The sequence below is a fragment of the Aquarana catesbeiana genome, linkage group LG04, assembly GCF_042186555.1.
Source record: "Aquarana catesbeiana isolate 2022-GZ linkage group LG04, ASM4218655v1, whole genome shotgun sequence".
In the NCBI taxonomy this organism is placed as follows: domain Eukaryota; kingdom Metazoa; phylum Chordata; class Amphibia; order Anura; family Ranidae; genus Aquarana; species Aquarana catesbeiana.
This window is the reverse complement of record NC_133327.1, coordinates 3,717,710-3,778,456: the sequence shown is the minus strand read 5'-3', so window position 1 is coordinate 3,778,456 and position 60,747 is coordinate 3,717,710. Positions and strand designations below refer to the sequence as shown.

Genomic DNA, 60,747 nt, shown 5'->3' with positions numbered 1-60,747 from the left:
ACTACTGGACTGATTACAGGCACTCATACCTCACCATGCTCTTGTGGTTGCTGTTTCACTACCAGTGATCCTCGAGCCGGAGCTGTACGAGAGGCCTTTCTCTACATTTCAGGCTCACTGACCAGGTACGTGACACATTGACCTAATATGGCTACATGGCCATGGTGGGCCAATGACATTGACCTACTATGGCTACATGGTCATATTAAGTCAATGACATTGACCCATTATTGCCATGTGCCCATCTTATTTTAGGGTATCTCTGCCCCTTTGTGTATGTAAACAATACGTGGCCATCTTAGGTGAATGACATTGGTCTGATATAGCCACATGTCCATAGTAGGTCAATGACATTGACCTAATATGGCTACATGACCATGGTAGGTCATTTACATCAACCTATTATGGCCACGTGCCCATTTTAAGTCTATGGTGTCATGAGTATCTCCACCCCTTTGAGTCAGCTGCAGGAGGGAAGATCTCCAGCTCACAGCTCATTGGTCCTGCCATGACAACTAACTTCAGGCCAAACTCAAGCCCAAATCCAAGCTCATCCCTAGGGTGTGAGAGGAAGCAGATGACCATTGTAATAAGACAAAGGTGAGGATAGTCTTGTAGCAGCAGTTTTTGGTTTCAGTGGTACTATGGGTTTTTTTTCTAAAGAGAGAGTACAGAAGTAATTATCTCCTTTCATACACAATGTCTCTCATGGAAACCTTGGAACCACTGCTCTGACCTTTCCACATGTGTGTATGTAAATCCTGCTTGAGGTATTTAGCTCTGCAAACAACTGTCTGTAAAGAGGAATGTAAAATATGTGAAAAGTAGCTAAAGATCCTAAAGATTCATACTTCAAAGGAATATACAAAATATTGATGTACAATATTTCTCTATGAAAAAGAGGAAAACTACATTTTAAAAATAAAAAAAGAATAACAATTTGAATCCAAAATTAGGGACAAGGCTGACAATTTGTAGATTCCTCTGAAATGCTTACATTTACAGTAAGTACAATGTAAGTGATGGTAGTATAATATGATTTTGTTAGTGAACAACATCAGTAGCTGACACTCCTGTGACTGCACTAGGGAGATCTGTTCAAGGTAAAGGTCTATCATTAACATCCCTCAAGGATCTGCTCCTCACCACCACGTATAATTACTGGAAAACAAAACTGGGACATTTAGCCAGCAATTTTCTAAATCTTGAACCCTTCAGATTCTGTCGCAATTCCCAGAGCCTGTAATCATTGTCCACAATTCCTGTAATCATCAATATTTCTTACTGCATAACAAACATTTCATTTGGCTGATGGTGCCGCAACCCCTGGAGGATCTTCGGAGAGGAAACTGAACCAGTAATTATGTCAGTTTGGTGTCAGCAGAGTGCCAACTTCTCACCTGCTCCCCACTGCTCACGTAACTATCTGTACACTTTTTCTATTTATAGGAGGGAGCATTGACTACGAGGGAACTCACCGTACAGATTGAGTAACTTTATATGTATATATACAACTTAAATATCTTTATTTGTACATTTGAATGGAATAGATTGGCTTGAATAGAACTTTAGGATACGAATGATACAAATGATTAATAATCCGTAATCGTAACACAACGGATTGAGGGTCAGGCTATGAGCACATAATATAACATTTTCTTTATCAAAATGTTATTTAAAAGAATAAAATTTGAAATTGGTAATCCATAGACCTATACTTCTGATGACGTAATTCCTCTGTCTATTACTTATCTGTCACAAAATCATCTATTATTGGTAAGTGCACCAAAATGTACTGCAAGAAATTAAGTTGTAGCTCCAGGCTAAATGATTTTGTGAGCTTTTAAAAAAAATGTTTACATTTTTTTTTTTTTTACAATAATTTAATTCACTCCATATATATTATTCTTAAAGGAACACAACTAAAGAAGAAGATTGACACAAGATGACTTCATTTAAATAAAATAAAAATTCCCAATTTACTTTTTTACCCCTTTTTTGCAACTTTAAGTTACAAAGTGTATTTAAGCAAAAAGAAATTATGTTTTCCAAATTTTTAACCTTTTTTTTGGTGTTGGATTTTTAACAACTGAAAATAAAGGACAAAGCAAGGCAAAGTGTATTGAAGCAAAATTCCATTATTTGTTTGAAACTTTTAATAAATAGATTCCCTACTGTCTGGGTCACTATATAACCCCAGTGGCAGAATGACTGAAATTTGTCAAAAAGCCTCAAAGATGTTTCATATTTTTTTTTTCAAACAATTTTATTTACCGTATTTATCGGCGTATAACACGCATTTTTTTCCCCTGAAAACAGAGGGTAAACAGTGCCTGCGTGTTATACGCCGATACTATGTTTTACCAACAGGGGGTGGGATCGGGCGGTCTTCCTCGGGAGCCACTCTTTGGGGGGTGTCAGGCCGGCCTCCCCACCTCTCCTGGCCCTGGGACAGCACTGCTTGCATAGTCTAAAGTTGATAAAAAAAAATCGCTTGCCAGCCCCTTCTCCTACACCGTTCCTCCTGTGTCAGTGTCATTATAAAACGAAGCTTGTAAATATCTCAATAGCTCCGTTTTTTCTGGCTGCTCTCCTCCTTCTGCTCCTCCTCCTAGCTTTAGCTTTAGATTGATGGAGGAGAGCGGTCACGTGACCATCTATGTAACGTCAAAGAGAGCAGTCATGTGACCAGGTCAGTGGAAAAAACTGAGCTATTGAGGTGTATGGAAGCTTCATTTTACAATATGAGTGACACGGGAGGAGCAGTGTAGAAGGGGCTGGCAGTGATTTTTTTCTTAACAGTAGAGAATGCTGGAAGTGCTGTCCCAGGAGACCCCAGTGTAGGGGGAGGGGGCTGTATAATGGATGGGGGGGCTGTATACTGGATGGGGGGGTTGTTTACTGGATGGAGGGCTGTGTACCGGATGGATGGGCTGTGTACCGGATGGGGGGCTCTATACTTGATGGGGGGCTGTGTACTGGGGAGGGGGCTGTGTACTGGATGGGGGGCTGTGTACTGTGCAGAGGGAGGGTGACTTTGTACTGTAAAGGGAGCTGTGAAAACATTTTTTCCTTAAACTTCCCTTTTAAAATTGGGGTGCGTGTTATACGCCTGTGCGTGTTATACGCCGATAAATATGGTACTTATATCCATTATTCTCAGAGAAGAAAACCCAAAAAGGTTAAATGACACAAGATTACTTTATTAAAATAAATATACAGTATCTCACAAAAGTGAGTACATCCCTCACATTTTTGTAAATATTTTATTATATCTTTTCATGTGACAACACTGAAGAAATGACACTCTGCTACAATGTAAAGTAGTGAGTGTACAGCTTGTATAACAGTGTAAATTTGCTGTCCCCTCAAAATAACTCAACACACAGCCATTAATTTCTAAACCGCTGGCAACAAAAGTGAGTACACCCCTAAGTGAAAATGTCCAAATTGGGCCCAAAGTGTTAATACTTTGTGTGGCCACCATTATTTTCCAGCACTGCCTTAACCCTCTTGGGCATGAAGTTCACCAGAGCTTCAAAGGTTGCCACTGGAGTCGTCTGCCACTCCTTCATGATGACATCACGGAGCTGGTGGATGTTAGAGACCTTGCACTCCTCCACCTTCTATTTGAGGATGCCCCACAGATGCTCAATAGGGTTTAGGTCTGGAGACATGCTCGTTGAGTCCATCACCTGTACCCTCAGCTTCTTTAGCAAGGCAGTGGTCATCTTGGAGGTGTTTTTGGGGTCATTATCATGTTGGAATACTGCCCTGCGGCCCAGTCTCCAAAGGGAGAGGATCATGCTCTGCTTCAAATGTCACAGTACATGGTTCCCTCGCACTCATGCAGCCCCAGACCATGACATTCCCACCACCATGCTTGACTGTAGACAAGACACACTTATCTTTGTACTCCTCACCTGGTTACCACCACATGCGCTTGACACCATCTGAACCAAATGAGTTTATCTTGGTCTCATCAGACCACAGGACATGGTTCCAGTAATCCATGTCCTTAGTCTGCTTGTCTTCAGCAAACTGTTTGCGGGCTTTATGTGCATCATCTTTAGAAGAGGCTTCTGCCTGGAATGACAGCCATGCAGACCAATTTGATGCAGTGTGCGGCGTAAGGTCTGAGCGCACTGACAGGCTGACCCCCACCCCTTCAACCTCTGCAGTAATGCTGGCAGCACTCATATGTCTATTTCCCAAAGACAACCTCTGGATATGACGCTAAGCACAAACACTCAATTTCTTTGTTCCACCATAGTGAGTAGGGATGAGCCGAACACCCCCCGGTTCGGTTTGCACCAGAACCTGCGAACGGACCGAAAATTTGCACGAATGTTAGAACCCCATTGACTTCTATGGGACTCGAGCATTCAAAGTCAAAAGTGCTCATTTTAAAGGCTAATTTTCATGGTATTGTCCTAAAAAGGGTTTGGGGACATGTATCAATGCAAAAAAAACTTTTAAAAACGGCCGTTTTTTCGGGAGCAGTGATATTAATGATGCTTAAAGTAAAAAAATAAAGTGAAATATTCCTTTAAATATCGTACCTGGGGGGTGTCTACAGTGTGCCTGTAAAGTGGCGCGTGTTTCCCGTGCTTAGAACAGTCCCTGCACAAAATTACATTTTTAAAGGAAAAAAGTAATTTAAAACTGCTTGCGGCTTTAATGTAATGTCGGGTCCTGGCAATATGGATGAAAATCAGTGAGACAAACGGCATGGGTACCCCCCAGTCTATTACCAGGCCCTTTGGGTCCTGTATGGATATTAAGGGGAACCCCGCACCCAAATTAAAAAAAGAAAAGGCGTGGGGCCCCCAGGCCCTATATACTCTGAACAGCAGTATACAGGCGGTGCAAACAAGACAGGGACTGTAGGTATGTTGTTAAGTAGAATCTGTTTGTAATTTTGAACTGGTACATTTTTAAAGTGTAGCTCCAGCCAAAAAATCTGTTTTTAAGCTTTTTGGAAAACATAGGGAAGGGTTATCACCCCTGTAACATTTGTTTTGCTGTCTGTGCTCCTCTTCAGAAGATTTCACCTCACTTTTTGTCCCAATGACAAATGTTTTTTGAAAACTTGGGGTTTTTAGTGAAACAAGGATTAGTGATAAAGCATCAGTGGAAAGAAGAAAAGTTTTCACATATTAACTCTTACAGGAGAGAATTTCCCTTCCTATGGGGTAGATTTCATCTCACTTCCTGTTGTCTCCTTCCGTTTGCAAGTAGGAGTCGTTTGTAAGTTGGATGTTTGAAAGTAGGGGCCTGCCCTATATACTCAGCAGAAAATTGGGCCTTAGGTGTTGTTGTGGCCTCAACACTGTAATCCCTCACATGGCCCTGCTGTGAAATATTAGATCAAGAATTGTAATTACATGCCCCTGTTGAACAGGACCAGAAAAATTGGACCTTTGGTGGTGGTGCTGGTGGCACAACACTGTAAGTCCTCACAGTTACTCTTGGTGGGCAATGGAACGGGCCCTGCTGTGAAATATTATATCAAGAATTGTAATTACATGCCCCTGTCAAACAGGGGCTGAAAAATTGGGCCTTTGGTGGTGGTGGTGGTGCTGGTGCCACAACACTGTAAGTCCTCACAGTTAATCTTGGTGGGCGCAGAAACGGGCCCTGCTGTGAAATATTTGATCAAGAATTGTAATTACATGCCCCTGTTGAACAGGGCCAGAAAAATTGGGCCTTTGGTGGTGGTGGTGCTGGTGGCACAACACTGTAAGTCCTCACAGTTACTCTTGGTGGGCGCTGGAACGGGCCCTGCTGTGAAATATTATATTAAGAGTTGTAATTACATGCCCCTGTTGAACAGGGGCTGAAAAATTGGGCCTTTGGTGGTGGTGCTGGTGGCACAACACTGCAACTCCTCACAGATACTCTAGTTGGAACGCAGGAACGAGCCCTGCTGCAAAGTATTGCATCAACAATTGTAATTACACGCCCCTGTTAAACAGGGGCTGAAAAATTGGGCCTTTGGCACTGGTGCTGGTGCCACAACACTGCAACCCCTCACAGATACTCTAGTTGGAGCGCAGGAACAAGCCCTGCTGCAAAGAATTGCATTAAAAATTGTAATTACAATTACAGGGGCTTAAAAGTTGGGCATCAGGTGCTTGGTAGCTGGTGGTGATCCAAGACTGATTCATTTTCATGAAGGTCAGTCGATCGACCGAGTCGGTGGACAGACGCACCCTGTGATCGGTTACAAAGCCTCCAGCAGCACTGAATGTGCGTTCCGAAAGAACGCTGGATGCAGGACAGGCCAGTAGCTCAATTGCATACTGTGCAAGCTCTGGCCAGTGATCCATCCCCAAGACCCAGTAACCCAGAGGATTTTCGGTGGGAAAGGTGTCCAAGTCAGATCTTGCCCCTAGGTATTCCTGCACCATGTAAAACAGACGCTGGCGATGGCTGCTGGAACCGATCATATCTTGGGGCTGCGGACTAAAAAATTGTCTGAACGCATTGGTCAGACAGCCACCTTCTCCACCGCTCCTTCTTTGACTGACCGAAGCCTCAGCAACACGTTGTCCAGAAACAGGAGTTTGTAACCTCCCAGTCTCTGGGAACGCGTTGCACAGACCTTTCTGCAAGGCCTCCCGAAGATGTTTCATCCTCTGCTCCCTCTGCGACGGCAAGATAAGGTCCGCAACCTTACCCTTGTAACGTGGATCAAGGAGGGTTGCCAGCCAGTTTTGGTCCTTCTCCTTGATACCACGAATACGAGGATACTTCCGCAGGCTTTGCAGGATCAGGGAGGCCATGCAGCGTAGATTTGCTGAGGCATTCGGTCCGGAGTCCTCTGGGTCACTAAGGATGACATGGTCTGTAGCCACCTCCTCCCAGCTATGTACAAGTCCATGTGTTTCTTGGGACTGATCCCTTAAAGACTGCTGCTGATGCTGAGTGCCAGGCTCCACCTCCATACTGACACAATCCTCCTCCTCCTCCTCGTCCTCTTCCTGTGTGCTCGGTGGGCACGCAGGAACACTGTCTGGATAAAGGGGGCTTTGAGAGCTAAGGAAGTCCTCCTCTTCCTGCCTCTGTTCTGCCTCAAGTGCCCTGTCCATTATTCCACGCAGCGTGTGCTCCAACAGGTGGACAAGGGGGACAGTGTCACTGATGCATGCACTGTCACTGCTCACCATCCTCGTGGCCTCCTCAAATGGTGACAGGACAGTGCATGCATCCCTGATCATGGCCCACTGGCGTGGGGAAAAAAAAAAAGCTCCCCTGACCCTGTCCTGGTGCCATAGTCGCACAGGTACTCATTGATGGCCCTCTGCTGCGTGTGCAGCTGCTGCAGCATGGCCAACGTTGAGTTCCACCTGGTGGGCATGTCACAGAATAGGCGGTTCTTGGGCAGGCTAAATTCCTTTTGGAGGTCTGCCAGCCGAGCACTGGCATTATATGATTGGCGGAAATGCACACAGACTTTCCTGGCCTGCCTCAGGTCATCCTGTAAGCCTGGGTACCTGCCCAAGAACTGCTGCACCACCAAGTTAAGGACATGAGCCAAACAGGGCACATGGGTCAGTTGTCCCTGTCGGAGGGCGGAGAGGAGGTTGGTGCCATTGTCGCAAACCACCATTCCTGCCTTAAGTTGGCATGGCGTCAACCGCCTCTGAACCTGCCCCTGCAGAGCTGACAGAACCTCTGTCCCAGTGTGGCTCCTGTCCCCCAAGCACACCAGCTCAAGCACCGCATGGCATCTTTTGGCCTGCGTACTTGCGTAGCCCCTTGAACGACTACAGAGCACTGCTGGTTCCGAGGACAAAGCACAGGAAGAGGCCATGGAGGAAGAAGAAGAGGAGGGGGTGGAGGAGAGAGGTGTGTCACAATCATTAGTAGTGGCATTTTGGAGGCGTGGTGACGGAACAACCTCCAACACTACTGCACCTTGTCCTGCATCCTTCCCAGCTGCCAGCAGAGTCACCTAATGCGCCGTGAAACTTAGGTAATGTCCCTGTCCATACCTGCTGGACCATGAGTCAGCGGTAATATGCACCTTACTGCTGACCGCCCTGTCCAGCGAGGCCAAGACATTGCCTTCCACATGCCGGTAGAGAGCCGGAAACGCCTTCCGTGAGAAAAAGTGGCATTTGGGTACCTGCCACTGAGGAATCGCACATTCCACAAACTCACGGAAGGGGGCAGAGTCTACCAACTGAAAAGGTAGCAGTTGAAGTGCTAGCAATTTTGCCAAGCTAGCATTCAACCGCTGGGCATGTGGATGGCTGGGAGCAAACTTCTTCCGGCGGTGCAGCAGCTGGGGCAGGGAAATTTGCCTGGTACAATATGACGTCAGTGTACTGAAAGCAGATTGCCCACAAGTACTTGGCTGTGACTAGGGATGAGCCGAACACCCCCCTGTTCAGTTCGCACCAGAACATGCGAACAGGAAAAAAGTTCGTTCAAACACGTGAACACCGTTAAAGTCTATGGGACACGAACATGAATAATCAAAAGTGCTAATTTTAAAGGCTTATATGCAAGTTATTGTCATAAAAAGTGTTTGGGGACCTGGGTCCTGCCCCAGGGGACATGGATCAATGCAAAAAAAGTTTTAAAAACGGCCGTTTTTTCAGGAGCAGTGATTTTAATAATGCTTAAAGTCAAACAATAAAAGTGTAATATCCCTTTAAATTTCGTAGCTGGGGGGTGTCTATAGTATGCCTGTAAAGGGGCGCATGTTTCCCGTGTTTAGAAAAGTCTGACAGCAAAATGACATTTCGAAGGAAAAAACCCATTTAAAACTACTCGCGGCTATTGCATTGCCGACAATACACATAGAAGTTCATTGATAAAAACGGCATGGGAATTCCCCACAGGGGAACCCCGAACCCAGATTTTAAAAAAAAATGACGTGGGGTTCCCCCTAAATTCCATACCAGGCCCTTCAGGTCTCTTATGAATTTTAAGGGGAACCCCGCGCCAAAAAAAAAAAAAACGGCGTGGGGTCCCCCAAAAGATCCATACCAGACCCTTATCCGAGCACGCAACCTGGCAGGCCGCAGGAAAAGAGGGGGGGACGAGAGTGTGCGCCCCCCCCTCCTGAACCATACCAGGCCACATGCCCTCAACATTGGGAGGGTGCTTTGGGGTAGCCCCCCAAAACACCTTGTCCCCATGTTGATGAGGACAAGGGCCTCATCCCCACAACGCTGGCCGGTGGTTTTGGGGGTCTGCAGGCGAGGGGCTTATCGGAATCTGGAAGCCCCCTTTAACAGGGGGACCCCCAGATCCCGCCCCCCCCGTGTGAAATGGTAAGGGGGTAATTACCCCTACTATTTCACTAAAAAACTGTCAAAAATGTTAAAAATGACAAGAGACCGTTTTTGACAATTCCTTTATTTAAATGCTTCTTCTTTCTTCTATCTTCCTTCATCTTCTGGTTCTTCTGGTTCTTCCTCCGGCGTTCTCGTCCAGCATCTCCTCCGTGGCATCTTCTATCTTCTTCTCCTCGGACCGCTCCACACCCATGGCATCAGGGGAGGCTTCCTTCTTCTCTTTTTCTTTTCTTCTCTTCTTCTCTTGTTCATTTTCTTCTCCGGGCCGCTCCACATCCATGCTGGCATGGAGGGAGGCTCCCGCTGTGTGACGGCGTCTCCTCGTCTGATGGTTCTTAAATGACGCATGATGACTTGACGGGACTTCCCTGTGACATCACGGGGAATGCAACAGGGAAGTCCAGTCATGTCCCGTGCGTCAGAGGGGGGCGGGGTCACCGGGTGGCCCCGCCCCCCATTATTTAAGAACTGTCAGACGAGGAGACGCCATCACACAGTGGGAGCCTCCCTCCATGCCAGCATGGATGCGGAGCAGCCCGGAGAAGAAAATGAAGAAGAGAAGAAGAGAAAAAGAGAAGGAAGAAGATGAAGAGAAGAGCGGGAGCCTCCCCCCATGCCATGGGTGCGGAGCAGCCCGAGGAGAAGAAGATAGAAGACGCCGTGGAGGAGATGCTGGATGAGAACGCCGGAGGAAGAACCAGAAGAAGATGAAGGAAGATAGAAGAAAGAAGAAGCATTTAAATAAAGGAATTGTCAAAAACTGTCTCTTGTCATTTTTAATGTTTTTGACAGTTTTTTAGTGAAATGGTAGGGCTAAGTACCCCCTTACCATTTCACACAGGGGGGGGCCGGGATCTGGGGGTCCCCTTGTTAAAGGGGGTTTCCAGATTCCGATAAGCCCCCCGCCCGCAGACCTCCACAACCACCGGCCAGGGTTGTGGGGATGAGGCCCTTGTCCTCATCAACATAGGGACAAGGTGTTTTGGGGGGCTACCCCAAAGCACCCTCCCAATGTTGAGGGCATGTGGCTTGGTATGGTTCAGGAGGGGGGGGCGCACTCTCGTCCCCCCTCTTTTCCTGCAGCCTGCCAGGTTGCGTGCTCGGATAAGGGTCTGGTATGGATTCTTGGGGGGACCCCACGACGTTTTTTTTTTTTTTTTTTTGGCGCGGGGTTCCCCTTAAAATCCATACCAGACTTGAAGGGTCTGGTATGGAATTTAGGGGGAACTCCACGTCATTTTTAAAAAAAATTTTGGCCGGGGTTCCCCTTAATATCCATACCAGACCTGAAGGGCCTGGTATGGAATTTAGGGGGACTCCCACGTCATTTTTTTTTTTTTTATTTTGATTCGGGGTTCCCCTGTGGGGAATTCCCATGCCGTTTTTATCAATGAACTTCTATGTGTATTGTCGGCAATGTAATAGCCGCCAGTAGTTTTAAATGGGTTTTTTCCTTCGAAATGTCATTTTGCTGTAAGACTGTTCTAAACACGGGAAACATGCGCCCCTTTACAGGCATACTATAGACACCCCCCAGCTACGAAATTTAAAGGGATATTACACTTTTATTGTTTGACTTTAAGCGTTATTAAAATCACTGCTCCTGAAAAAACGGCCTTTTTTAAAACTTTTTTTTGCATTGATCCATGTCCCCTGGGGCAGGACCCAGGTCCCCAAACACTTTTTATGGCAATAACTTGCATATAAGCCTTTAAAATTAGCACTTTTGATTTCTCCCATAGACTTTTAAAGGGTGTTCCGCGGCATTCAAATTTGCCGCAAACACCCCAAATTGTTCGCTGTTCGGCGAACTTGCGAACAGCCAGTGTTCTCGAAGCTCATCCCTAGCTGTGACACACCTAATTCTACTTCTTCATTCCTCTCCGTGCAGGTCTCAGAGAGGACTGAAGGTATAGTAGGGTTGGAGATCTCAGCTGATGAGGAGCAAGGAGAGGTCCTCTTTGTTCTTTGGTGTGGGCCTTTTAGATACGCTTGTCAACAAACTGCATGGCAGGTCAACATATGTCTGGTCAAGCATGTGGTGCCCAAGCAGGAGATGTTTTGGCCACGCGAGATACGCTTGAGACATATGTTTCAAATAGCAGCAGTGCGATCTGATGCACTCGTCTCAAAAAAGGCCCACACCAAAGAACTTTTAGAATAACGCGCAGAGACAGCAGCGCCCTGCACATGCGGAGCTTTGCGGTGTGATGCAGTCAGTGTGCTGCCCTTAGGCTGGCCCCTGGAGGGCATCCTGCCTCGTTGGTGATGTGCCTCCTCCTCCTCCTCTTCTCTCCTATCAGGCACCCACGTCGAGTCAGTGACCTCATCATCCCCTCCCTCCTTATCACATGGGTTCGACTCGAACACGAAGCTCATCCCTAATAGTGAGGCCTGTTCTGAGTGGAACCTATCCTGTTAAACTGCTGTATGGTCTTGGCCACCGTGCTGCAGCTCAGTTTCAGGGTCTTGGCAATCTTCTTATAGCCTAGGCCATCTTTATGTAGAGTAACAATTCTTTTTTTCAAATCCTCAGAGAGTTCTTTGCCATGAGGTGCCATGTTGAACTTCCAGTGACCAGTATGAGAGTGTGAGAGCGATAACACCAAATTTAACACACCTACTCCCCATTCACACCTGAGATCTTGTGACACTAATGAGTCACATGACACCGGGCAGGGAAAATGGCTAATTGGGCCCAATTTGGACATTTTCACTTAGGGGTGTACTCACTTTTGTTGACAGCAGTTTAGACATTAATGGCTGTGTGTTGAGTTATTTTGAGGGGACAGTAAATTTACACTGTTATACAAGCTGTACACTCACTACTTTACATTGTAGCAAAGTGTCATTTCTTCTGTGTTGTCACATAAAAAGACATATCAAAATATTTACAAATATGTGGGGGGTTTACTCACTTTTGTGAGATACTGTAATTCAATTAAAATTAAAAATAATCCCCAATTTAACTTTTTAACTGCCTTTTTGCTTTTGCATTTTTAACAGCTGAAAAAATGGACAAAGCAGGGCAAAGTGTATTTAAACAAAGTTTCATTACTTCTTATAATTTTTACTAAATAGATTCCCTATTGGCTGTGTCACTATGTCATCCCTGTGCCAAGACGACTGACAGCATCTCAACAATCAGAGCAGGGAATTCTGAGACTTGGCTGCAATATTTTTTTTTTTAAACTTTAAAGATTTTTCAGAATTTTTTTTTAACAATAATTTAATTTACTTCATATCCATTATTTACAGAGCAGAAACATTGGAGAGGAAGATTGACACAAGATGACTTCATTAAAAAAAAAAAAAAAATCCCCAATTTACCTTTTTAATGTTTTGCAAGTTTTTGTTTTTGAATTTTCATAAACTGAGGAAAACAGACAAGACATATCAAAAGTTGCAATTCATCATAGGAACGTTGTCTAGGGCATTCCTATTGGACGAAACACCGTGTAGGGTGGAGCTCTGATGTCACAACACTGTAACGTGTGGCCATCTTTGTGGTTGCAAACATCTGCTATCCATGACGATTCGCAACTTTTGATATGCCTGTTTTTATTTCTCAAAATGTGAGTACCCTGGCTTTTTATATGAAATAAATTTACCTTGGTTTTAAATACTACACCATGAGGAGTTGCTTTCTTGTATCCTATGCATGTACCTATGTATTACCATTGAGTGGGACTACAAGATCCTGTCTTCTATGATCCAATTGAAGTGGTTCCGTGGCGCTGTGGATATATCATGCTTGTTTGACCACTTGTAATTCAGTGGTCTGTTTTCTTCGGTAAGAGGCCCGGTGTGTTGATGTTCGGTGGAGGATAATCTCATGTTCACCTTATTGTATCTCTGTCTGCACCGTGGGTGGTTCCAGTATTTCCCCTGAACAAAGACTCTATTTTAACACTATGGACTCTTATTTTATAATTTGATGCTTCTAGCGCTGCATATATTTAACCTTTATGCTTTTTATTCTCACCATACAATTTATGTTAGCTGCTTTATTATTGTTAGCGCAGTGATTCATTTTGAATTAATAATCGAATGTTGTTATATCATCCCTGTGCCAAGATAACCAACGGCACCTGGCACAGGGCCAGTGATTCTGCTAAGTTGGCTGAAAAAAAAGCCCAAAGGTTTTGATATTTTTTTAATAATAATTTAATTCAGAGAAAAACAAAAAAATCCCCGTGCTATTATATAAAAAACCCCCAAGGAAGTAGCAGTTCAACTGTGAAATATTCACAACCAACAAGAAAAACAAAGAAACAACTGCGCTATACATTGAATAAAAAGTGCAAAAAAATCAATATATGCAGTACCCAGGTTGAAACAACAATAGGTAAAATGTCTAAAATTAAAAAACTTATGCCATTGAACCCTAAACTGTTGAATAGATAAAATAAACCACACGGATGTTCAATAAGTAAGTAAAAACACACAATGATATGAGCTCATGTCAACCTGATTGCACTGAAAAACGGCTTCACTCAATCTTATGGGAAAGGTACCTATAAAATGTATTACATTACGGCATAGTGCCATCTTGTGGAGGGAAAGGAAATACCACCCAAAAGGGATATCATTCAAAAATTGTGAGATGAAAAGATATAAAAATATACTAGTAAAAATAATAAAAAATATATATAGTAGTATGGAAATGAATGGACCTAAAAAATGGCCATATCTACATTCATTATATGGACAAAAACTTCCAATTACATACTCCTAGGTGTAAAGCATATGGAAGACAACCCCACGCCACTATCTAAGTCCATAAGGGGCTACCACCCAACAGCAGTGAAGCAATGATATTATTTAAATAAATAGGTACATAGTATATAAAATTACAGTAAATACTAACAAAAAAGTGTATACTTCCCACAAAATTTGAGGATGATGTATATACATACTGTCATAAACCCAAAAAAAAGGGGGATACATAAACTAAGAAGGATGCGTGTATAGAAGATTGCTATATATAAACACATGCACACACCCAAGCCGAATATGTCTCTGAGATGTCACAACAAGTTCACAAAGGCATACAGGGTAGTATCAACATATAAATTCAAATAATGCCTATAATATGAAAAACAGCATCATTAAGCATTAACTCTGAGATGTTAAACCAAGTTCACGAAGGCATACAGGGTAGCTGTCAGAGAGCTCCCTTGGGCAGACGCGCTGTTGGTGGGCATCGCGGTGCGTTGGCGCGCGTCGGCGTGCACGTGTGTCCGGTGTTTGGCGCCAACCTGCCTATTTAGGCCGTCTGCACAGGGGGCTCGGTGCTGTCCGATCTTCAGCTCCCTGTATCCCTGCACCTGCTTCCTGTTTCCTGTTTCCTGTTGAACCTGATCTCCTGACCACCGGCCTGTCTTTGATTCCTCCTTGCTTGCTGCCTGCCACTGATCCCGGACTGTCCTGACTACGAATCTGCCTGCTCCTTTGTACTACGCTGCCTGCCTGTTGCCAACCTCTGCCTGTGACCCGACCTGCCTGCTCCACTCCTGCTCTGCATCTGCTGCCTGTGCTTCAGTTACTGGAGATCTCCATAACCACCTTTACCGGGATCCTTCTGCAGCTAACCGCCAGGCTCTCATACCATTCTGTGCTCCCGTGCCTCCTGTCCATACTACCAGGGGCCGGGAACCAGATACGTAAGGGAGGCCTTCCCCTGCTACATCGGGCTTGCCTGTCTGCTACGTGGAAGTCTGACAGTATCGGACAGCCATGTCCGAGCCCGAGCAGGGGACCTCCCCCATGGAGGAACTGTGTAGACACCTGGCGGGTCTTACACAAGCCGTGAAGAGCCTCCAGGAAGGCTACACAAGGTTGGAAGAACAAGTCCAAGTCCTGTCGGCTCCAACCCATCCGCAAGCCTCCTCATCGGCCTGAGCAACATCCGCACCCTCAGTAGTTATGCTACCCCCGGAGCCTAGGGTACCCATACCCGAGAGGTTTACCGGTGACCGAAGTAAATTCCGGGCCTTTCGCAATGCCTGCGAACTATACTTTGCCCTGCAACCCCGCACCTTCTCCCTGGAGGCAACCAAGGTGGGCTTCATAATCTCCCTCTTATCAGGTGAACCACAGACCTGGGCTCATCGCCTCCTGGAGCAGAAATCTGGAGCTCTGGACAACCTTGATGCTTTCTTTACCATCATGTCCCAGTTGTATGAGGATCCCCAGGTGACAGCGACTGCTGAAGCCGCCTTGCACGCCCTTCAACAAGGGCGTAGAGCCGCAGAGGACTATGTGGTGGAATTTAGGCGGTGGAGCTCCGACACAGGTTGGAATGATGCGGCCTTACGTTACCAATTCCGCATGGGATTGTCTGATCCTCTGAAGGATGAGTTAGCACGGGTCGGTGTACCCCAAACCCTGGATGAACTCATCAACCTGTCTATCCAGATCGACCGACGCCTCAGAGAGCGTCGCTCCGAGAGGTCTTCCAGCCAACTCAGCCCTACCTGGATGTTACCCAATTCCAAGCTCTCCCAGCCAGTCCTTCCCGGCACTGGCCGCACCGGTTCTTGATACCTCTGAGCCAATGCAACTCGGTCTGTTCCGTTCCTCTCTCAATCCAGAAGAACGCCAACGCCGAAGAGTTGACAACCTCTGCATGTACTGCGGGGAGCCTGGACACTATGTGAGGTCTTGTCCAAACAAGACACGTAAGTCACCTAAGTCGCTGCCAATATCTTCAATTTGTGCTTCTGCTCTCTCTAAACCTGCTAATCATCTTGCTCTCTCTATCACCCTACAGCTCCCAGGAAAGACTATGCCAGCTACAGTCATAATTGATTCAGGAGCCTGCAGCTGTTTCATTGACCTAACCTTCGCTGCCAACCATCAAATCCCTCTCCAGTCTAAAGTTCGGGGACTTTCTGTACACCTCACTGATGGCTCCTCTCTTCGTTCCGGTCCCGTCACGCAGGAAACATCCCTTTGTTAGCCATCATGGGCTCTAACCATCAAGAACTCCTGCGCTTGGATGCCATCTCCTCTCCTCTTTTCCCCATCATACTTGGGATGCCATGGTTACAGGCCCATAACCCCAGCATTGACTGGTCTAGTGGAGAAGTCAAGTTCCTTTCTGACTACTGCCGGCAACACTGTCTTCATACCAGTCCTGCTGAGACTACCCGACTACTCTGTTTAGACGCTGAGTCCGAGTTACAACAGTTGGTCCCTGCACCCTACTGGGACTTTCTGGACGTTTTCAGTAAGAAAGGAGCAGAGACTCTACCTCCCCACAGGCCTTACGATTGCCCAATCGAGCTATTACCTGGAGCAGAAGTTCCCTTTGGGAGGATTTTCCCACTAACAGAGCAGGAGTTGGACACCTTAAAAATATATATCGATGAGAACCTGAAGAAGGGATTTATCCGTCCATCTACCTCTCCGGCCGGGGCTGGTATATTCTTCGTGGAGAAAAAGGACCATTCCTTACATCCTTGTATTGATTATCGGGAGCTGAACAAAGTAACAATCAAGAATCGTTACCCTTTGCCTTTAGTGCCTGAACTTTTCCAGAGATTGGGATCCGCAGTGATCTTTTCCAAGCTAGATCTCCGTGGTGCCTACAACTTGATCCGTATTCGTGAAGGAGATGAGTGGAAGACAGCTTTTCGCACCAGATTTGGGCATTACGAATACCTTGTTATGCCCTTCGGCCTGTGCAACGCACCTGCTACGTTCCAACACTTTGTTAATGACATTTTTCGTGACTTCTTGGATCTATATGTTATTGTCTACTTAGACGATATTTTGATCTTCTCCTCCTTAGTCTCAGATCATCGCAGGCACGTCAGAAATGTGTTGGCTCGTCTCAGGCAGCATGGACTTTACGCTAAACCAGAAAAATGCCAGTTTGAACTTCAAAGCATCCAGTTTTTAGGCCTAATCATTTCCGTTGAAGGTATAAAAATGGATCCGCAGAAGGTATCAGCCATTCTGGAGTGGCCCGCTCCCTCCGATAAGAAAGGGGTTCAAAGGTTCATTGGCTTCTCGAACTTTTACAGGAAGTTCATTAGGGGCTTTTCTGCAATAATTGCCCCCATCACTGAAATAACCAAACAAGGGAACCGATTCCAGTGGTCCCCCAAGGCACAATCCGCCTTTGAAAAACTCAAGGAGCTGTTCACTTCTGCTTCAATCTTGAAACACCCAGATCCTGCCCTACCATTGGTCCTGGAAGTGGACGCTTCAGAGGTTGCAGTCGGAGCTGTTCTGTCCCAACGGCAAGGTCCAAAGACCCTTCTCTACCCAGTGGCCTTTTTCTCCCGCAAGCTCTCTTCTGCGGAGAGAAATTACGATGTGGGTGATCGGGAGCTTCTGGCCATCAAATCCGCCTTGGAGGAGTGGCGTTATTTACTGGAGGGTGCAGCATATCCTATCCTGGTCTATACAGACCATAAAAATCTGGAGTATCTCTGAACAGCCAAGAGACTGAAACCTCGGCAAGCGAGGTGGGCCCTATTTTTCTCCAGATTTCAGTTCCATATAACATACAGACCTGGTTCCAAAAACACCAAGCCGGATGCTCTGTCCCGTATGTTCCCTGATTCCGGCAGACCTGTGCATCCGGACACCATTCTTCCATCCGGAAATTTTCTGTTACTCCAAGAAGATCTACTATCCCGCATAAAACAAGCCTCTGCAAATTGGACCCCAAGTTCCGGAGAGGAAGTGAGGACCCAGGATGGTCTTTTTTGGCACAAGGGTAAAATCGTGGTCCCTGAAGATTTGAGGGTGGCAGTGCTAGAGCTCTGCCATGATCACAAGATGGCTGGACATTTCGGTGTGCTAAAGACAACCGAATTAGTGCAGCGCACTTTTTGGTGGCCTCTGTTGGCAAACGATTGCAAGAACTATGTCGAATCTTGTACTACCTGTGCTCGAAGCAAAAATAGCCGAACTAGAGCCTGGGGTCTGCTAAAACCGCTACCCGTCCCGGAAAGACCGTGGAAGATGATATCAATGGATTTTATTGTAGAGCTTCCTCAGGCAGAAGGCTTCTCTACCATTTTTGTCGTTGTAGACAGGTTAACCAAGATGGCTCACTTTCTGCCTATGAAGGGCACGCCTTCGGCCATGGAGACAGCAAGGGTCTTCATTAAAGAAATCGTCAAGTTACACGGAGTCCCAGCAAATATTATATCGGATCGTGGTGTTCAGTTCACCTCTCGGTTCTGGAAGGCTCTCTGTGATTCCCTGGAAATCGAGCTGGCACTCTCCTCTGCTTACCATCCCCAGATTAATGGGCAGACGGAGAGGACTAATCAAACTCTGGAGCAATACCTCCGCTGTTTTTCATCTTTCTCACAGGACGACTGGGTCTCTCTTCTGCCAATTGCGGAGTTCTCTTATAACAACTCTCTACATTCGGCCATTAAGCAAACACCCTTTTTTGCCAACTACGGCTTCCACCCGTCCTTCCTGCCCAGGTCTTTACCCGAATGTACGATCCCTGCAGTTTCTGACACTATGGACTTTTTTCTTTCTAACAACAAACTCTTGCAGGAAACCATGGCCAAGACCCAAGAGTATAATAAGAAGATGTTTGACAGGAAGAGGCGGGGAGAGCTCATCCTGGAACCTGGCAACCAGGTTTGGTTGTCCACGACCAATGTAAGAATGGCCTGTCCTTCAAGGAAATTGGGTCCCAAATTCATGGGCCCGTTCTCAGTCAAGAAGAGAATTAACAATGTGGCCTATGAACTCAACTTACCCAGTACTCTGAAGATTCATCCGGTCTTTCACATCTCATTGTTGAAGCCTGTTATACCCAACACCTTTGCTGGCCGAAGGACTGACCCACCGGAGCCCATAATTGTTGATAACAGAGAAGAATTTGAAGTGGAGGCTATATTGGATTGTAGGAGGAGATCAACCAGTTGCAGTATCTGATCAAATGGAGGGGGTACGGACCGGAGGATAACTCCTGGGAGCCAGAGGGCAACTTACATGCCGAAGAGCTTCTGAGGACTTTCAGGAGTACTCATGCCGCCAGATTGGCACAGTTGGACATCTGGAGGCTGCCCTTGAGGGGGGGGGCACTGTCAGAGAGCTCCCTTGGGCAGACGCGCTGTTGGTGGGCATCGCGGTGCGTTGGCGCGCGTCGGCGTGCACGCCCGTCCGGTGTTTGGCGCCAAGCTGCCTATTTAGGCCGTCTGCACAGGGGGCTCAGTGCTGTCCGATCTTCAGCTCCCTGTATCCCTGCACCTGCTTCCTGTTTCCTGTTTCCTGTTGAACCTGATCTCCTGACCACAGGCCTGTCTTTGATTCCTCCTTGCTTGCTGCCTGCCACTGATCCCAGACTGTCCTGACTACGAATCTGCCTGCTCCTTTGTACTACGCTGCCTGCCTGTTGCCGACCTCTGCCTGTGACCCGACCTGCCTGCTCCACTCCTGCTCTGCATCTGCTGCCTGTGCTTCAGTTACTGGAGATCTCCATAACCACCTTTACCGGGATCCTTCTGCAGCTAACCGCCAGGCTCTCATACCATTCTGTGCTCCCGTGCCTCCTGTCCATACTACCAGGGGCCGGGAACCAGATACGTAAGGGAGGCCTTCCCCTGCTACATCGGGCTCGCCTGTCTGCTACGTGGAAGTCTGACAGTAGCATCGACATAGAAGCTCGAAAAATGCATGTAGTACGGAAAACTACATTACTAAGCATTATCAATAAACGCATTTAAGTCTACCTCTACGTTCAACCCGAATGGTGTGTAGCTCTTAATTCTATACATCCAAGCCATTTCGAGGCACAAAATACCTCGAACCAAGGAACCACCCCTCCAAGGACAAGTAAATTTGTCTATCCCCAAAAATATAGTTTTATCTGGATTTTTATTATGAACTTCCAGATAATGCCTAGACACAGGATGCTTAGGAAAGCCATTAATGATGTTTGTCACATGCTCATTAAGCCTAACCATAAGGGGCCGTTTAGTCCTGCCCACATACTGTAGCCCGCATGGGCATTGGAGCAGGTATACAACCCCCTTAGTGGAGCATGTGATAAAGGGCTTGATCTCGAACTCGACCTGAGTGCTATTAGATCTAAAAGAATGAATTCTCCTATGAGTGCAACCATTCAGTCAGCAAATTTTGCATCTTCTACATTGATAAAATCCCGTAAGGCTATCGAAAAAACCCCTCTTAAAGATGGGGGGATCGATGATATTGTTGGCAATAGTGTTCCTGAGGGAAGGTGCCCCCCTGTAAACCACCTGGGGTTTAACCGGGAGGATAGTGTTAAGAGTAGCGTCACTTGTAAGAATGTGCCAGTGTTTTTTAATCAATTGGCTAACCGTCCTATGCTGGATGGAATATGTTGTAATGAAAGGAGTGGAAGGTGCCCTGTTGGTATTGGGTGTCTTCTCTTTGAGCAATTCGCTCCTATCAATGCATGATATCTCTTCAAGGGTGTTTCTTAGGAGGGTGTCCGGATAGCCCTTCTCTAGAAAACGTTTAGTCAGGACATCCACCTGCAGAAGAAACTCACCTCTATCTGAACAGTTACGACTCAAGCGGATGTACTGACTTTTTGGCACCGACCTAATCCAGGCCTCATGATGGCAGCTGTTAGTGGGGATATATGAATTACGGTCGGTGTCTTTAAAGTAAGTAGCAGTGGAAAATTGACCCTCTTTGATCCAAATGGTGAGGTCTAAGAAATGAATCTCATGTTGGCTGGCTTCGTAATTAAGAAAAATGCCCCTATTATTCACATTGAGTCCTCCAAGAAAGGAATCAAGGTCAGACTTATCTCCATCCCATAGGAGGAGGATGTCGTCTATATACCTGGCCCACAGAACCACCTGGGGTATCTGTTAAGCATAGACGACATCCTCCTCCCACAGGGACATAAAGAGGTTCGCCAAGCTGGGGGCATATTTGGCCCCCATGGAGACTCCTCTGTCTTGCTTATAGAATTGGCCTCCGAACCAAAAATAATTTTGAGATGCAGCAAATTGGAGCAATTCCATTATAAAGGATATTTTCTCATTGAATAGACCAGAGTCACGCCTAAGGAAAGACTCGACCGCAAAGAGACCCAGGCTATGTGTTATGACAGTGTAGAGGGATGTGACATCAGCTGTCACCATCCACAAACCTGGTCTAGGGGTCTGAGCTGCTAATATGTTAATCACATGACATGAGTCTTTTATGTAGGAGGGCATCCTATTGGCTATTGGCTGGAGAAAAAAATCTAAATACTTGCCCACCCGGGACGTAACAGAATCAATGCCACTAACAATGGGACGACCCGGGGGGCAAGTGGGATGTTTATGGACCTTGGGCAAATAATAAATCACCGGTGTCCGCGGTGCAAACCAGTCCTCAAGGAGGACGTCCCCAAGAGGGCACAGTCAGAACTATCCCCCCCTTATACAGTCCAAGAACGCCAAGGTTACCACTACAACAATGGTGGTACTGGATATGGGGATAATTCTCACTATGTATATGATATGCAATACGAATCCAGGTCTGATTATCAAAAAATATATGGAACTCAATTTCAACATTTTGATTCCAACAAGCTCTACGAGAAGCGAGATGAAGTTGACTATAATATAAGTACATCTAATATCTTCTACCCATTACGGGATTTAGAAGGTCCCTATGAGAATCCCGTTAGCAAAACTGGTCCGGCCAATCCATCCCAGTATTCCAAACCTGGTACCAGTGACAATTTTTCTAGCCCTGGTCCCTCTGGCCAAACCTAGCATTGGGGTTTTCAGAGACCTACTCAGGGCACAAAAAGGCCAATAGACCCAAAAGAGGGCGCCGGGGAGGGAGAAAGTTACGAACAAAAAAGGAAAAAATCATAACGGACATGGAATATTTAATTTGAGCACTGTCACTTTAACGGATACTGAAAAACTTGTGGTGAGTAAAGGTTTAAAATTTGCCCCTCCACGTAGGCTGAATTAATTTCAGACCTACATTGATATACATAAATTTATTAGAAAACTGAGTATTAAGCGCTATATGATCTCCAATTCCATTCTGGGTAGTCAGACCTTATCCAACAGTTTCAGGCATTCAGGGCTCACTAATGCTTCCCTTTTTAACCCCCCCCCCAGGGCTTTGGCTCCTTCCCTGAAGGTTTTCAGTGATGTGGTTCTCAGAGACTTGGACCAAGTGCCGGTTAATAAGATGAGAATTGACAGGGAGTTTGTTGCTGGTCTCGATTCCCTGTATGAGAAGAAGTGTTTGGTGATTAGACCGGCCGACAAGGGGGGGTGGGATTATTATTCTCAATAAAAACGACTATCTCACTGAAATGCATAGAATATTGGCGGATAGGAACACCTACAACCCCCTTGGTTTTGATCCAAAAATTAGATACAAAAAGGAATTGGAAGTCCTTATTCAAAAGGGCTTTGAATTGGGTATTCTTAACAAAAAGGAAAGGTCACACCTGATACCCCGGGTCGTCCCATTGTTAGCGGCATTGATTCTGTTACGTCCCGGGTGGGCAAGTATATTGATTTTTTTCTCCAGCCAATAGTCAATAGGATGCCCTCCTACATAAAAGACTCACGTCATGTGATTAACATATTGGCGGCTCAGACCCCTAGACCAGGTTTGTGGATGGTGACAGCTGATGTCACATTCCTCTACACTGTCATAACACAGCCTGGGTCTCTTTGCGGTTGAGTCTTTCCTTAGGCGTGACTCTGGTCTATTCCATGAGCAAATATCCTATATAATGGAATTGCTCCAATTTGCTGCATCTCAAAATTATTTTTGGTTCGGAGGCCAATTCTATAAGCAAGACAGAGCAGTCGCCATGGGGGCCAAATATGCCCCCAGCTTGGTGAACCTCTTTATGGCCCTGTGGGAGAAGGATGTTGTCTATGCTCAACAGAAACCCCAGGTGGTTCTGTGGGCCAGGTATATAGACGACATCCTCCTCCTATGGGATGGAGATAAGTCTGACCTTGATTCCTTTCTTGGAGGACTCAATATGAATAATAGGGGCATTTTCTTAATTATGAAGCCAGCCAACATGAGATTCATTTCTTAGACCTCACCATTCGGATCAAAGAGGGTCAATTTTCCACTGCTACTTACTTTAAAGACACCGACCGTAATTCATATATCCCCACTAACAGCTGCCATCATGAGGCCTGGATTAGGTCGGTGCCAAAAAGTCAGTACATCCGCTTGAGACGTAACTGTTCAGATAGAGGTGGTTAAGAGGGGGTTTTTTCGATAGCCTTACGGGATTTTATTGATGTAGAAGATGCAGAATTTGCTCACTGAATGGTTGCACTCATAGGAGAATTCATTCTTTTAGATATAATAGCACTCAGGTCGAGTTCGAGATCAAGCCCTTTATCACATGCTCCACTAAGGGGGTCGTATACCTGCTCCAATGCCCATGCGGGCTACAGTATGTGGGCAGGACTAAACGACCCCTTATGGTTAGGCTTAATGAGCATGTGACAAACATCATTAATGGCTTTCCTAAGCATCCTGTGTCTAGGCATTATCTGGAAGTTCATAATAAAAATCCAGATAAAACTATATTTTTGGGGATAGACAAATTTACTTGTCCTTGGAGGGGTGGTTCCTTGGTTCGAGGTATTTTGTGCCTCGAAATGGCTTGGATGCATAGAATTAAGAGCTACACACCATTCGGGTTGAACGTAGAGGTAGACTTAAATGCGTTTATTGATAATGCTTAGTAATGTAGTTTTCCGTATTACATGCATTTTTCGAGCTTCTATGTCGATGCTACCCTGTATGCCTTCGTGAACTTGGTTTAACATCTCAGAGTTAATGCTTAATGATGCTGTTTTTCATATTATAGGCATTATTTGAATTTATATGTTGATACTACCCTGTATGCCTTTGTGAACTTGTTGTGACATCTCAGAGACATATTCGGCTTGGGTGTGTGCATGTGTTTATGTATAGCAATCTTCTATACACGCATCCTTCTTAGTTTATGTATCCCCCTTTTTTTGGGTTTATGACAGTATGTATGTACATCATCCTCAAATTTTGTGGGAAGTATACACTTTTTTGTTAGTATTTACTGCCATTTTCTATACTATGTACCTATTTATTTAATTAATATCATTACATCACTGCTGTTGGGTGGTAGCCCCTTATGGACTTAGATAGTGGTGTGGGGTTGTCTTCCATATGCTTTACACCTAGGAGTATGTCATTGGAAGTTTTTGTCCATATAATGAATGTAGATATGGCCATTTTTTAGGTCCATTCATTTCCATACTACTATATATATTTTTTATTATTTTTACTAGTATAATTTTATATCTTTTCATCTCACAATTTTTGAATGATATCCCTTTTGGGTGGTATTTCCTTTCCCTCCACAAAATGGCGCTATGCCATAATTTAATACATTTTATAGGTACCTTTCCCATAAGATTGAGTGAAGCCGTTTTTCAGTGCAATCAGGTTGACATGAGCTCATACCATTGTGTGTTTTTACTTACTTATTGAACATCCGTGTGGCTTATTTTATCTATTCAACACTTTAGGGTTCAATGGCATAAGTTTTTTTCATTTTAATCATTTTCCTATTGTTGTTTCAACCTGGGTACTGAGTAATTGGCCTTAGTGAAACTTCCTTTTGGTTGCTTCCAGGTTCTATCCTTGCAGCTGAGTGGCTGTTTACGCTTGACGCCTGCGAGATGTCACAATGGGGTGTGGTTTCTTTTGTTTTTTAATGCGATGAGTCAGAGCGTCGCCCGTTCCCCAGACAATGTCAGTGATAGACGAAACGTACGTCGGGAGGTTGACACTCTGACGTCATCGCACCTAGCCACGAACAGGCGCTCGCTTGCCGGCCTGCGATTGCTCTTTTTATACTACTATTTTGTAAGTGTTCTACTTTATTTTAAATAAATTGTCCTATCAGATTCACGCTATGGCTGCCTTTCTTCTACCCTTATGTTCTTAATTCGGGTTGTTGTGTGGTTGGAGTCACGCTGTACGGAGGGATATCGTTGGTAGGACACCGGGACCCAGTCTATATGCGCTTGAGATGCTTATCATCCATTGTAGTATCTGGAGGAGTGTTTCATTGCTAAGCTGCTTAACCTGGATGTAGTCCTGAGACGTGCCTGTTGTGCTTTCCATCTGGTAAGCGCATATGTTTGGTGGCGGAGGATCACTGTGTAGGGTGTGTTTGCTTTCCACTTTCTCACTTGATTTTCACAGAGAACTGTCAGGGGACTCCTCCTACCTCCTCACCAGACTCTCGATTTCTTCAACATCTATGGACTTTGCTACCATTTGTGCACTAATGATCTGATGTCATTGGATGTATATTTTTGTGTTTACTGCATATATTGATTTTTTTGCACTTTTTATTCACTGTATAGAATAATTTAATTCACTCCATTATTTCTAGGGGAGCGAAACCGAGGAGGGAGAATGACACAAGCTGACTTCAGTTAAATAAAAAAAAAAACAATTTGAATCTCAAATTAATTTTTAATCGCATTTTTTACAACTTTAGGGTGCCTGTGTGACTTTGTAATCCTTGTGCCAAGATGACTGATAGCACCAAAGCAATGTACAGAGCTGAAAATTCTGCTGAGTTGGCTGAAATTTGTCAAAAATGTTCCCTTGCCATTTGGCATCATTGGCCATTGGGCTTCCATCATCCCACCTGCTATGGGGACATTCCTGCCTGTGGGGGTTGGGGGTGATGTGCTGCATCTGCTGGATGCATGTTGGGCATCATCTGGGATCCAATAGGAGGTTCAGACATCATGGAGCTTGGCCCAAAGCATTTGAACACTCCCCTGCCAGTGACCAGAATACATGCCTAGTTGTGGCAGATGGGCAGGTGGCATCTGGTGGTGAGAAGCTGCTGTTTCTGTGGATTACCCATGATTCCCCTGAGTGGGGAAGAACTGGGATGTTGCCCTTACCAGGGGCTTCAGGACCTGGCACTTGCATAGTGTATACTAAAAGCTATATAACCACCTTGCCTTAATTGAGGTATATGTTATGTGAAGATCAATCAAAGTTTTGGCACAGTTGACACTGCCAACTGCTATAGAGAGAGCTAGCTGGAGGGGCTCTTTACAATTTTGCTATGGGCCCCTTATGATTCTTAGTTATGTTTTGTATGACAAAAGCAACCAAATGTTCTGATCTAGCATCAATAGATCCCATCAGACAGATGGACTGGTGGATATCTGATTGCTCTCTGTTTGAAGATAGGCTCCCTTTACAATGAAAAATTGGAAAAGTTCCTGTTCTTTGAAACATGCAGTAGTGGTGCACAACATGCTACCAACAAATAAAGTAATAAAGAGTGGCATATTGTATCACACCATAATATAGTAACCAATTAAAAGACTTGAGCCAGTAGACTTTCCAAGAACCATCAGAGACTGGATAATGTCAGCAATGGTGGACACCTCTGAATACGTTCATCCGTGACTAAAAATTGCTTGCCATTTTATTATATGTTGTTTCTGCATTGTTGGTTAAACAAAAAAAAATTTTGTTGTTTGTACATCTCAACATCTCAAGCTCAAATTGCACACACAGAGGAAGCTCTGCTCCATATAGTTCAGGAAAGACTTTCAGTTAGAGAAGGTCAGTCTAGACGCAAATAGCTATTGCTGTGCACCCTCTACAGAACACTCATGTGACAGACCTAGCCGGGACAGAGGATTTTGGAGGGGACTGAAAACCAGCCTCTTGCCTACCGATTATGGGCCCCGGCATTTGGGGGAATGCTGCCCGTTGTGAGCTGTATGCCTGGGGACCCTGGAGGTGGTGTTACTTTAGATTCAGGTCCATGTCCCCCAAGGCACACAGACTCTGGAGACCCTGGATATGCCATTGTGACGGGAGTCACTAATAGGGGCACAAGGTGAATGAGAACCCCACTATGATCTGTGCTAGTCAGACTCAATGCTGTATATATGTATATATAATGTGTGCTGTCTCATTATGTTGTGTACTATTTGCTGTGATGGTTGGGGTGTGACTGTATTCTATTGTCTATTGTGGCTGTCTGCCTCAACTATTATGGGATGTCTAAGTGTCTTGCTGTGAGGAAAGAGGGAGGGGGGATTCCTCCAGCAGCCCCCCCTGTTAAGACTGTTTACTGATGATAAGTTAAACACACCTGACCTGTGTGTCCATTGTCATAGGACAGTTTAACCCGCCCTGTATAACATGTGTTTGAATAAAGATTAATTCCTGCTTGAACCTCAAGACAGAGCTTTGTCTCGTACTTAGGGGAAAATTATTTGTATGGGTTACTTGTTCGGCTGATAGAAGGGTTCAGTAGCTGCCTTTGTGTTTGGGTATGGAATGTCCTAAACAAGTTTAACTTCTTTCATATTCGGGGTGTCGTTACAACTCATATGGGGAAATTTACTTTGTCTGGGGACACTCTGGTGCTCTCAATGTTTACATGTATATTTTTGACACATTGTGCTTAATTTTCCCTTGTCACCCCCGCTCTTGTTTTGAGCCAACATAACTATATCTTCCTATGTCATTCCATTTTGGCCTTTTGTATTCCCTGTGACCTGTACTTTTAGTGAAATAATAAAAACATTGAACAAGAAAAAAGAGCTGCAGATCAGGGCAGTTGTAATTACAAAGCTCTAAAAGTAGTAGGAAGACTCTGTCACTCCTTAGTTTACTGTGAAAGCTCTGCAGATGATGGTGAATAAAATTAAAACTTAATCAGCCATGGCCAGATTTTCACACTATATACTCTATACTGATAGATTGCTAATCTTCTTCTAAAATCAATGTGACAAAAGTCAACTCAGACCATATAATATCCTAACCTCTAAACTAACCTCTAATCTGTTGTGTAATACTCTAAATTCTGAGTCTGTTCTATAATAGACTAACCCCCAAATCTGTTATCTTCCAATAGGACTTCATCTGGAAGGGTCCATCTCCAGATCGCTAAGATCACCTGAGTGGCCATCATGAGTAGACTCCTGCAGGTCCTCCTCCTCCTCTCGTGGTTGGGTGATGGTCAGTCTAGCCCTGGCTGCAGTCTCCAGGGTTGGCCAATGGATACAGTCTCACAATCTGGTGACATTCTGCTTGGTGGAGTTTTTGTGGTCCATTCTGGAATTGTTTTCCAAGAACCAACCTTCCAGGAGAGGCCAAAGCCGGTTTCTTGCACTGGGTAAGTTCTGGAGACATACGAATGAACCCAGTGAGACTTCTGGAGACAGCCACAGTGATGTTCATAAGGTTGTTTTCTGATTGTGGTCATCTTCTGATGTGTACAATCTTGGACGCGTTGCCACATGCTCTGCATACTGGGCAGGACACTACAATACAATCTAAGTACCTTACTCCAAGATGGCTAAAATGCCATAAGTGAACATTTTGACAGCTCACTACAGTGCCTTGAAAAAGTATTCATACCCCTTGAAATTGTCCACATTTTGTCATGTTACAACCAAAACTGTAAATTTATTTTATTGGGATTTTATGTGATAGACCAACACAAAGTGGCACATAATTGTGAAGTGGAAGGAAAATGATAAATGGTTTTCAATTTTTTGTTTACAAATAAATATCTGAAAGTGTGGAATGCAGTTGTATTCAGCCCTCTTTACTCTGATACCCCTAACTAAAATCTAGTGGAACCAATTGCCTTCAGAAGTCACCTAATTAGTAAATATAAGCCACCTGTGTGTAATTTAATCTCAGTATAAGTTGTGGAGAAGTTTAAAGCAGGGTTAGGTTACAAAAAAATATCCCAACCTTTGAACATCTCATGGAATACTGTTCAATTCATCATCCAAAAATGGAAAGAGCATGGCATAACCCCAAACCTAGATAAACAAAATGAATCAGCGCAAAATGGTATAGACTAGAACAGCAGCTGAACACTAGGGCCAATAATCAAATCCCTCAATAAACATCAACAAACAGACAGTGCAGCGCTAAATAAATGGAGAAAATAGAATAAAATTGAGATAAAACACAATACAATCCACCACGGTGTAAAGATAAAAAAAGTCCATATAATCAGGTCCAAACAGATCTTCAAGGTAGAAAGGACTGTGTGTTTGCAAATGGTGTTTCCAGGAGCCCACCACCACAGAAACAAATGGCCTCTCACCTGGTGTTGTGGACCCTTTAATTATAAAGGGTCATAAGCGCTCTTGGCATATAATATGCAAATATTATGCGGCTACACAAATCTTCATCAATGACCATCAAGGACCCAATATAGGGCACTCCAATAAGGACATGTAGGAAATAAAAGTGGCAAAAATAGTGCTCTCCGTATAAAATGATCTTTATTACTATATAAGAAATGGTAAAACACTCACAAGTGAAGTACTTGGTAATAGCAGACAAGCAGTAGTGGCGATCTCCTGTTCCTCCGAACAGCAGAGCAGATGCGCAGTGGCCGCGGGTGACGTCACGACGCTACCTCGTTCTGGACGCGTTGCGTCCCAGTGGGCGGGGACTTCATCAGCAGATGAGGAACGTCGTGGGCACCCGCGCTAAATACCAGGTAAGTAACCATGGCTACAGTACACCAAACGGAATTGACCTACGGATCACCCGGAACTAAATCCGGACGTAACCCCTTATACAGAAATACAAAACAAACGGAAATGGCTCTCCCAAAATCAATAGGAAAAGACATAGCTGTCCTACCTACCAAGACATACCATACCTACCAAGACATGGCTATCCACCTAAACTGACAGGCCGGACAAGGAGAGCATTAATCAGAGAAGCAGCCAAGGGGCCCTTGGTAACTCTGGAAAAGCTGCAGAGATCCACAGCTCAGGTGAGAGAATCTGTCCACAGGGCAACTATTAGTCGTGCACTTCACAAGTCTGGCCTTTATGGAAGAGTGGCAAGAAGAAAGCCATTGTTGAAAGAAAGCCATAAGAAGTCCCATATTCAGTTTGCGAGAAGCCATGTAAGGGAACACAGCAAACATGTGGAAGAAGGTGCTCTGGTCAGATGAGACCAAGATTTAACTTTTTGACCTAAAAGCAAAACGCTATGTGAGGCGCAAAACGAACACTGCACATAACCCTGAACACACCATCCCACCGTGAAACATGGTGGTGGCAGCATGATGTTGTGGGGATGCTTTTCTTTAGCAGGGACAGGGAAGCTGGTCAGAGTTGATAGGGAGATAGATGAAGTTAAATACAGGGCAATATTCGAAAAAAACTGTTATGCCCCGTACACACGGTCGGATTTTCCGATGGAAATACAACGCACTCTCTTCTTCTTTATAATGTGAGAAGAATTAAGTAGTTTTGCTGCTCATATTCACACAGACTTCTCACAAACTTCTTTCTTTATTATTTATCGGGATTCCCTTAATATATTTTGATTTGTCACATCTGACAAAAATATTTTTTTGTTTTCTTTAGCAGGGACAGGGAAGCTGGTCAGGGTTGATAGGGAGATGGATAAAGTTAAATACAGGGCAATATTCGAAAAAAACTGTTATGCCCCGCACACACGGTCGGATTTTCCGATGGAAAATGTCCGATCGGAGCGTGTTGTCGGAAATTCCGACCGTGTGTGGGCTCCATCAGACATTTTCCATCGGATTTTCCGACACACAAAGTTTGAGAGCAGGCTATAAAATTTTCCGACAACAAAATCCGATCGCGTCAATTCCGACCGTGTGTGGCCTGTTCCGACGCACAAAGTGCCACGCATGCTCAGAAGAAATTCCGAGACGGAACAGCTCGGTCTGGTAAACTTAGCGTTTGCAATGGATACAACACTTTTGTCACGGTGCAATGTTAAAAATGGTTTAATACAGCGCACTCTCTTCTTCTTTATAATGTGAGAAGAATGAAGTAGTTTTGCTGCTCATATTCACACAGACTTCTCACAAACTTCTTTCTTTATTATTTATCGGGATTCCCTTAATATATTTTGATTTGTCACATCTGACAAAAATATTTTTGTGTTGTGTTTTTTTTTTCTTTTTTTTTAAAGGCAGAATTTTTTATTTTTTTTTTAGGTTTGTATTTTTTCCAAGGCTGATCTTTGTTTTATTTTATTTTTAGTTTTACTCCATAATATTTTTGTGTGTGTTTTGTGTGTCAAGTTACCACAACACCATTGATATCTTATATTATTTAATCTCAAGGAGCTTGTTTGGTGTTGGTGTCCCTTGTTAATTTCACATTGTACTTTACAAATGTACCTTAATCCTCACAAACAAACTGTCCTTTTTGAAGGAAAACACACATAGGAGAGTATAATTGAAATCAAAAATCCTTTATTAAGGGCTCAGAACCAAACAAAGAGGGAGGCAATGCTGGAGAAACAGCAGAAATTAGCGAAGCCTTGGACCCCCAGGGCAGACATCAATTATTTAACATCAAAATTGGTGGCCTGAGGAGTCCATATGTAAGGGAGTGCACTGCAGTCTGGTCCAGAAGTCCCAGAGATCCGGAAAGCAGCAGATGACATCTGTGTCCCCAGGCTGTGGTACCACAAGAGGCTGCATCTTTTGCCAGACTAGACTGGATCCAGGGTCATCACTTTCTGGTCTTCTTTTCACGCTTCCTTCCTGGCTGTGGCTCAGGTGTTGGAAATGTGGCAGGAGGAGGAGTAGGACCTGGAGGAGGAGGAGGACTAGTAGGACCTGGAGGAGGAGGAGGAGGAGGAGAAGTAGAAGGACCTGGAGGAGGAGGAGGACCATGTGTGAGGTCACATATGTGGGTAGCAGATGTTATTTGGCCCCTCAACCCCTTATTGAGAGCTTCCAAAATTAATGACTCACACATGAGTTGTTGGCCCTCCTCCATCCGCTGCATTTTGCAGGCAATTATGCCAGCAAAGTCCTCCTCCACAGTGTGGGGGGCTGTCAGGGCCTCTGTAGCCTTCCAAAAGAGGCCTATGGCAGCCTCCTCCAAGGTACTCCTCTTCCTGCCACTTTCTCTTTGCGGGTGTAGGGGAGGGACCTGGATATCAGGCAGCCTACTCGGCCCTGCCACCTCCTGGCTGAGACTTCCCTGTGTATGAAAAAATGACATGGTTTTAGTTTCTGCATCATCAATCCCAATCATAAATTAGTACTCCAAACTAACATCTAGTTAACATCATTGATTGGACAACCTGAAATATTTAGAGGAATGCTATACCTGGCTGAAGCTGGGCTCCTCCACATGTTGTTGGCTGGAAGTCCCAGGTTGGGCGTCAGAAGCCTCAGCTGGGGGGGAAGGAAGCATGGAAGGAAGACTGGAGAGTGCTGGCCTGGGTTCAGTCTGACCTGCCAGAAAATTCAGCCTGTCATAGTACCACATCCTGGGGACATAGATGTCATCTGCTGCTCCGGATCTCTGGGAATCCTGGAACTTCTTGTGCTCCCTTAGATAAGTGCTCCTCAGGCCACCAATTAGGATCTTCAAATAGGTCATGTCTGCCGTGGGGATCACCTACTTCACAATTTCCAGCAATTGATCCAGGGCTGCCTTCCTCTTTGTTTGATTCTTATAATGTGGGTGGTTTATCTCCCACAGACAAGGCAGCTCCCTGAACATGTCAATGAAGATTGCCATAAAGTCGGTATCTTTCAAGATATCCATTTTCACTGCAAGATACAACACAAGACAAACCCTAATGTCAGCCAAAACTCTCCTAATCTAGTTACAATATAGGCCACAATCTAGAAGCAGTATAGGCCCAAGTTTGGCTCTTACCTTCATTATCAGGATCAGCGCCTCCGATACTCCTTCCTCCGCTCACAGATCGTACGTACTACGCACGCGTGTTACGCTTTATACACACTGCGCATGCGTGTAACTCCGCCCGCCCCTGACGTTCTTTCTAGTCTATTCCCCGCCCCTTTTCGTTCGGCGCAGTGGGTGAAGAGCACATGGCGGAGTCAGAGCAGGTGTGTGCTAATTGAAGCAACGAGGAGGAGGAAAGCCCGGATCTGGAAACGTCCCGATCCAGAAGGGGACGATTTAAGGCCTCAAATATGTCCTTTGGTGAGAAGTTGGAGATGGTCGACATCCTGAAGAAGGCCGAATATGATGGAAAGTATGGACCTTACCTCAACCCCAATATCAGAAAGGCCAAGATCATGGCGAAAGTGGTCAAAAGTCTGCACCGGAATTTAGGGGTACGTTGATCGAAAGATCAGCTCAGGAAGCGGTGGTCGGACCTGAAATTAAGAGAGCCCAAGCAGTACCGAAAGATCCGGAGAGTGCTGCAAAAAAGTAAGTAGTTGTGCTGTGTTCCTATTCTTTTTGTCTGTATTACGTTCGTGCTGCTCCATGTGCTTTTCTTAAGTGTTGTACAGTTTATAGAATGGCAACTTTCATGTTCATGGGCACATTATTCGTTTGTATGAAACATTTTTCTTTCGGCCTATAAAACACCATTGTTTAGGCCATATGCATTTGCCCACATTTTTTAGGGCCTACTTGTATGAAAAATATTTGGTTGTGTAGATGGGTTTGTTACTAGAATGAAATGCACACTAGATTCTGTGTAAGGAGAGGACACTCAGCAGCTGTTTTCACATCTGGACGCTGGAGCACTAGTGTGGGACCCCAGAACACCCTTTTTATTAGGGGCCCCCACACAGGTGCTCCAGTGTATACTATAGGGGGGTCTCCATCTGTGAAGCTTGTACAAAACAGGTAAAGTCTTGAAGCTTGACAATGGACAATAAAAATTCTACATCTTGGAACTCTGCAAAAATAGACAATTGTACACCACTTCCAAGCAATGTTTCATATTTATAGTTCTGCCATAAAATATCTGTGTGCTAAGTATACCATTTTTGTTTTACATAGGGGAGAAAAGACTCGAAGGACACCACTCATCCGAGGAGACAACAGACCCCCCACCTCGGGAAGAAGGGGAAATACCCCCAACCCAAGAAGACCAGGAGGAAGACGTGGTGGAAATTGGCACCGCAACAGGTGAGTGTCTGCGACCACAGACTCAGGTAAGAGATGGATGCCGGCATATTTATAATACCTGTTTTTTTTTGTGTTTCTATCTTTTTAGGTGATCGTGATGTTGTGGATCCTGATCCTTTCACCTCGGAAAGTGCCCAGATCCTGATTAGGGAGATCATGGGGTGTAATTTAGCTTTGGAAAACATCAAGAAAAACATCAATGATGTTATTCAAAAAAATAATAACATCATTGATGTTTTGGGGAGAGTTTAAAACCCCTCCAAATCCCTTTGTTTTTTGTGTGCTACAATGTTAAAAATATTTAAGCGATTTTTAGAAAAGCCAAATTTTGAGGATGCACACAGTGTGTCAACATGTGCTATCTGCATCACGGGAGATCAATGGATGCGTTTTGGGGGTGCAACCCCTTCCTCAATAATAAAGTAGCTGAGAGGAAGGGGTTGCTCCCCCAAAACATGTCCCTTGATCCCCGAGATGGCAGCTAGCACATGTTGACATTCGTAAATTGGTGTGCATCTTCAAAATTTGCTTTTCCTGGGGTGACTTCATCCCATCTGAACGCAATATCAAACACAGTTCCTAAATATTCATGTCTGATAGTGGGTGTAGGGAAAAATACTGCGCCAACGAAAGAATCGGGAGCAGCCAACATAACAATCAGACCAATTGTGAATCAAAATAAAATACCAAAAATGTGGCGCTAGAAAGTAATGTCCATTATTAAGCTGGACAAACCAGAATATTCATCTGGGTGTCATATGTGCGTAATAAAGATTTAATGAGGGGGGCGTGGCTTGGCGCGCAATGAAGATGGCAGCACAGTGAAGGAGCTCTGCAGCACACGCGGCCGTTCACAGCCATCCACCCGACCCACAGCGCTCAGATGCCGAGCAGGAAGCTTCACCCGACTCCGCAATCTCGCACACGCCGCTACTCGGTGTCCTCAGCGACACAGAACATTGCGGAGATCTTTAAAAACCAGCCGGCGGCCCGTAACAGCGGGACCAGATCTAAAATGGCGCCGACTTACCAGGAGGATGATGGCAGCGAGGACTCTCAGTCAGCCCCAGAAAGCTCGGCCAGGGGTAAGCACAAAAAAGATCACCCTCTAACATTCTCCGATATGTCAGTGTTTGCAGCTGACATCAAAGCTACATTTTCGGCTGCTATAACAGACCTAAAAACAAGCATGCTTGTCCTCAATGAAAAAATGGCGGTGACAGAGGCAGAGGGAATACGCAGAGACCGGGCCATCCACAATCTTGAGAGAACCACAGCCACACAGTCACAGCACTTCATAGAGATGAGCAGACACATCGAGGACCTCGATAACAGGGGCAGGAGGTGCAACATAAGAGTCAGGGGAATCCCTGAATCAGTTGAGGCCGACCAGATTATACCAGCATTAAAAAGAGTGTTTAACAGCCTACTTGAAAGGCAGGAGGACATTGAAATTGAATTTGTAAGGGCACACAGAGCGCTCCGGCCTAAAGGTCTCGACACAGCGCCACCTAGAGATGTGATCTGTTGTTTACAAAATTTTGGGCTGAAAGAAGAAATAATGCGCAAAGCAAGGAGAAATGACCAAATCATTTTTAATGGAGAGACAATAATGCTTTTCCAGGATCTCTCTCAGATCACGTTACGTAACAGACGTGCATTACGCCCACTGCTGGAGAAACTGAGGGAGAAAGAACTGAGATACTCCTGGCGTTTCCCATTCGCTCTTACGGTCACGTACAACGGTCGCCAATGCACTTTACGTACACCAGCGGACCTCTCAGATTTTTGCGCAGCATTGGATCTGGACCCGATCAACCTTCCGGAATGGTATGCCGACTACCTGCAGCCTCCACTGGAAAGAACCCCACCGTCCTCGCCTTCCACCACACCAGACAAGAGGCTGTCTAAAAAATACAAACATAGCCGCGGAAGCAGCTCCAAGTTGGGAACCCCGCAGAGATTGATTGAGGTCCACAGGGATCAAGAAGACGAATGACCAAGCTGCCCTCAAACTTTCCTGCCTGCACAATACCAAACTTTTGGTTTGTTTGGTCACTATTCCCTATTCTGCAAAATTACGTTTTTTTTTTTTGTTTTTTCTTGTACCGTTGACTGATGGATTTCCTTTCTGCCTGCTTTCACCACACAGCATCTCTACAGGGACTCATGCCATGGTTGGGTAAAGTAGAATCTAAGACATGCTTAGAGATTATACACATGTTGGCGCAGGGTCACTACAGGCTGATGCGGCTCCTTTTGATATTGACTCAAATACACTCATCCAACGTAGGCAATTGTGATTTTTTTTCTTTCTCTTTTTTGTTTCTGTCTTTGTTACCCGTGGCCTCAGCCATGCCCGTTGAACATCGCCACGGAAGATAGGCCACTCTCAACGAATAGAGCTGAATCATAAACTCTTATTACAGCAAGAGGAGCTGCTATCTACTGGCCTGTTTGGCTCCCAATTATAACCCAAAATTGATCTTTTTGCGGCCGAGGCAATACCCGTAATTTAAATCTTCTGAAGCTTGATCGGCTGGATGTATGGACATATTTCAAGACCATATTTCAAAACTGGGCAGTTTGGCTACCAAGCTAAGCATAGAAACACCTCATGCCCCGAAATCTATACCTTGGCCATATGTTATATTGTTTGGGTATGGGTGACGCTTAGTATTGTGAGAACAAGTTAAATGTTATATACTTCTATTTACTCACATTAGAGACAATAGATAAACACGTAGGTTGATATCTTCGGCCCATATAAAACACATGCGGGACGGGTTTAGTGACCAACAAACTTAACAAACTAATGTAAATTTAAGATACACACCAGGGTCGGGTGTGATTCTCCTTTAAGCACTGTTATACGTTATTAATACAGTTCGGCTGCGTGTGCAGCACTTAGGATAAAGTTTTCCTTTTTTTTTTATCTTTCTTATTTTTATTTAGGTGTGCTGACACTTGGTTGTTTGCGCCTCCCTCGAACCCCACAGTGTGCCTTGCGGTCTTGAAAAAAGGACGCGGGTTACAACATATAGATTTGGTGGGCTTCGTCCGCGGACGGGGTGGTCAGCTCCCTCGCGAGACGGCCTACCAATACTTAGCTGAAACTTAATATTTCTCTTACTATCCTCTTTTCTTATCTCTTTCTACTTAACTTTTTAACTTTTACTATAAATATTTTTTCCAGGCATATAGTAGTGCTATTGCAGATTTGTTGTCTCAGGTGAACGATTAAATACTGACTTTTTGTACTAAAGTTGTGTTATCTCTGCAGACCGGTGGACCGAGCACCTCCTCCTAATCTCCAGCCATGGCCTATTCCTCCCTGGGGCAATGCCCGTTGATAATTTCGCACAATATAAGGGGGCTCAACATCCCAGAAAGACGCTCCACAACACTAAGAGAGCTTAAAAAAGGTAAGCCACACTTTGTTTATCTCCAAGAAACTCACTTCAGAACACACCAGACTCCAAAACTCACAGACTCATACTTTACGAGGGCATTCCATTCTACTAACACCGAGTCAAAATCAAAGGGGGTCTCTATTTTGGTTAGTAGGGAAGCCCCCTTTGAACTAACAGAACAATTGTGCGACTCGGAAGGCAGATTTGTCTTCTTGAAAGGAACCTATGGAGGCACTCCAATAACACTAGCCAATGTCTATTTCCCTAACAGACGACATGTACCTTTCTGCGAAACCATTGTCAGGAAACTTGCGGGGTTTGCATCGGGATGTTTGATTTTAGGAGGAGATTTTAACATACCGTTGAATCCTCTAACGGATACGTCAAATGGAAAAACATGTATTTCATACAAAATCCTTAAAAGGATCAAATCCCTCTTGCAATCTCTGCAGTTGATAGACACTTGGCGTTTTACAAACCCAGACGGAAGAGATTATACTCACTTCTCTATACCACACTCAAGGTATGCCCGTCTGGACTACCTTTTTGTGTCACAAAGAGACATCACTCAAGTGACGGGGACCAACATAGGCGTACAAACGATATCAGACCATTCACCCATATCCCTCACCATGAATTTACTGAGTCACACAAAAAGACAACCGACATGGAGGCTGAACGCGTCAATCCTAACCGACCCGCTCTTAACCAAAGAATTGACCACCAATCTGACACAATTTTTTGTAGAAAATACCACCCCAGATATAGATCCTCTAGTAGTATGGGAAGCCCACAAATGTACCATAAGAGGTATACTGATTAAGATGGGCTCCAAACGCAAGAGAGAGAGGGAAATACAAATAAAAACACTGATAACACAGATCAACACACTGGAAAGGCTACATAAACAGTCCCTTTCCACTGATTCAGCCACGAAACTTCTAGACTGTAGGAAAGAACTGCAACAGATACTGAACACAAAAGCTAAACGAATGCTGTTTTTCAAACGTAAAATCTACTATGAATTGGGAAATAAGACCGGCAAATACCTAGCGAGAGCGATACGGGACCACACACGGAACAATCACATAACGGGTATTAAAAACAAAAATGGAACACTTGACGTAACGCCGGAAGCAATAGCAGATCACTTCCATGCCTTTTATACCAAACTATACAATCTACCGAATCAACACAAACAACCTCACATGACAGGGGACAGGGCACACATCATCCAAGAATACCTTACACACAGTGGCCTGCCAACCTTGGACACCTCTGATTCTAGTTTACTGGAAGAACCCATTACATCACTGGAACTGAAACTAGCTATAGCTCAACTCAAGTCGGGTAAAAGCCCAGGGCCGGACGGCTTCTCTGCAATATACTACAAAACCTTTACCGACATCTTAACAGACCCCCTTAGAAACGCTTTGAACTCCATGTCATCACCAAGGGGACTAACCCCCGACTTCCTCTCAGCACACATTGCGATCCTGCCAAAGGAAGGTAAGGACCCTGGGGAATGTGCTAGCTACAGACCCATATCCCTACTAAACCTTGACGTTAAATTATTCGCAAAAATTCTAGCACGAAGGTTGGGTCCCCTTCTCCCGGGGCTGATAGGATTAGAACAAGTGGGCTTTGTCCCGGGCAGGGAGGCCAAAGATAATATCATCAAGGCCTTGCTTTTGATCCACACAGCAAAAACGCGAAATATCGAGGGCCTTCTCCTCTCCACGGATGCGGAGAAGGCCTTCGATAGAGTAGCTTGGGATTACATGTTAGCGGTGTGTAGATACGTGGGATTGGGACCACACATGATGTCATGGATCTCAACGCTATACTACAACCCTTCAGCAAACTTGAAAATTAATGGAACACTGTCAAGAAAGGTACACATTTCAAATGGGACCAGACAGGGATGCCCATTATCACCTTTATTGTTCATCCTTGCATTAGAACCCTTTATCAGAAAAGTTAAAGCTAATGGGGCGATCCATGGTTTTAGGGTAAAGGACAGAGAGTTCAAGGTGGCAGCCTACGCTGACGACCTTCTATTTTTCCTGACAGACCCATTGATATCCCTCCCTAACCTACTATCGGAATTCTCACACTACGGATACCTATCGAACCTAAAAATTAACTACACTAAATCGGAGGCCCTAAACATATCACTGCCAGACAAGACCCTTAAACAGACTTCAATAAACTCAACGTTTCGATGGGAATCTTCAGCACTGAAGTACCTAGGAACCTGGTTGACCCCTCAGTTGCAGTCCATATTTGAGAGAAACTACATCCCACTTCTTAAAAGTTGCGAGAGGGATCTCGGAAAATGGAGTTCAGGCTACTTCTCATGGTTTGGAAGAGCTGCAATAATCAAGATGGTGATACTACCTAGATTCCTTTATCTTATGCGCACTCTCCCAGTGAAAATACCACGGAAATTTTTCACAACTTTGGATTCCGCCATCCTGAGATTTCTCTGGCAACATAGGAGGCCCAGGATAAAATTAGCCAAACTAACACAACCCAAAGATTTAGGAGGGATTGGACTACCGAATTTCAAACACTATTACTATGCATCACATCTAGCGAGGGTCATTGATTGGCACTGTCATGAACAGTCGAAAGACTGGGTCTCTCTAGAAGCAGATTTAAGCCCCATTCCACTAGTCTATACACCTTGGATTCCAAGGAAAAAATACCCAAAAATACTGAAAAACCACCCCCTGACTGGTACTACCTTAGAGATCACAAATATCTTAGCAGCACAAAGAGACATCACAACATCCCCCAGTCCACTAACGCCACTGAAGGATAACCCTGATTTCCCCCCAGGTGAACAAAACTCTACCCTACAAAACACAACCGACAGATCCCCCCTGGTGGCAGGTGACTGCTTCCAGGGAGACAAACTCAAAGACTGGTTAGCCATTAAATCGGACAATAATCTCCCCCGCTTCCGACAATGGACATACTTTCAGATTAGGAACTACTTAAATAAATTTACACACACTAGAGACTTGTCCAGACCCCTGACCGAACTAGAATCGGTGTGTCACAACAAATCTCCACTGGATAGGACCACTTCAGTGGCTTACACGTGGCTACACAATATGAAGGATCTGGCGGAGGATGGGCACAGGAGGAGGTGGTCGGAGGACCTGAGGATGGAAATCTCAGAGAAGCAATGGAGGTATGCTTGCATAATGGCACATAAATGTTCCATGAACACGAGACAACAAGAAACGAGCTATAAATTGTTAATGCATTGGTACAATACCCCTGACAGACTTCACAAATGGGATGGCCAGAGATCGGAGATGTGTTGGAGGTGCCACCATGAAACGGGAACATTGACACATATTTGGTGGCAATGCAACCTGATCAAAGGTTATTGGACAGAAGTCCGGAAGTTAATCAAATTGATTACAGATACAAACCTAAATTTAAATGCGGCATGCTGTCTAATACACGTGACCAACTTCTCTCTTAGGAGATACAAGCATTCCCTGACCAAACACCTGCTCAATGCTGCTAAGTCGCTAATTCCCTTGCATTGGAACTCATCCAGGGTCCCCTCCACCTCGGAATGGCTAATGAAAACACGTGATATATGTGAGATGGAGGATACCCTGGCCCAGGAAAAAGGTAATGTAGAAAGGTTTCATAAGACATGGCAACCATGGTTTAGCTTCAGATACTCCCAAACCTACGAAGACATCGTAAACAGCAAACCTCCATAGATACAAAAAGACTATTTGTGGTCGGTACACACTCTTCGATCTCTGTAACGATTACCCAAAATAAATCTAAGATTAGCAAAACATTTTCTACAATTATTTTTCTTCATCACCTTTCCTTTCCTCTCCCCTCTTTTCTCTTCACCTATTCACCCAATACCAATACTTAGGCAGATGAGGCGTATATATAGCATAAGATAATAATGCAGATACCCTGCACTTATTAACGAGGAAAGATGTTAATGTTATGGAAAGAGATCAGTAGGACTCTTCATAAGTTTGTACTTACCTTTTGTTGATCAAAGAAAAGTAATGTAACCACACTATATGATACATGACTGTTTTGATTTATAGCCTATTTTTGGTTTAAGGCTTAATATCTTCTATCTTTTTTGTTTTTGTTTATGCTGTATTGACAAACACACCGTCAGCAGTTGCATCTGCGAATGCAAATTATGCATGTTATTACATTTCTCTTCAATAAAAATCTTAATGTGAAAAAAAAAAAAAAAATAAAGATTTAATGAGAATTAAGTACAAGAAAAAACTCAATTAAAGTGTACGAAAGGACACAGATGTGTCTGTGAATCTAAACCCACTAAGATAATTAGAGTGTATACAAAGACACTAGGTGTGTCTATGAATCTAAAGCCACTAAAGTAGCCACCCCAACATCAATTTGGCTGTGGAATTTGATTGGTTCCCTTTGGATCACCATCCTGGTCTTCTATCTACAAGCCTGTTTGACTCGCAACCATACGGTCAGTGAGTCCACCTGCTCTGGTAAGAGTGTTTAATTTGCTTATACACGCCTCGGGTACTCAACTGTTACATCACCTCTGAGTTTGTTCCAGCTGTTGATGTCTGACATATTCTGGTGAAGGCTCAATACGCCAGTCGGCACTCTCCGTTGTAGGCTTCACAAGCCAAATCCTCAGATGATCATGTTTGTTTATTTCACAAACTTTTTGTGACTTTTTCCAAATTTGCTCTGGTTGCAGTGTATCTGCCAATATGCACACTATATTGTTTTAAACACAATATGAACTTTTAAAGGTTCACCTCTTCATTTAATTTATAATTATTGATTTTTGCACTCGCATATTATTTTTGCACATATATGTATATGTCCTTACGGATTTTTGTATACTACTTTAGTGGCTTTAGATTCATAGACACACCTAGTGTCTTTGTATACACTCTAATTATCTTAGTGGGTTTAGATTCACAGACACATCTGTGTCCTTTCGTACACTTTAATTGAGTTTTTTCTTGTACTTAATTCTCATGTCTGATATTGCCTTCAAGTTTTACCAAATGTGAACTTTGTAAGTTCAAGATTTGTGTCTTTCTTGTTGGTTTGAAACATGCCTGTTTTATCTTAAATGGACATTTCTATTTTTGATAATACCACCCCAAAAATTGTTATACAAAATCATGTTGGTTTGTTTTAAAAACCTTTTCTAAATGCACATGTGATTGTGCAGGTATTAAAAAGATTGTTAATCAAGAATTTGTGGATTATTGTCTCAACGCTACAACACTTTTGTGGTGATGTAATTGCTGCTTTCTGTGACAATGGGTGTTATTTCCTAAGGGCAAATCCACTTTGCACTACAAGTGCAGTTTCAGTGTATTTTCAAGTGCACTTGTAGTGCAAAGTGTATTTGCCTTTAGTAAATAACACCCAACAGTGCTTTGTATAAGGTTACACAATCACGCCATTTTCAGGACTCACCACATTTCGGTCAGGGTCAGCTAAAACAAACACAAGCAGTAAATGTCACCAAAGATTTGCTTAATTTTTTTTTATTTGATCAAGGTTTCACAAATTGTCTGGCATATTGATGGCCCCCCTACCCGCAAAGAACTCAAGGTATCTTAGCCGGACATCACGGCACTCAGGGAGGGCAAGCCAGGATGGCCACTTTCAAGCGCCGTCAGGATTGTTTCATTTATAATTCCGGCCTCAGGCCCAACTGAGCCAGCATAGTTGGCAGAATGTTGCCGTAAAAAGTTATGTAGAACACAGCATGCCAGGATTATATGATTCAGTTTATACTCCGCCATATGGATGGGTGTAAGAAATAGGCGGAACCGGTTGGCCATGATTCTAAATGTGTTCTCCACCACTCTTTTGGCTCTGGCCAGCCGGTAATTAAAAACCCTCTGTTCCGGGGTGAGGGTCCTCATTGGGAATGGCCGCATAAGATGGTCCCCCAGCGCAAATGCTTCATCCGCAACAAAGACGAATGGGAGTCCTTCCACATTCTCTTCTGGAGGTGGCAAGTCCAAGCTGCCATTCTGGAGACGCCTGTAAAACTCCGTCTGGGCGATGACTCCACCATCGGACATCCGGCCATTCTTCCCCACATCCACATACAGGAACTCGTAATTAGCCGACACCACCGCTAACATCACAATACTATTGAACCCCTTGTAATTATAATTGTACGACCCGAAGTTGGGTGGTGGGACGATGTGGACGTGTTTCCCATCAATTGCCCCTCCGCAGTTAGGAAAGTCCCACCGCTGGGCAAAGTGGGAGGCCACAGTCTGCCATTCCTGTGGCGTGGAAGGAAACTGTTGAGGAAAACAAAAATAAATTAGTATTTTTGCACAAACATGGAAAGCAGATTAGACACAAACATTCTTGGCCAACATCCAGATAACATTTATTAAGGGGAACTTTACAACACCAAAGTATAAGGTACACCTATCATATTCCCCCTCCCCCCTCTCATGGGCCATTTCTAACATTATCGGGGGGGGGGGGAATCTTGGACAGGTAACCCTCCCCACTTCATTGAGAGATGAATGCCTAAATAATGGGTATTACTTGGAACAGCCCCTCCTTAGTTACACTATTGGCAGCCCACTGGACAGGTAAGAAGTGTCACAATACAAAGATATAAAATACACACTGTACACATTTGAGCACATTTGGACATTCTGCTATTACCTATCAAGATAATAATAGAATACAAAAACTTTAAACAGTACCATTTGAAAGTATACAGGCAGGCCCTTGCACTACATGCTTTGGGAAATTCATCCATAAATCTGACCACAAAAGAGCTGGGTATAGTGTGTATGGGTTTGGCAAAGTCAGCAGATAGATGATTAATCTAGATAGAGAATTGGGATCAGCTAACTTAGCATTTGGGGGGAGGAAGGGTTAAAAATGATTTGGGGACACCACAAAAAAAAGCCTCTGGCACTCTGCCTGAATTTAAAGCACAAATCACATTTCTAAACATTTTAGGGGTTGTTTGGGGTAAAGCACTACTATGGAGCTGATAAAATACATTGTTAAGTGACTACATGATGTGAATATAGGGCAGGAGACCATGCTGGGGAGGTAAGTGAAGGCAAATATGTATGAAGGACAAAAAAAACATAAAATTCCAGCATGCATGAGAACAAAGGGGACATTCACAGCATATTCCAATCATGGTAATTAGGGAATGAGGAAAGAAATACAATATATTAGCAAACATTATATACAATAAAATGTGATATTAAAAGATAAAAATCTTACCTTCATATACTCCTTCTGCAGGACCTGTATGATGGCAGAACAAGTCTCTGGGATAATGATCCCCAGAGCCTGGGGGGAGATGCCTGTCGAGAACTTCAAGTCCTGCAGGCTTCTCCCCGTCGCCAAGTACCGCAGGGTAGCGACGAGCCTCTGCTCCAGAGTGGTGGCTTGCCTCATGCAGGTATCCTGCCTGCTGATATAGGGGTCAGCAAAGCCAACAAACGGTGAAATACGGGGTCCGTCATCCTGAGAAAGTTCCTGAAATCATCAGGATTATTCTCACGGATCTCATGGAGCAAAGGCATATGAGAGAACTGGTCACGCTGAAGCAACCAATTCTTGGTCCATGAACTCCTCCCCACCCTGTTCATGGACTGGACTTGTGTCAAGGTCAGGACCCCAACACCAAGCCCCCGCACAGCACAAACTCTACGAGGAGTACGTATACGCAACATGGCTAGAAAACGGTCGGCTGCTCAGAACGAAGTAACAGAACACACTGAAGAACAGCAAGGCCTGTGAAGAGCGACCTGAAAAAGTGCGAATCGTCTCTCACCAAACTTTTACTAACAGGAGATTAGCAAAAGGAGCCCAAAGGGTGCCGCGCTTGGTTCTGAAATGGCCTTTTCTAGTCTCGTCGTACGTGGTTTACGTCACAGCGTTCCTGGCGATCGGAAATTCCGTCAACTTTGTGCGACCGTGTGTACACAAAACAACTTTGAGCCAACATCCGTCGGAAAAAATCCTAGGATTTTGTTGTCGGAATGTCCGATCAATGTCCGACCGTGTGTACGGGGCATTAGAGTCTGCAAAAGACTTGAGACTGCGGCAGAGGTTCATCTTCCAGCAGGACAATTAACCTAAACATACAACCAGAGCTACAATGGAATGGTTTAGATCAAAGCATATTCATATGTTTGGATGGCCCAGTCAAAGTCCAGACCTAGATCCAATTGAGAATCTTTGGCAAGACTTGAAATTTGCTGATCACTGATGCTCTCCATCCAATCTGACAGAGCTTGAGCTATTTTGCAAAGAAGAATGGGCAAAATGTCACTTTCTAGATGTTCAAAGCTGGTAGAGACATCCCCAAAAAGATTTGCATCTGTAATTGCAGCGAAAGGTGGTTCTACAAAGTATTGACTCAGGGGGCTGATTACAAATGCACGCCACACTTTTCAGATATGTATTTGTAAAAAAAAAATTAAAGCCATTTATCATTTTCCTTCCACTTCACAATTATTTGCCACTTTGTGTTGATCTATCACATAAAATCCCAATTGTAGTATGACAAAATGTGGAAAATTTCAAGGGGTTTGAATACTTTTTCAAAGCTCGGTAGATAAGTCTTTTTACTGCACTTCTCCCTTATTATCCTAGACTTGAACGATAGTTCTTTTGATACACAAGATAACCGGTTCCCGACCAGCACACGCCGATGTACGTCGGCAGAATGACACGGCTTGGCAAATGGGCGTACCTGTACGTCCCTTTAAATTTGCCGCCTTGCCATCACACGGATACCCGTGATCGCCTAACAGAGAGGAAGAACAGGGAGATGCTAATGTAAACAATCATCTCCCCGTTCTGCCTAGTGACAGTGTCACTGATCTCTGCTCCCTGTGATCGGGAGCAGAGATCAGTGACGTGGGTCAAAAATGTCCGATGTGTCCACCATAATGTCGCAGTCACGATAAAAATCGCTGATAGCTGCCATTACTAGTAAAAAAAAATTATTAATAAAAATGCCATAAAACTATCCCCTATTTTGTAAACGCTATAACTTTTGCGCAAACCCAGCATCTATATTGGCACTGAAAGGAAAAATGCCAGTCAGGGGTGTTGCTAAGAGGAAAAATGTCACTGCAATGCACGTGTTGCAAGACGCAGAGCAAGGATCTTTACTATCAGGTTAGTTGAGCATGCCTGTTTTTGAGCGAGAATGCCAAGACTTATCTCCAGATGGCCTATATAAAAGAGAATGCTGAAACAAGAGGTTGCTGGATGATCTTCTTTGATAGCCTATTGTGATCAGGTTGGTCCCTACCTTAGCTCATCTTTCCAGCTGATGCTGACCTCGGCTTACCTCCTGAGCCAAGATCCTGCTGTCTTTCAGTTGCTGATGTTGGCTTGCCCCCTGACCATGTTTTCTGCCTGATATCTGATTTCTGTGTTGACCACCCTACCATGGGTTCTGGTGCCTTTGTCAGCTGATTGTTCCAATCTGTTCCTCTGGGGCTTCTTCACCTGGTTCTTTAGTGGTCTCCTCATCAGTCTACAAAAGTACCTCCCTGCCCTGGTACCAACCTAGAGTGTTCACCTGTGGACTGAACTCTCGGGCAAGCATGCTGCTTTGTGCCCTTTCTCTCCCTGTCACTATTTCCAGGTGTGTTTGGACCAGAGGTGGAAGACCTCTCATCCCTTTCGCTTCCAACCAGGTACGTGACACTAGCATATTCCAGTATATTCACTGATCTCTCTATGTTCTCTCATCTTGCGTAGGTTCCACATTCGATATTATCGGGATGTTCTTGGTCTCATGTTTGCAGTAGATGAAATTAACAATTCTCAGGACCTCCTGCCTAATATCACTCTTGGCTTCAGTGTGCTGGACTCCTGTATGTCAGAGCTCCGGGCTGTGGGTGGAGTTTTGTCCCTAATGTCAGGACTTGAAAACCCCTTTCCTGGATATGGTTGTCATACACATTCAGTCATGGTCGGTATTATAGGTGACAATTATTCCTTTTTATCCATTCCTATTGCTCAGATTACTGGTGTCTTCCAGTTCCCACAGGTATATAAAATTATAGATGTTTTATATGGGTGTATTTATGCTTACATTCTGTGCCTTAAACAGGATTCCATCCAGACAAATAGCTAAATATGCAGGTAAAATATATAGGGGTCTGTTTTACCTGCTAAAGCAGTTGTAATTCTGTTCAGCCAGGCTTTTGAACCAGCCACCCTAACTAGACGACATGGCCAGGTTGGTGACTTCTTATTTCTCTGATGATGTTAGTGAATACAGCTTAGTCACCAACCTCCCTACTACAAGCTGATCAGACAGTGAAGGATCAACCCTCACTGATGAGGTCATCACACCTATCTTCTCCTACCACCAAGTTACCAGCTTTAAATTACATCACTGCACAATGCTTGTAGTGAATCTCCTCTTTCTCCCCACGAACCAAAGCCAGAAATTAGGAATATCGCTCCAGGCTTCCTGTCTGTCTAGATCCGGTGACTCTCACTAAAGAGTGCAGGCTGGGGGTTAGCTCATCTTAGCTCAAAGAGAAAACATGCAGGAAGAAGAGATCCCAAATGCCACACAGCCAGCAAAGCCCAGCGGTGTCTATAGTATAAGCAGACTTAGGCTGAACTCCGCCATGTCCCCAATGTGTTTCGCCCTGCGGGACAAAACATGTTGGGGGCATGGTATTAACACAAAAGTCAGTGCTACTACCCATACAACACATAGATAGCAGAGCTCCCAGGTGCTCGATAAACAGTCGCTGGCTGAGTAGAGTAATGTGTAAAAAAAATTATTCGCACTCTGGTTATTGCTCTTAAAAATTTTTCATTTTATTGAATAGCCACAGTGAACAAATGCAGATTAAAGTGGTGTTCCGGCCGAAATTATACTTTTTGAATAAAAATACCCTTATAGTACACAAGCTTAATGTATTCTAGTAAAGTTAGTCTTTAAACTAAGGTCTGTTTTGTTAGTTTATAGCAGTAGTTTGTTATTTTATAAACTTACAGCAGGCCGTGGGCATCTTAAGTGTGGGCATCTGAAGCCAGACTGTATTTCTTCCTGCATCTCATCCTTGCAGATCTCGCACATGCTCAGTGCAGCACAAGCAGTGTAATAGCTTTCAGGTCAGGTTTCCATAGCAACGGCAGTGTCAGAGAAAGTTGCCGCCCTTTCCCAGAAGGCATTGCAAACAGGAAATGATGCGATGGGCCATGGCCAGGGAGGAGGAAGTGAAAAATGAATACAGCAGGTGCTGAGAAAAAAAAATAAAAAAATATCCAATTCGTTTACAGTGCACAGTTTAGTGAGGGTTGCTGAAGAGTTGTAAAAGTGGGTGGAACTCCACTTTAAGTCAGATGCGTTTCAGCCTATAAGGCCTTAGTCATAACCACATTACAGACATAAAACTTTGAAATAAATAGTAGCTCTAAGGATAACAGGCTCCACCCATTATTTGTCTTGATTGATCACAGGCAATTATCCAAAAAAGAGAATCAGCTGCAATACATATAGGGTGATCCATGTGTATGCCACAAATTTTCACCCACCTTGTAGTGATAATATGCACATGTATGTACACACACCCATGTACACACACGTGCATACATTCATACACGTATACACATATGCATAAGAAAACATACCATAAAATTAAAAAAACATTAAATAAAAAAGATGAAAATAAAAATCCAGGTATGTCAAAAAAGATCCCAGAAGAGAGAAAGGAAAAGAGGAAAGAAAAAAGAGAGAGTAGGCTCTGGGGAGAGGAATTCTTAATGTTAGTGCAAGTCCATATCCCCCCTCAGGTTTAAGCCCTGAGGCGATCTAGTTTTTAATCTAAAAATCCACCATGCTTCTCTCCCCAGTAGCCTTCTCTCCCTATCACCTCCTCTGGGCAAGTGAGACCATTGTTCTATTCCTCTGAAGCGAAATGAGGAGATATCGCCCTGATGACATTCTCTAAAGTGACGTGTTGCATTCAAAATATTTCTAGCATTTGGATTATTTGTGTCACAGTAATGTTCCCCTATACGGGCTCTCAAAGGACATGTGGTACAACCTACATATCTAAGGCTGCATGAAATACAGGTGATCAGGTAAATTACATATTAACTTACTGAGAGAGTTAGCCTGTAGTCTTCCTGTGGAACCATCTTATTCTTTATGTGGCCTAAACTATTATTGATTGATGTGCCATCTAGCAAGGACACTGACTTTCCCTGTGGCATACAGATAGCCATCCATCTGTAAAACTCAAAATATGGCACAATGTTTCTGTCTATGACCCTATTGGGGAAATCTTCCTTAACTTCTAGTCTCTGTTCTACCAGGATAATAAATTAGGAGATATGGTTGTCACAGCGAAAGGAAGGCATGGACCGCAATAAAAACACTGTTGTAAACTCCTTTGTCACTTTGCTAAAAAAAAGGCATTCTCTTTACAGATAAGTTATGGGTCTACCTTTGCAACTCTCAGCAATAAAATACTGTTTCCATCATTTTTCCGCACGGTACCCAACTTACTTCAGCCAATGGCTCTTGCTGACCTCGCTGGGATGTTTAGTTGGACTTGGGTTGGCATTTTGGTGGCGGATGATGATATTGGGCATCAGGGTGGACAGATTATGGAAACGAGAGTAAAAAGCAATGGAGGCTGTATTGCCTTTCTGGAGAAGATCCATCTCAGTTATTCAGACAAACAGATCAGAAGAGTAGTAGACGTAATTAAAAAAAGCTCTGTCAATGTAATTCTTATGCACTGCCCAGACATTCATATTAAGGCCCTGCTAGAGTCTTTATTTGATGAGGGGGCTACCGGGAAAATTTTCCTTGCTTCAGATTACTTTGGACTTTCGCCTGGAGATTTCTCTAAGAAAACCTGGAAAGTTCTAAATGGGACAATTGGATTGATTCCATGTACTGGTACCATGCAAGGATTTGAGGAATTCCTTCTGAACCTTCACCCAACTGTCAATTCAAGTTACCCATTTATTAGGCCATTCTGGGAAAAAGCTTTCAGCTGCCAATGGACTAGTGGAAATGGTGAGATGTCAAATACTCCCGATATAAAGGTAGATGTGACCTGCACCGGGAAAGAAAAACTGGGCAGTAAAGTTGCCCAGTTGTTTGAAATGAATGATCTAAGCTACACTTACCATGCCTACTTGGCTGTGTATGCCTATGTACATGCTCTGCATTCTCTCCTTGGCTGTCCTACTGAGTCAAATGGATTTTTTAATGGGACCTGTGGAAATATTAATGACGCTCAACACTGGAAGGTGAGTTGCTGACTGGCTGGTTCCGATTATAGCACATTAATAATAATTTGGATTCTAAGAAAGCACCGTAAACAAAACAAGAGTCACACAGCACTAATATAAGCCATACAGTGCACAGAAAGTCATAACTGTGGCAGTTGCATGTATAGATTAACAAATGTGGACCTGCAGCAGGCTCTCAAACAGCCAATTTTTGGTCAAAGTTTCTAGAAGACAGCCATCTCAAAAAAGATGATATGCAAGAACGTCTTTCCATAAAGACCATCCAGTTGTAGCTTGTTGAGAATCGGTGGCAGAGATAGTGTGGATAAAATATTACCCTTTAGTGTAAGCTACCGAGACAGAATTTCTTCACCATAACTGGCTGGTAACCCGAGGAGCCTCAAATTTGTCAAAACATTATTCCATGTGTAGCGCAGACCCCAAGCTGATCCCACTGATTTTTTTCCCCAGGTTCTATTCCCTAAAGGATGCAGAAAACAAGATTACTGAACCATTGGGTAATAATGGTTGTGGGTTTTCACCAGAAACTGGTCCTTTCAGGTATAGCTGACAACTCTGTCTAAAGAGGGACATTGTGTTATACAATGCTGTACTGTGGAATTCAGTAGTGTGCTACATATCATTTGGTACAATATCCCATTACATTACACACTGCTTAAAAGGTATACCATAAGCCTGTAATTTCAATGTCGCCTTTAGAGCCACATGAAAAGACTTTTTCATGAAATGTGTCCCCCATATCAGTATTAGGCAGTGATGGGAGTAAGTCACACATGTGCAAGTCACAAGCAAGTCTCAAGTCTTAACCTTCAAGTCACAAGCAAGTCCCAAGTTACTGTGGCGAAAAGCAAGCAAGTCAAGTCGAGTCCCTGCTAAAAGTCAAGCAAGTCAAGTCAAGTCATTAATTTTGGTCAAGTCACAAATTAAGTAAAAATACTGATCTACCCCAAAGCCGGGACTCGGGGGAGCTTTCTTTTGTGGGGGGGGGGGGGGGCGGCTTTTGCCTAGGCCAGGACACAGAACTGTTGGTGCCAAGTCATTGCAAGTCATTGCAAGTCAAATAGCCCAAGTCAAAGTCAAGTCGCAAGTCATTAGTGACAAGTCAAAGTCAAGTCGAGTCATTTATTTAATTTTGTCAAGCAAGTCGCAAGTCCTCAAACAGGTGACTCGAGTCTGACTCGAGTCAAGTCATGTGACTCGAGTCCCCCACCTCTGGTATTAGGCTTTCCATGTCTTTTGTTTGATAATAGCTTGCTTATAAGCCCAACAAAAGATGTGATTGAATAACAAGATCCCCCCGCTCATAAATCAAACCTTGACCTGTTTGATTACTATTAATACCCATTAAGAATAAAGATATTTATTTTAAGTTTAACTGGTTATTAAATTGCTTTTTTTTATCAACTTGACCTTTATATATACCTAATTACCTTACTCTATGACCCCATGGCAGCCAGTGGTCTGGCCCTCTCCAGTGCAGAAATGTTGGTGGGCACTTCTATGTCATCATCTAATGCAGGACCATAGGTGGTCATAGGTATTGCATTACACATGATAACATTGATGGGAGGGGGTCATAGACCAGCAAGAAGAAAGTATTTGGCTAAAGGGTTGTCGCAAACAGTGGGGAAAGAGCTTTCAGGGCCATGGATTAAAGTAGATCATGCCTTTAAAAAAATGATCAGTAGTTCCTTCATCAGCTGGGGAAAGAAGGGCACAATTTAAAGAATGTATAAACCTGACATGATATATTCCTGATATGTGCCTTCTTTACCATGTACTGTACTTGTATGAAAAAGTATTCTGTTCTCTTTGTATTGCTTCCTTTGTCTGAAATCCATGGTGTTCCTGCCAGTCCATCTGCTTCCCTATTAAAAACTGTTCACACTAGGCATGCAAGCACAGGGTGGTCAGTTCTCTAGCTGTACTGAGAACTCTGTCTGCTCTCCTCCAATGATTATACTTATACAAAAAAGCAAAATACTCTTGCGCACTGGTGTGTTGGCTAAAAGATCCCAAGGGTTCGGAAAGGACTATGGATTTCGGCCTTGCTGCTCTTAAGGATGGGATGTCCTAATGTCAAATGGAAAGAAAGAAAAAAAAGAGCGCACCAGCCTAGTGCATTATCCTTGACAGATTTATTAATTAAAAACAAGATAAAATCTACTCACAAAGGTTGAAGAAAAAAATCGCATTTGTATATGCCACAGCGGCGATTAATCCAGTGGTAGCAGTTTTCCAGGTCCCAGGAAGGAGGCGTACGGACTACTGCTGGCTAACGCGTTTCGAAGGTTACCCTTCTTCATCAGAGCCTTAGTAGTGTTAATCTCCTGCTGGTTTTTATACATGTGTTCATCCAACCAAGACTGGTCAGGTTGGTTCTGAGGCTCCTCCCTTGATTGGTGGGCGATTCTTTGGGAGGGGTGGGTCTAAGCTATGTTGCTATTATTGTAGGGCCATGGTGAAAAAACTTTTTACATTTAGTATGATTTTAGTCTGATTCAATTACTAGTTCTGGTTCTGGTATTTTAATTTTATTTTTATTTTTAAAAATTTTTTAGATTTTAATTTTTAATTTTTAGTTTTTAATTTTTAATTTTTGATTTATATTTAAATTTCATGTTTAGATCAGCGGCCATGCATATATTCTGGAATGCAAACATCCAGTGACAAAAACTGCTACCACTGGATTAATCGCCGCTGTGGCATATACAAATGCGATTTTTTTCTTCAACCTTTGTGAGTAGATTTTATCTTGTTTTTAATTAATAAATCTGTCAAGGATAATGCACTAGGCTGGTGCGCTCTTTTTTTTCTTAATGATTATACTTATCCTGACATGCCCCACCCCCGCACAGCCATTCACTGGAAAGACCAGCTGTGAATTATTAGTATTACTTGTTTATTAGTATTTATAATGTTTTTCTTTTTATATCTATACACAAATGTCTTGCCTTTAATTTATACAGTGGAACCTCGGATTACGAGCATAATCCGTTTCAGGAGTATGCTTGTAATCCAAAGTACTCTCATATCAAAGCGAGTTTTCCCATTGAAGTCAATGGAAATGAAAATAATTTGTTCCGCATTGACTTCAATGGGATGCAATACCGCATGCCCCAGAGGCGGGGGGGGGGGGGGCACCGGAGAGCCTCAGAAATGCCCGAAAAGGCCCGAGGACACTTCAGCTGACCTCGGCAAACCTTGAAAAAACTTCCTACCCCAAGCTCTTCAGCTCTTCCTACCCGAGATTTGCCGAGGTCAGCCGTGCTGTCCTCGGGCCTTTCCGTGCATTTCCGAACGACGGCTGCAAACGGCAACTTTCGGCTCTGCTAGGCTCCGGCACCCCCCCACCTTTTCGGGCATTTCTGAGGCTCTCTGAGGCACCGGAGAGCCTCAGAAATGCCCGAAAAGGCCCGAGGACACTTCAGCTGACCTCGGCAAACCTTGAAAAAACTTCCTACCCCAAGCTCTTCAGCTCTTCCTACCCGAGATTTGCCGAGGTCAGCCGTGCTGTCCTCGGGCCTTTCCGTGCATTTCCGAACGACGGCTGCAAACGGCAACTTTCGGCTCTGCTAGGCTCCGGCACCCCCCCACCTCAGGCTAAAAGCGGTACTGCACACCGCTTTGGCCTGAATCGTGCTCTTTTTGAGAGACAACACTTGCAAACCGAGTTACGATTTTTAAAAATACAGTGCTCGTATTGCGAAACGCTCGTTAACCTCGTTACTCGCAATCCGAGGTACCACTGTATTTGAAACTGAATAGGTTGTTTACAAGGTGAGGGTTTACATATACGTTGAGATTTTTTTTTAACTGCCCAGAGTTGAGCTTTCAATGTGGCTACGAATAAACTTCCAAGATATTTTTGGTATTCAAAAAAATAACACAGGTGTTCCGTTACCTCAAGAAAACCAGTTTCCATGCAAAGTCTGGGGAGATGATGAAGTTTAATGCCAAGGGGGACCTTCCTGCTTCCTCTGACATCTTGAATATGCAGATCCTCAATGACAGCTTCAACCTGGTGAAAGTAGGGATGATTGACCCCGAAGCCAAACTGGGTGAGAAGATTAGTGTGAACTTCAGTGCTATACTATGGAATGATGACTTTTTACAGGTAATTGATTCTGACATTGTACCGCTGTTTCTGTCATTTTGTTAGATTATGGTGGTTTTGAGTGAGGCCTTGGCGTTTGCAAGAGCTGTTGAAACTTTCATGGCTAAAGGGGTCTGAGCCTGCATCTGCATTGTGAGTAAATGGGCACCCGGCTACAGTGGCAATCTAGGGAAGTCTCTTTTCTGTTCCAGCTTGACTATGCCCAAAACAAACTCCATAAAGTCATGGATTGACCAGTTTGGTGTGGAGGAACTTTTACTGAAGATCCCAAAACAAAAACAGCATAGTCAACACTCATGTGTTTTAACAGTTTGTGGCATAATCTTAGAGATGATGGTTGAGCAGTGGCTTTACATTAGTAGTGGGCAAGCTGTCCATGAGGTTTCTATTGACCAAAGGTAACCATAAACAGGTGACAGGTTCCTGACCCTTCTGGCTAGATCGGGTATCATTCCCGTATTTTTTGGGCAGTGCACGATAGCCCCAAATGAGGAATCTCAGGAAACAAAACAATCTAGTAGAAACCTTTGCTCGACTACTGTTGTTTTCCTTGCCACTAATACACTTCTATTCTCTGTTGCCCTCACTCATGTGACTAAGCTGCTTCTGTTTTGGGGAGACACTGGCTTAAAGGGGTTATAACAAGGTTATAGGTGTTCTAACGAATGGAAGAAGAATGTATATCTTATGAAAGGCTAGCTCCATTTTTCTGCTTCCTTCATGTTCTGTCATGATTTTTTCTCCTTGGCAGTTGCCGATCTCTGTCTGCAGTAACAGCTGTCAGCCTGGGTACAGGAAAGCTTCTCTGCAAGGAAGACCCATCTGCTGCTATGACTGCATCCCCTGCTCTGAAGGAGAGATGACCAATCACACAGGTATCCGATAGTAAAGCTGCTGATCCTTTGAAATTGGTGTTGGCGGGTTAACTGGTTTTAGTAACTCATCTGAACATTGTTTCAGACCTGTCCATCTGGGAGAAAGTTCTGGGAAGAACTGAAAGGAATATGGGGTTTGTTTACAAAGCGTAATATAGTAGTTGCTAGATAATAATAGGGCAACATGGTGGCTAAGTGGTTAGCACTTCCGCATAGCAGCACTGGGGTCGCTGGCTCGAATCCCAACCACGACGCTACCTGCCTGGAGTTGGCATGTTCTCCTTGTGCCTACATGGGTTTCTTCCCATACTCCAAAGACATGCTGATAGATTAATTGGCTCCTGTCTAAATTGGCCCTAGTATGTGTATGTATGAATGTGAGTTAGGGACCTTAGATTGAAAGCTCCTTGAGGGCAGGGACTGATATGAATGTACAGTATATATATATGTAAAGTGCTGCATAAATTGACGGTGCTATATAAATATCCTGTAATAATAATAGTTTGTTACATAGTTAATCTGGTTGAAAAAGGATACAGGTAAACCCAGTTCAACTCTCCAAAAATATGCATACACAGAAAGAAAACCTCCATATACACTGTCATATACTCACAGTTGATCCAGAGGGAGACAAAAAAAATTAATAAAACATGGTCAAAAAAGCATGGATTCTCCCAGAGGTAATCGGCTATTCCTCGGATCAACTTTACCCATAAATATTACTATAGAAAGTACAGGCCAGCAACTTCTCCACAGAAAATATTTATTTAAGCATTACAGCAATAACATCATCCAAAAACGCTAACACGTTTCGGCCTTAGGCCTTCATCAAAAGCATTTGCTTTTGATGAAGGCCTAAGGCCGAAACGTGTCAGCATTTTTGGATGGTGTTATTGCTGTAATGCTTAAATAAATATTTTCTATGTAGAAGCTGTCGAGTTGCCAGCCTGTACTTTCTATGGATCTTTTGTGAGCTTAAATTAGCCAGAGCACCGACTACTCTACACACCAACTATACTATATAGCGGTAGAGCTTGGGTGAGTTTTTCTCTTGCATAACTATTACTATCCAGTTATATTTTGTGCATTTAGGAAAGAATGTAGGCCTTTTTAAAAACCATCTACTAAGCTGGGCAGAACCAGCTCTTGAGGGAGTCTATTCCACATATTCACAGCTCTTACTGTAAAGAAGCCTTTCCACATTTGGAGGTTAAATCTCTTTTCCTCCAGAAAAGGAAATCAGATATCAGTGAAGTGGACTGATAAAAATGGCAAACAAGTTGAAAAGAAAAATCACACAACCACCTTGATAAAAGTTTTTGCTGATACCCAATAACTACTGCAACACTGTCCTTCACATGTATTAATCACCTTTTGCATAGGTTTTGTAATGCACAATCAAGTTTTTTTTTCCACTTATAAAGTCTGGGCAGATTGTATTAAGCAGGACAGTGCATGAGGGGTAAGCATGTGCTGGTCAAAGTACAAAACAAGGTTCAAAACAGCCAAGCATAATTGGGTCCAAGGGACAGAAGTAGTCCAAAATCTAGTTGGCGAGTCAACAAAGGTAGTTCAACAGGATTATATGCCAATGCCAAAATCTAAAATGGCTATAGCTTGGAGAGATAGTCAGGACAGGCAGAAGTCAAGGGAAGTCAGAGAATAAGAGTCAGCAACCAGTACAAACAGACTTCCAGTCATGTGTTGGCCATTATCATGGTATAAAATTCCATCCTTGACATATTTATTGACTGTATTAAGTGTATTACTTACGTGGCTGCATAACTTACATGAAGGGACGCTGATATGAGGTACAGGCAGTTTTTTTTTGTCAGTAGGGGTCCCAGGCCAGGCCCAGCAGAAACTGCAGGGTGTCCAAGAGTGGCAGTTATGTACCGGGGGGGGGGGGGGGAATGCAAAGAGCAAACATAAAGAAGCCAGAACTGCTAGGTGGGGTGATCTCCACCCTATGGTAGAAGTACTGTATAGTCCCAGCCGACATGCAGAGGGGCAGCAACGCAGGAGTGTGTGCTGAAGTACATACACTAAACACCAATTCTGAGGTTTTATTAATACGGAATCAGCCTGCCACTGATCCCCAAAGCTGGAGGTGGGGGGGGGGATAGTACAGCTTGAGCATGCATTATTCAGGATCATCTCTGGGGGGACAGGGAGGTTGTCAGGTAGACTGTGGGGAGCCCACAAATGTCTAATGTCAGGCCTGCTTATATGGAGTTTGTTCCCCACACTCTTTTAAACTGAGAAAGACACTTGGGTGAGTAGTAAAACATTTCCAATATTACAGGACAAGTCCAGTAGAGTGTTACTAACTTCTGCTATCTGTCATGGACAGGGGTTAATTTCCACTGAGAGCAGGTCAGTCCAGGAATCAAAAGAGTGCACTAGGGGATACATAGAAATGTGGGTGTGACAGAGGCAGTAGGGCACAATGGGGTCACAGGAAGATATTGGATACAAAGTGGACGCAAAGTGCCACTGGATACTGTGGAGACACAGAAGGCATGAGATGTACCCCCTATGCTGCCTGCATGTATAGAGATGGTGTGATCTCTAAAAAAAAGGACCAAGGAACAAGGGGTGATGGTCTTTGCTGCAGAATAGCTGTCAGGTTGCAGCCTTTAGATACAGTATACCCGTGCAGGTGGCAGAAGATCTGAATACTGTGCAATCAAAGGAGACACTAGATGCCCAGGGGTCACTGCAGACACAGTTTTCACTGGGGTCACAGGAGACACAGCATGCACACATGCACATGGATCACTGGAGATACCAGATGTGCTGTGGTCACTGGAGACTTAGGTTGCAGTGGTGTCCCTAGAGGCACAGGATGTGCTTAGCTCACCGGACACACAGGGTCCACAGAAATCACTGGAGATTAAGGATGCAAAGGGAGCATGGGAGTGCACAGGGGACACAGTGTCTGTAGCACGTGAGCATTGGAGACACAGGAGAGTATAGAGGAGCAAGGAATGCTAATGACACTGAGGGTGGACAAGGGTGCAGCAAGGCTGAAGACATTGGGATGACAGGATTGTTGAGGATGCTTGGATCCATAGGGGGTTTGGCAGATAACAGTAAAATGTTGCTCGAATGTCAATCAATGTACTTTTCAGCCCTGGAAGGAAGTGGCCAGGATCTGATTAGTTGGGACACCAGCGAGATCCAGAATCCAGTGGATGTGCACTGGAGCATGGACCTGGTGTTGGAGAAGGAGAGTGTGACTGTATCTATACCATGACCAAGAAAAACACCCTTTTCTATTCGTGAATGTGTACCTTTTGAATTAACTGGAACACAGTTCTCAATAGCTGACCTCACAAATACTATTTTTGCTGATTGGGCACAAATTCCCACAGATACACTCCAAAATCTTGTACAAAACCTTCCCAGATACCTAAATATACAGTCATTTTTTAACTATTATACTACTAAAACAGTCATATAGCATTAACACACACTGATAAGGTAATTATTTCTAGTATCTTTATAAAATACTGCAACCAAAGACATGATTTATTCTGATTACTATACTCTGATAACATTTCCATATTTTATTTAGATGCGGATGAGTGTAACATATGTCCTTCTGATCAGTGGTCCAATGAGGAGAGGGACAGGTGTGTTCCAAAAGTTTTGGAGTTCCTCTCATACGATGAGCCATTGGGAATCATGCTGGTGACAACAGTTGTCATGTTGTCAACACTCACACTCTGCATTCTAATTATCTTCATCCAATATCAGGAAACACCTATTATCAAAGCCACCAATAGAGAGCTGAGCTACATCCTGCTGGTGTCTCTCATTTTATGCTTCCTCTGCAGCCTGGTCTTCATTGGTCAACCTTCCACTTTCAGTTGTCTCCTGAGACAAACCTTCTTCAGTGTGGTCTTCTCCATTTGTATCTCCTCAGTCTTGGCCAAGACTATAATGGTGATCCTTGCCTTTAAAGCCACCAGACTGAACAGCCCTTTGAGGAAATGGCTGGGTCCCACCATCCCTCGTAATGTTGTTGGGATCTGTTCAGTTTTGCAGATCAGCATTTGTTCATTTTGGCTATCCAACTCCCCACCATTTCCCATGCTGAACACCAAAAGCCATAAGATAACATTTGAGTGTAATGAAGGACAGAGGGTATTTTTCTACATGACTCTGGGTTTCATGGGATTTCTGGCTATGGCAAGTTTTCTAGTGGCCTTCCTAGCAAGGAACCTTCCAGGAAACTTCAACGAGGCCAAATTGATCACCTTCAGCATGTTGGTCTTCTGCTCTGTCTGGATCTCCTTCATCCCGGCCTATCTGAGCACCAGTGGCAAATACACAGTGGCTGTTCAGATATTTGCTATCTTGGCCTCCAGCGCAGGATTGCTAAGCTGTATATTTCTGCCCAAATGTTATATTATTCTGGTGAGACCAGATAGGAACAATCGTGATTTACTATCAGGCAGTAAAAAAAGGAGAAATGTGTTTAAATAAAACTTTTCCTGAGCCTATAGAATTAATGTTAAAAAAAGTAAGCCTTTTGTATTTCATTTTAGATCTTCATCAACTTGCAGAGAACACTGGGTACAAGTAAACGTTGGACAGTCAACAAAAAGCATTGTCTCCTTTTTTTTTTTTAACTTCACTTGTACAACCACAAGCCATAGGACTATTGATATAATATATGTTTTTTTTTTTAAGTTTTATGGTTTACCCAATCAGATCTTGATCAGAATCCCAAAACTATACCTCTCACAC

The 60,747-nt window shown here is 44.0% G+C and overlaps 1 protein-coding gene across 1 annotated transcript; it reads left to right on the top strand.

Moving 5' to 3' along the window:
* The first annotated feature begins 28,381 nt into the window (after positions 1-28,381).
* LOC141141093 (extracellular calcium-sensing receptor-like) lies at positions 28,382-60,483 on the top strand. The gene is made up of 6 exons (XM_073628802.1): positions 28,382-28,500; positions 47,464-47,755; positions 50,161-50,994; positions 54,890-55,114; positions 55,866-55,989; positions 59,570-60,483. Exons 1-6 carry the CDS (start codon positions 28,382-28,384, stop codon positions 60,481-60,483), a joined length of 2,508 nt encoding a protein of 835 aa, XP_073484903.1.
* The last annotated feature ends 264 nt before the right edge of the window (positions 60,484-60,747 follow it).

Excerpts from the sequence above, each read along its gene's own strand:
- LOC141141093 (XM_073628802.1), top strand. The coding sequence starts at position 28,382 with ATGGATACAGTCTCACAATCTGGTGACATTCTGCTTGGTGGAGTTTTT. Across the intron at positions 47,756-50,160 it reads GTGTCTTCCAGTTCCCACAG|ATAAGTTATGGGTCTACCTT; the intron begins GTATATAAAATT and ends TTCTCTTTACAG. Across the intron at positions 55,990-59,569 it reads AGAGATGACCAATCACACAG|ATGCGGATGAGTGTAACATA; the intron begins GTATCCGATAGT and ends TATTTTATTTAG.